The sequence below is a fragment of the Pipistrellus hanaki genome (genome assembly GCF_964339955.1).
Source record: "Pipistrellus hanaki genome assembly, chromosome: 17".
NCBI lineage: Eukaryota > Metazoa > Chordata > Mammalia > Chiroptera > Vespertilionidae > Pipistrellus > Pipistrellus hanaki.
Window position 1 is genome coordinate 42,422,082 of NC_140519.1, and position 71,724 is coordinate 42,493,805.

Below are 71,724 nucleotides of genomic sequence, written 5' to 3' on the forward strand. Positions count from 1 at the left end.
GCCCTTCTGCAGGGCCCGAGAGACCCATATCCCAAGGCATTTGAGAAAGACCAGAGGGGCTGGAGTGGTGGGGTAAGTATGACAGACTCCATTTTTGTAACTTACTTTGCTTAAAGGGTCATCAGAATCTCTCTAAAGTTAAAAGAACGTTACAGTTAAGGTACATAGTAGTCAAATATTTTACATCCTGGGGAAGGAGAGAACCCTAATCTCTTCCCCCAAGAGCTGTAATTAAGAGTGATAATAAGGAATACTTTCAACAATAAAGACCAATATTTTAAAAAGAGTGATAATACTTAACATTTGTTAAGCAATTACTATGGCTATCATTGCTCCAAGTCATATGCTAGCTCATTTCATCTTGAAATGACCCTCTATGGTAGATATACTATCCTTCCCGTTTCACAGATGAGAAAAATAAGGAACGGAGAGTTTAAGCACCTTTCCCACCATCACACAGCTCAACGACGAAGGGAAAACTCAGTGAGATCAGAATGGTCCAGGCTCTTTTTTTTTTCTAGAATATTCAGGATGCGTTTGCCTCTTCTAAAAACACTCTCAAAGTTCTCTGTCTTTTTTTTAAATCCACATCCCCTTGAAAACACTGTCCCCATCACCAAAGCCTCTTTTCAGAGGACTCATTTCAAATACTGAAAACTAGAGCATCCTTTTGTCCATCACACTGGATAGTGTTCACTCTGCCCAAAGAATCACACCCACGAGACTAAAAGGAGACAGAATTTTTTAAATTGTGTGTGTGTGTGTGTGTGTGTGTGTGTGTACACAGTCCCTACTCTTTTAAGTGCTTATAATATCATCAAAGAAATCCTTTAAAATTAAGATTTTTTTTTTTTACTATGGGGGGGTTGGAAATTACTTCTTCTCTGTTCATAAGGATTTGGTAGAGTGTGAATTAATATGTATTATCAGCCACAATTAGATATCAATCCTACACTTGCCAATGGTCAAGATGCATAATTCAACATCCAGGTTAAAAAAAAAATCTTGATTTGCTTGTTGAAAATTATAGTAAACTTATAGGATATATAATTTATATATATATATATATATATATATATATATATATATGCATAAAATATCTCCAGAAAGCCATGGGGAAGGGAAATTGGTGCCTGGTAGAAAAGGGCGAAAGACTTCTTATCTTTAATCTCTTTGTACCTTTTTATTTGAATAACCTAAACATATCCCCAACTGAAATGTAAATAATGCTGTTTGAAATTTTCCAAGTCCCAATTTCAAAATCTGCCTTGGAGTTTAGTTTCAGCATCTGTGACTCTTAAAACCTGTGATTTGTGTTCTCTTTATGTTCCATGGGTTCCTCAATTTCCCTTTCTTGACTAAAAGAACTACGTGTCCCTTCATTTAATTTTATAATAAACTTGCTGCTGGCTTTAAGTTCAATTGCCCGAGTTTACAGTGTCCAATAGAGCCAGACACAGAAGATAGCTGCTTTCTAAGGTTTTAAAACACTCAGCTTTCACGTCTCTGGCTCCCTCACAGCCTCCGATCTCGGTGCTGCCAGATCCTTCTTTCCGTGGCCTAGCCAAATGCACCGTGGTCCCAGAGTGGCTGTGTGTGAACTATCCTCCCAGGCACAATCATTCGGACCCCGTGCTTCATGTCCAAGCACTAGGTCAGAATGTATCCCCTATCCTTCAAGCTAAAACTTTCTTCTTTAGCTAAACTATCCAGAGAGCAACTGAGATCTTAAATGTATACATAATCAGCCTTTCAGCATGTATTATTGTAGGTGAGAGTGTACTACTGTCGCTAGAATGGGTGTATTATGTTCCATACTTCACGTTCCAATAACTTTCTGCGGGAATGGAGGTGGGATAGTGTGGGGAATCTCACCCTGCAGTGCCCCCTACTGGTCATTTTAAGAAGAGGTTGAGAATGGAAGGAATGGCAGTAACTTTCTAAATGGTGCTGAGAGAATAATCATGTGGCAGGGTTGAGGGGGTTTTTCCCACCTACCCTTCAGATTGGGTATCTTTTTGGTTCATATGCCATCTGGTTGCAAGCTTACAGAGTATACTGAGTCACATTTGGTGATAACCCAGTGTTAACAGAAGGGAGAGGCCCTTCAAAATACAGGGAGAGATAGAAGAGAACCCCTTCAAAAAAAGAACAGAATGCCTCAAACCTTCTGAAGAGCCCCTCCCTCCTTGTTCCAAGTCCAGACACGGTGGCCACCATGGGACATAAGGTCGGCTGTATCTGCGGAAAACGCTATACTGAAATTTTTCTTGGATTTTTTCCCCCCTCATGAATTTTCCTTGTCTTTCAAGGAAATAATAACTCTGGGAGGTTTTTTCATTTGAGTTCATGTGATTTCCTTGAACAGACTGACTCTGTCTAACAACAACTTGGTTTGGGGTTTGGTTGAACTGAGAGCTTTAAGACTGGTATTATACAAAGAGCCCACAGGCCTGGGGTCCAGCACACCCTGAGTAGCCAGGGGCCGCAGCAGGACCCTGAAAACTTCTGTTCACAAGCTCAGGTCCCAGAAGTTCCACTGTAGTTGGGTCATGATACTGGAAGAGAGTCCTTGTGAGACCCCACAAAGGATAGCTTATTTAATCTCCCATGCTAGGAAACAGGAATTGGGAAGAATAACCACCAGTGTTTGAATAGCACTTTACAAACCACATTCACATATGTTATTTCCTCACTGAATTCCTATAACCATCCCTACTTTAAAGATGAGAAAACCGAGATTCAGAGAGGTAACTTGTGCCTGGGGTTAGGCATACTAGTAAGTGAATTTGAACCTCGCCTATCTGACTCCATGGTACCGAGTCAAGATACCATTCAGAAAACTCAGCTACCAGCTTTGCTGGGGAAACTCTGGAAATTTCAATGGACATAAATGTGGGGGAGGAATAAACTTTCCTCTACCCTCAAGGTTCTTCTGTCTAGTCTAATAATCAAATAGACGTTAGACAAATTAGCATGGGGAAATAACCAAATTTAATGCATACATATGTATGGGAGCCCCACAAGCATGAGAGGTTCAGAGATAGAAAGGGGGATTAGGTATATAAGACATGCTGAGCTAGGGATGAGGGAATGCAGATGGGGCTTCAAAGGGTCATTGTGGGAGCATAAAAAGAACAGACATTTCGTGAATAGAAGTTTGCCCTGCATACAGATAGTACTTAAAGGGAATGGCTGAGTTTTCTCTTGAGCTTGAAGCTAAAATTGCCTTTAGCTCAAAGTAATTTGCATACTCCTGAGGCACATCTTAGGGTGGCTCATTCTGAACCCCCACACAAAGAATCTGGCACTTTATTTCCTAGCTACTAATCCATAAATACAATATACTAGCTAACTATTATAAGCTGAGCCCTTTGAGACTTCCCTAAATATACTGATTTCTTTTTTGTCTTCTTAAATTCCCTTAGAATTCTCTTGAGAACTGATCATCTTCAACTACTTAACACACAATTAGAAGGTTCCTTTCACCTGGTCAAGCTCTGGACCTTTCATTCTTTGCACCTTTTCTTGAGCTTGCCCATCCGTCTCTGGACCGTTTCATTGCACAGGCACATATGATGTTCAGGGTTCCATCATGTTTATCCACAACCCACAGGAAGCTGTCCGTTGTTCCTTAAAGCTGAGTTGGGCTTTTTCCGCACTGACAAATCCCAGCACACGTTGCCTTCATAACAAATTCATTGTACTAATTTCACATTATATGTGAATTTTAATCATTTAGGCCTGGGATATAGCTTTCACGTTTTCTCAAACAACATGGCAGATTTCATTAAATCAAATTATTTGCCAGCTTACCCTTAGGGGGGAAAGAGGGAGGGGTGACAATTGTAATACTTTCAACAATAAAGATAAATTTTTTAAATATATTTTTTTACTGATTTCAGAGAGGGAGAGAGAGATAGAAAAATCAATTATGAGAAAATCATTGATCTGCTGCCTCCTGCATGCCCCCCAACTGGGGATTACACCCAAAACCAGGCATGTGCCCTGACCAAAAATCATTCATAGGTCAACGCTCAACCACTGAGCCACACCAGCTTGGCAAAGATAATTTTTTTTTAAATAAAGAAGGTTCCAAGTTCGATTCCGGTAAAGAGCATGTACCTTGGTTACGGGCACATTCCCAGTAGGAGGTGTGTAGGAGGTGGCTGATTGATATTTCTCTCTCATCAATGTTTCTGACTCTCTGTCCCTCCCTCTTCCTCTCTGTAAAAATTAATAAAATATATTTTTAAAAATCGAAATAAAAAAAGAAGGAAGACAAGTCCTAAATCCATAAGACAGGCTCTGAGGATGAGTAGGCTGCATAGCTGACAGTGCTGTGCCCAGGCAAAATTTCCTCTCTTCAAGGGGTTCAGGCTCACTGAATCAGAATCAAAACCCTGCGATAAGTAATGTAATAGAAAAGAGTACAAAGCAAAAGTCCATTTTGCTAATTTTGGCTCATTCTTATAACCTATAAAAAAAAGTTTTGCTTTTGAGTGAATAACCAACCCAGTTTCACCTTAACCATAAATTTAATAAGCATGTTTTGTATTTTTGTCCAAATTGTTACTAATATTTTGATACTTCAAAATCAATGCTCTTTGGGTCTGACTATTTAATTATTGTACCAGGTTGGATGATGGCTCCCAAAAAGACATGTTCACATCCTAACCCTGGGAACCTGGGAATGTGATCTTATTTTGAAAAAGGGTATTTGCAGGTGTAATTAATTTAAGGATCTCAAGATCAGATCACTGTGGATTCCCTGGATGGGTAATGACAAGGATCCCTATAAGAGACACCCAGGAGAGACAGAGAGAGAACACTGTGGTGAGCCTGCACGGCCATGGCATATTCAGCCCCAGGGCGCCTTATGTGCCACACCAGCTCTGCCAGGTTCAGTGACTCTGAGTGGGGATGGTGAAGGATGGAGAAAAGACAGACAAGAGAATAAAAGCTGGGTCTAGGTGGGACGCTGCTTCTCTCATGGAAAGACAGCACCACAGACTACAAGCCGTGTCTTTATTTTATAGCAGATGCCTCAAGGCAAAGTAAGGGTGTGGCCAAGATGTTTACAACCTTCTCGTGGGTTTCGATCCTACTCAATTTCATGCACCTGATTAAGCTTTCCTTGTAGCCTATATCACTGAGGCGCGTGGGGCCACCTGTTCAGACCACAGGTTCAAGCTGACAACTACAGCTGTTGGCTATCCTTGTGTGAGGAGGGCTCTGCCCTCCAGGCTGGGACTTGCATGTGGCCATGGGAGAACTGTGCCCTCTCATTAGTCCAAGGCTTGAACCTGTCCAAACTCTGTAGCCGCTGTTCACAGTACCAATGTCAATTTCCTGTTCTGATATTGTACTCTAGCTTGGTAAGATGTTACCTCAGGGGGGATTGGGTAAAGGACTCATCTGTTCTATTTTTACAACTTCCTATAAATCTGTAATTGTTTTAAAGTAAAACTTTTTTTAAAACAGAATCTGAGAGTAAGGAGTGTTATTATGACTCTGATCCATCCAGGAGAGAGAGGGTCTGTCTGCTTGTGGGACCGCTGTCAGAATTCGGAGCACATCCCTGGGAGAAGGAAGGCTGGCCCACGCAGCTTCCTCCGAGTCCTAGAAACCAAGTCTCCTTGGCAGCTCCTCTCCTCCTCCCGGGATGCCCACTCTAGAGACACGCATAAAAAGCCGTGGCAAACGCTGGGTTCTGGCTCAGGAAACCCTTCCCGGATGCCTCCCCATCGCCTGTTTGGAGCCTTCTCACACATCACACATGGTTCTCGGTTCTCTTGGCTCCTCACTTTGGCTCCCTCTCTGCTTGTTTCTGAGGGTGGAGCTGGTAATGGTGCCCCGGACTCTTGGCACTGACTTAAGGCTTTGTGGGGAAAGACTCAGGCACCACCTCTCAGCTCCAAAAACTAATGTGTCTCTGAAAAACAAAGCCGGGAGTTCAGAGGGATCGATGATGCTTCCTGGTTCCTTACCCACCCAATCTGATGAATTATTTTTAATGTCTTTGTTCTGGTTTATGCTCATCGAGCAACAACTGATCCTGACTTGGTCTTTCAAGTGATGTGCTCACTGGGAGAGAGTGACCAGAGAAAATAACCAACGTGTATTATCATAGCTATTACATTTATCTTGGTAAATAAATCAATCTCCATTGAACGAATTGATTGATTTGCTGGTTCCAAATAGCCTCAGCAATCTTAAGAAAGAAGAACAAAGTTGGAGGGATCACAATACCATATGTCAAACAAGGCCACTGTAATAAAAACAGCGTGGTCCTGGCACTAGAACAGGCATATAGACCAATGGAATAGAGTCTCCAGAAATCAACCCATGGCAATAAGGCCAATTAATAGTTGACAAAGGAGGCAAGAACATACAATGGAGTAAAAACAGTCTCTTCAACACTGGGAACACTGGATAAGTACATGCAAAAAAAAAAGGTAACTAGACCATCAACTTACACCATACACTAGGATAAACCCAAAGTGGATAAAATGCTTACATATAAGTCACAAAGGCATACAAATCCTAGAGGAAAACACAGGCAGTAAAATCTCAGACATCTCATATAGCAGTATTTTCACTGATACATCCCCTAGAGCAAGAGGAACAAAGAAAAAAAATAAGCTAATGGGACTATGTCAAACTACAAAGCTTCTGCACAGCAAAAGAAACCACCAACAAAATGAAAAGGCAGGCCACTATGTGGAAGAATATATTCACTAATGATACATCTGATAAGGGGTTAATTTCCAAATTATACAAAGAACTTATGCAACTCAACACCAGGAAGAGAAACAATCCAATTACAAGACAGGCAAAGGACGTTAACTGACACTTCTCCAAAGAGGACATACAGATGGCCAAGAGACATTTTAAAATGCTCAATATCACTAATCATTGGAGAGGTGCAAATTTAAAACTACAATGAGTTATCACCTCAGACCTGCCCGAACAGCTACTGCCGATAAATCAACAAACAAGTGCTGGCGAGGATGCGGAGAAAAGGGAGCCCTCATTCACTGCTGGTGGAAGTGCAGACAGGTGCAGCCACTGTGGAAAACACTATGAAGGTTCCTCAAAAAATTGAAAATGGAACTGCTATTCCACCCAGCAATCCCACTTCTGAGGACATACCCTAAGAATTCCGAAGCACCAACCAGAGAGAATGTACGCACCCCTATGTTCACAGCAGCACAATTTATAATAGCGAAGATCTGGAAACAGCCCAGGGCCCATCAGTTAATGAGTGAATGAAAAAGCTGTGGTACATTTACACCACGGAATACTAGGCAGCTGTAGAAAAGAAGGGTCTCTTACCCTTTGTGACAGCATGTGTGGACCTGGAGATTATTATGCCGAGCGAATAAGCCAGTCGGAGATAGACAGATATCACATGACCTCACTTATATGTGGAATCTAATGAACAAAATATACTGAAGCAAAAAATCGGCCCGGAGGTAGTATAGATGAGTGGAACAGAAGGACAGACCTCAGAGGGAATGGAGGTGGAGGGAACGGGAGTGGTTAACCAAAGAACATATATGCATAACCCATGGACACAGACAATAGTGTGGGGGAGGCCTGAGATAGGGCAGGGGTGGTCTGGAGGGGGGCAGAGAAAGGGGGGAAGGGGGACATCTGCAGGGCTGCCACCAGTAAATAAATTTTTTAAAAATATTCAACATGCATCACTGCCCCTTTCATGAACCTTGCTACAGCCTCTACCAAGTGACTGCATCCACAGGGTTTAGTGCCCAGGAGGCATGGCACACACTCCAAAGTAGCTTCCCAGAGGCATATCAGAAAAATCAGACTTAATGACATGCAGCTCCCCACGCAGCCCCTCCACATGAGCACCTGGGGGGCCCCGCCCAGGGTGGAGCGGACGAGCCCCCCCTCTCCTGGGTCAGAGAGATGATGTGTGTGGAAGAGGTCAAGGGTGACAAAACCTGTTTGGCCGCACAGAAAAGATCTCATCGTGAGAAAAACTAAAAGATCTCATCACGAGATAAACTGAAAGATCTCATCGCGAGAAAAAAACTATATGCACCTGAAAAGTAGAATTATCGTTAGTGAGAAATGGAATAATTGGTCTGTGTTTGCAGTGGAAACCCGGAGGTGTCATCTTTCTGCTCTGAGCTCCTCCTGGACGCCCCTAAGGGAGAGCTGGGCCTTTCCCGCCCTTTATCCCAGGAAGTGTAGTATCTACCCAAGTTACAGGGGGTTTCCGGGGGAGAAGGAGTAAGACACTGAGTGAGAAAAACTCCCACAAAACCTCGTAAAGGACGGGCCGCGTGGAGCACCCCGAAGAGAAGGCCTCGGTGCTGTGGGGCTGGAGAGTATTCTCTCCTTCTCCTTGTAACGATTCCAACACGGAGGGATGCCATGCAAACATGAGAAAGCCGGGCTGGGGGAGGGAGGAGGGTTCTGGGGGAGCGCGCGGATGAAACATATGGAATAAGTTATTGGAAAAGTGGCTCTCGCGGAGTTTATAAAAGCTGAGGAGGGGCAGTTATGCTTCTCTTGGAGACAGGGAAGATTGAGGGTGTGGTGAAAAAATAGCAAAACCTAATTAAGATAAACCAAAAACAGAGGAGAAAGTTGGGCCAGGTGACCTTTCACCTTCCCGGGGATGATTTATGTACTTAGGAACAGCTAGACGGGGCTGGATTTCTGGGGATGGATGGTGCGTGAACCTGCATGAATCGAGCATGTCTGCAGGAATCCTGGGCAGAGCGATAGTTCTACCGGCAGTGCTAGTGTCAAGCATTCGTGGCGATGAGGCTTCCGACTTAAGTAGGACAAACCGTTACTCTATCTCAGACTTGTGCACCTTCCTCTGACAAGAGGAAAAGGTGAGGGATAGGGAAAAGGCAGGAGGTAGGAAAAGGAGGACAAAAATAAGTCAATCAGACTGTACAAAATGTAAAGAAAAAAGGACTCACCGTTTTTAATGCCCTCATCTAGTCTTTTATCTCTATGGTAGAATAGTTTCTCTGTTTGTGACTTATGAGTATTAGAGGTGAAGAGAGACCCAACTGTGCCTACAGACCCAATCAGAGCTAACCAGTGGATTGCACAACAGCTGGAGCCGAAGAGGGGGGGGCTGAATGAAGATGTCAGCCGAATGTCAGCGTGTCTGACGGATGAACGGTCACAAGGGAAAGCAGAAGCCGGACCCCAAGGAGATGAAATGTCTGATGGAGAGGTTTTCCTGGGTGTCAGGTGCGGGTGGGGAGGTTGGGAGGATGCAGAGTCTGAGGCCCAAAATGTCCGTGGAAGCCTGACCCTGAAAGCTCTCCTAAAGGCTGAGAGCCATGGAAGGGTTCGGAAATCAACAGAGTCCATTCTGCTCCAGAATTTTTAAAAATAAGACGGGGCAGTGCCCTCGGCGCTCAGGGATCTGTCTCTTTTTCAACAATGTTTGGACCACACAGCCCCAGGGGCACCTCAGCCTCCAGCCCTCCTGCTCTCCTCCATCTCCACCTTCACCTCCCCCTGCAGCCCAGCCCGCACACCGGGTTCCCCTTCACCCCTCATTGCTGAACCCCCAGGAGCTCCCCGTCCACCAGAGGGACCCCCGAGGGGGAGGCGCCCCCCCGCCTGGCAGCGGCCTCTGCGCCCGCACCCACCTCTCTCGGAGCCTCCTCTCCTGATGAGGAGGAGCAGCTGCGGGCGTGGAGCCTCTGGGAGATGCTGCCCCAGCGCGGTTGCCTGTCCTGGGGCCTCCCCAGGGGAGGGGCCCCCTCAGGCCATGGAGCCGGGGGCCTGGGAGAGCAGCCTGACCAGGCCGTGGGGAGCTGCAGGCCCTGGGCCTCCCCACAGGCCCTCAGCTCTGGGACTTCCGGCAGAACCACTTCCGGGGCAGGAGGTGCAGCTCATCAAGAAGGGGGAACACCTGGCTCCCCTCCACAGGCTGAAGCCCCAGGCTGGGCTGGGTGAGTGTCTCTGGGAAAGGCTCAGGCATTCCTAGTCAAGAGCACGGCTACTGCCCAGCTGGCGTGGCTCAGTGGTTGAGTATCGACCTATGAACCAGGAGGTCACAGTTTGATTCCCAGTCAAGGGCACATGCCTGGGTTGCAGGCTCCATCCCCAGTGAGGGGTGTGCAGAAGGCAGCCAATCAGTGATTCTCTCTCATCATTGATGTTTCTATCTCTCTCTCCCTCTCCCTTCCTCTCTCTGAAATACATTATATATTTATTTTAATCTTCGTTTGAGGTAGACATGAATAATGAAATGAGTTGCTACTGACAGAATTCTTGCTACCATGAGGGAAAGTGGCCTGGGCTGGAGCTGAGGCCCTAATAACAGAATAGAAAGAGAAAACTAGCTGAGTCCTCACACGCTTGATGGATTAACAATCCTAAAACCACTGCCCTTCAGGGTTTAGAATTAAGACAATTATAGCCTAGGTGCCCATCAGCAGATGACTGGATCAGAAAACGATGGTACATCTACACAATGGAATACTATGCTGCCATAAAAAAGAAGGAATTCTTACCATTTGCAGCAACCTGGATGGAATTGGAGAACATCATGCTGAGTGAAATAAGCCAGTCAATGAAAAAAAAACACCACATGACCTCACTCATTTGTGGATAATAAAGAACATTATAATCTGATGAACAAAAAGATAGCTACAGAGGCAGTAAGGCATCAAACAGTCAAATTACAGAGGGAAGGTTAGGGAGAGGTGGGGGAGATAAGAGATCAACCAAAGGACTTGAATGCATACATTTAAGAATAATCAACAGATGCAAAATATTGGGGGTGAGGGTATGTATGGGAGTTGGGAGGGGGGACCAAAGGTAAGATATGTACACATATAATGCCTTAATGAAAAATATATATAACTTTCCTTATTGTTGGATGACATTCGAGTCAGGTTTTCTGTTGCTTGCTGCTGACTATATCACAGTACAGCAAAGCTTACATGAAGATTAAGTTAGGTCATCTATGTAAAAAACATATTGTAGATGGCAGAAGTTTTATAAAAATGACAGTTTTTGCAAAATCCTAAAATTTCAACTAAGATAAAAGGGATTTTTGGGGGGGAAGAGGGAGAGGGGATTCCTAGCTATTTTAAGCCTCAGCTTCTTTCTTTTGGGACATATTTGTTCTCTCCCTTGACCTCTGAATAAGGATTGTAGACTCTGCAACACCTAGTATATTATCAACACTTAATAAAATGTTGTGTTAACAACAAATTGTCACCAGATGTTCTTAAGGCTTTAGAACCTCAGGTGAAACTGACTGTACAAAATAGCAGTTTAATTGTTACATCATCTATCTCAATAATGGCGAGCATCTGACTGTCTTAGGGCTGAAACCTCCAGGTAGGCTGCTGTTGCAGTGTTTAAAATGTAAATGTTCAATATGTGGTCCCTAAAGGCAGATTTGGGGAAGAGTCTACAGTGAGCTTCTCACTGCATCACCATCTTGAATTATTTTGTTCGAAGCTCAACATCCGAAACAAGACGTCAAACAAGAGGAGGTCAAAAAAGAACTCTCTGGGCTAAAATAAAGTTTGGGAAGACAAGTACTCCCAGCAGTTGCAGACAGACAACCAGAAACATTATCCATAAGAAGTTAATTAGAAGACAGGATGACAAGACTGTTTGGAAGAGCTAGAAGGAATTGTCTGCTCCTCTGAAGGGTATCGGGAAAGGAACCGGAATTCTGCATCTGCAGACAAGGTTCCTCCCGTGCGGTAGGTCCAACCCTGTTTATAGGTTGTAATCACCTGGGGAGGTTTTATTTGTTTTGTTTGTTTGTTTGTTTGTTTGTTTTGTTCATTTTTAGTACCTTTTCCCAATGAAATTGCAATTCCTGGGGAACAGGTGGGACTGGATGTATAGACCAACTTCATTAACATCACCTAGAAACTTGTGAGAAATGCAGAATCTCAGGCCCCACTCAAGGTACCCTCTCAACGCCTACTGAATCAGGATGTGCAGTTTAACAGGATCTCCAGGTGATTCTTGTGCCCATTAAAGATCAGAGCTGAAACCGGTTTGGCTCAGCGGATAGAGCGTCAGCCTGTGGACTGAAAGGTCCCAGGTTCAGTTCTGGTCAATGGCATGTACCTTGGTTGCAGGCACATCCCCAGTAGGGAGGTTGCAGCTGATCAATGATTCTCTCTCATCGATGTTTCTATCTCTCGATCTTCCGCTCTATAAAAAAATCAATAAAATATATTTTTAAAAAAGAACAGAGGCTTGTTTTTCCTCACGTAATAGTTTCTGGGGGGAAATCCAGGGTAGCAGGGAAGCTCGACTCCATGCAGTCATTTGTAGATGCCTGCCTTTATGTTGCTGTGTCATTTCTAGGACATTGCTATCATGTGCCCGGCCAAAGCTGGATTACTATGGCTTCAACCAGCAGAAGGAAATAGAGTGTTGGAGGAGAACCTTCTATGGTAATAAGCTAAGAAACGATACCCAAAAAAAGGATATCCCTGTCAAATCGCTGAATGTTACATTATTTGGGAAAGGGCTTTTGCAGGTGTGATTAATGGAATAGTTTACCCTGGACAATCGGGGTGGACCCTGAAAGCAATCACATGTATCTTTATTTAAATAAACAATAGCGAGAGCGAGAGACTGAGAGACTGAGAGACTGGCAAAGGAGAAGGCAACATGAAGACTGAGGCAGAGATTGGAGTGATGAGGCTATAAGCCAAGGAATGCTAATAGCCACCAGAAACTAGAGAAGGCAAGGAATAGATTGTCCCTTGGAACTTCCAAAGGGACTGTGGTCCCGAGAACATCTTCATTTCAGGTTTCTGGCCTCCAGAACTAAAAGAATAAATGTCTGTTGTTTGAAGCCACAAAGTTTGGCAATTTGTTATTAGCAGCCCTTAGAAACTACAAGAGCCCTGGACAAGGGTTTGGGGTTTGGACACAGTTTCAGCCCAAAAACACAAGTGGGGTTCAATCTAAAGGCAGAGTACAAGTTCATTGCAGGGGATCATGGGGAAGACAGCAGTGGCACTTTGCTCACTGGATACCAGATGGAGGCTCTCCAGACCAATCCTGAGTTAACAATGATGGAGAAGAACAAGAAGAAAGAAAAGAAGAACAACGAGATAGAGAGAGAACAAGAAAATCTTAGGTTGGCTCAGAGGCTGGCAGATCTCATCCTGCAAGTAGGATATTTCAATACCCACAACCGAGCAGGGCAAACAGGCGCTGACACAGAAACCAATGGCATTCTGCCAATAAATGGTAATTTCTGGTACAACCTGGCCACATGCAGTCGGAGGTGATGTTGGTTTCAGAAGAAAACACAGAAGGCCAGGAAATATGCTTTTTCACGGGCCAGGCACATGCCCTCACTGAGGGTGCAGCAGGGAGCCCACACCTTGTCCTCCCAGAGCTCATGGTCCTCTTTGACTCTCCTCAGTAGCCAGCACAGCCTCCCCTAGCTCTGAGACCCCCCTGCATGCTCAAAGGAGACTAACCATCCTTTAGCCAACTTTGCCTTAAATCAGTGTTTCCCAAACTTCTCTCATGATGAGAATCACCTGGTGTAGTGGTTAAAATACAGGTTCCTGAATCCCAACTAAGAAGTGCTAAACTAGAATTTTGGGGAACATATAGGTAAAATTGTATCCTTAACTTAGTGCTCTGTCCTAGAGCACTGTCTTAGAACACTAGTTGTACTAATGCTATTTGGCTCTGTTGACTAATGAGTTTGCCAACCACTGGCCTAGCTGAAATTCCTACACCCCCTTTCTAGTCCCCCAACTAATTTTTTTTAAGCAGGTTTAACTTTCTGAAGGTTGAAAATCATAAAGAAAATAATAATAATAATAATATGGAACAAAAAGGAGGAAAGAGGGAGCCGTACTCTTATAACTGTAGAACTGAAAGGAACATTTTCATGTTAAAGTCTCAAGAAAAGGCTGGGCTACTAACCCCCCAGAGAGCTGACTGGCTTGAGCGGCAGACACGAGCACTTGCCTGCTCCAGCTGATCTGTCCGCTGGCTGCGAGGTGGGTGGTGATCAAATATCCTTTCGGGTGGGGTCGAACATCGTATTACACTCTCGCAGCACATCTGTGAACGCTGGCCTTTTGAACAAATGTCTGCGGTTCCCTAGGCCTTCGCCGTCAGAGCCTGCCTCCCAAATACCAACTTTGAACCTGGCCCGACCATATGCACACCTGGGGTCAATGAAGAATGATGTCCAAGGGGCCCCACAGCACGAGGAGGTCTGGCGAAAAGCGACGGGTTTTACGCAGGCTGCTGAAGAGAAATGTACTGAGGACAGAAAGACTCGGGAGTTGCATGCCTTTGGAACGTGTCTGTGGATCAAAACACACCCTCACAGATTCTCTGGAGAGCCCCTGGTGGCCGCGTTAACCTCGGCATTGTTATCGTGGAGGCCATGCTCGTTTCTGGCACCTAGCATCGGACACGTTGACAGCGATGGGGTTGATGGAAGAGGAAAGAATCTGTTTTTGCAGTTTTAAAAGGAACAAAAAAAAAATAAAATAAAAAAATAAAATAAAAACCAGTTCTCAGATTTCTCAGGCCACTTGAACTCACGCCAGAGAAATACTCGATTTCAGCATTCTTAAGCTCCGCGAGGATGCTGCGAGTGGTGTCCCCCACGTGCGATGATGTATTTCAGGGCCAGAGTTTTCTCAAGACGTTCCAGGCCTGCAGGCTCCTGATCCTCTTTCAAATGATGAAGACGATAGAATCCCAGGGAGGGTTGTGATTAGTCTAAACTCTCCACAGCTGTGAAAGATGGATGTACAAATTCCAATAAAGATGCTGCGTGCTCTGGACTGCGTTTACCTACCTGACACCGAGGCCTGATTCAGGGACCACTTAAGAGAACCAGAGCTGCCTGGGCGCTACTCGCTCCACAGCATCTGCTGGGCCCCCCCCTCCCCCTGAGGGGTGGGGGGGGGAGGGGAGAGGGAAGAGGGGAGGAGGCCTCCTCTCACACAACCATCACTGCCCAGGAGTGGGTGTTTCTTTAGTAAGTCTGCGGCTCGTGGGGGAAAAAGCAGGGCTGGGAACGTTAAACCCACAAGGATGGGAATTCAAAGAGGCCTTGCCATTTATTATGTGAAGAGACAGGAGGAGGACACAACACCTTCTAACTCAGTGGCTCTCCACCTTTCTCATGCTGCGACCCTTGAATACAGCTCCTCATGTGGTGGTGACTCCCCACCGTAAAATTATTTTCGTTGCTACTTCATCACTGTCATTTCACTACTGTTATGAATCGTAATGTAGATATCTGTGTTTTCCGATGGTCTTAGCCAACCCTGCTAGCGGTTCTCAACCTGTGGATCTCGACATTACAGTAGCAAAATGACAGTGATGAAGTAGCAACGAAAATAATTTTACGGTTGCGGGTCACCACCGCATGAGGAGCTGTATTAAAGGGTCGCAGCATTAGAAAGGTGGAGAACCACTGCTAGTGTATTCTTCATTTCAGTTGCTGTACCCTTTATTTTTTTTTTAATATATTTTATTGATTTTTTTTTACAGAGAGGAAGGGAGATAGAGAGCTAGAAACATCGATGAGAGAGAAACATCAACCAGCTGCCTCTTGCACACCCCCTACCGGGGATGTGCCCACAACCAATGTACATGCCCTTGACCAGAATCGAACCTGGGATCTTTCAGTTCGCAGACCGACACTCTACCACTGAGCCAAACCGGCTTCGGCTGTACTCTTCATTTTTGACTGGACCCTTTTCTGTTTTCTATCTTGATTTCTGTTTCCTATGTGTTTGCTGAAGTTCTCGCTGAGTTGACCTATTCTTCCTCTAGGTCCCTTGATCATCCTTGTGACCAGCGTTTTAAATTCTGCATCTGATAGGTTGCTTGTCTCCATTTTGTTTAGTTCTTTCCTGGAGTTTTGTCTTATTCTTTCATTTGGGACATGTTTCTTTGCCTCCTAACTTAGTTTGTTTCTATGTATTAGTGAGTGGCTACATTCTCCCAGTCTTGGTAGCATGGCCTTATGTAGTAGATGTCTTGTAGGCCCAGTGGTAAAGCCTCCCAGGTTACCCAAGCAGGTGCTCCAGGTAGTTGAGCGTTGATTGCCATTGGCACATCAATGACAGAAACTGACCCCCACGCCAATTGGCTGTAAGGAGCAGCCATGACGTTAGGGGAGGAGCTGCTCTGCAGAAGCTGAACCTATGAAACAGAACTCACTTCAGCAGGGCTGTGGTGCCCACAAAGCCTTTCCTTTTTTGTTTGCTTCTTTGCTAAACCTCACCTGAGGACATTTCCCCCCTTGATCTTTAGAGCCAGTAGGAGGGAAAAGAAGGGAGAGAAGAAAGAAAAAGATTGATGTGAGACAGACACCTTGAGTGGTTTCCTTCTACACGCACAACCCGGGGTCAGGGATCAAACCAATAACCCAAGTACCTGCCCTTGACTGGGAACCGAAACTATGACCCTTCAGTTCACAGGCTGATGCTCCTTACCACTGCGCGCCATTGGCAGGGCCCAAGTCTGTCCTTCGAGTGTCTCACTCATGGAGGTGGTTGGGTGGTGCTCCAATATGGTTTAATGCTGGCTCCATGGCATCCAGGAGGTACAGGCCAAGGTCAGCCATTGCCTATGTCCTGCCTGGGGCATAAACAAAGTGATACAAAGTGATCTGTAGATGGGTTACCACTTCGGCTGGCCTTGGATGCGCCTGGTAGAGGCCAAGCTGCAAACCAAGGTTGGCTGCCTGCTAAGGACTGTCCTGAGGCCACACAGCAAGAGGTACAGGGCACACTGAGGCGAGATGTTGCTTGTCTGGGGTTTGTGAACCTTTGGAATATTTTAAGAACGTTCACAGCATAAACCAAGACAGGCTATTTGTATGAAATAACCACTGGGAGTAGCTTGGATGGGCCCAAACATTGGGTGGGGTGGGGTGTGGTGGGGTGGGGTCTCAGGGAATCATCAGGATGGGGCAAACAGTGTTAGCCAGGTTGATGGAGACTCTGATATGGCCCTCACCTGTGCCTATAGAGGGAGGGCTCAGTAAAGGAGCAATGGCTTCTGCCAGCACTTGTGTCTGGGGAAAAGCTGCCCCTCCAACCCTTGCCCTAGAGCCAGACAATTCAGTTCCTCCCCGTATGTCCCTGGTGCTTTTTGAGCTGCTGCCCCAGTACTGGAGCTCAGGGCAAGTGAGTTTGTCAGCAAGTGAGTCTGTGCATGGGCCCTTTAAGAAGAACACTTGGGGCTCCAGCAATCCTCCTTTTCACTCAACTGCAATCTACTCTGGTTTTCACCATCAGAAGTTACGGGGACCTCTCTTCCTGGCACTGAAAACCTGGGATGGGGGTCAGGGGCAACCTCCACGGCTGAGTGGAACCTGCTCACTCCACATCTCAGCCCTTCCTACCCAGTGTCAATGTGACTTCTTAATTAGAGAACCTCTCAACGGTGGTGACTCTGCAGTTCAGTTGGAATTCTGAAGTTGTCGCGGGAGGGTGCAAGTACAACATTTACCTTCTCCACCATCTTGACCAAAAGCTGCCAAAAAAGTATAGAGGATTTTCCACTGCAAAGAGAGGTCTGCACCCCTAATCCCTGTGTTGTCCAACAGTCAACTGTTCTGACATAGACCATCCCAGATTTCATCTTTTCTAGAGAAAAACCAAATCATTAACTTAAGCCCATTAAACTGGATGGCAACTTATTCATTACTCCTCCTGGAACCAGGTGGTAAGGGCAACTTTAGTATCAAGTGGCTTACTCCTGTCTTTCTGCTGGGGGACAATTCCAAATACAATCACATGGCAAGGCAACTTGGGGCGGTGGGGGGGAGAGGGAAAAAACTTTGAAAAATTGAGTGAGCGATCATACAATATCCCAGGACTCTAGTCACTCACACAAAGCTGCAGGGAGAATAAGCAGAGCACCCTGCATGTAAGGAGAGTTTTGCCTCCTGGGAATATTCAGGGTGGTCGATGGTAACATACGTGGCAAGCCGGTAAATGTTTCACAATCAGCTTTTAGGAAGAAAAAGCCATATTTTGTTGTATTTTCGAGTTCCTTAGTGCAGTGGTCGGCAAACTGTGGCTCTCGAGCCACGGTTTGCCGCTCTGTTGACTAATGAGTTTGCCGACCACTGCACCCATGAAGGCTGATTTCAAGTTACCCAAGTACATCACTGAATGGAAACTTAAGAAGAGATTCACAACAGCAAACCAATGCACAGTATTTCAGATACAATAGATGTAAATGACCTCAGCATAAGTTATAGTAAATGTAATCAAGTAACTAGACCAAAGTGATTTTTGGGGTAATATTTTTGTTTTCATAGTTAATTTTATTATGCTTATACAATTTAATGCTAATAATGTTTGCATCAACAACTGGCACCCAAATTTGGGGGAAATGTAACAGTGGGCTCTAACAAGCAGGTACCTTTCGCTCTAGCACACTGCTTCCAGTTGCTGTTCAGGGTCATTAAAGTTGTTTTCAACAAACAACAAACCCAATAAATGACGCTTCTAAATCATCTGGATCAAACTATCTCGGTTTCCAAGGGTGCCAGTCTCTCTGCTACCGCATTTTAGGAATATTTAAAGTTCAGGTCACACTTGTGCCGTATTTACTATAGGAATACCATTAAGTGGCAATACCTTACATTTGCTATCACCCATTACTCTTTTCAAAGCAGGGCTTTCACGGAACTACTTTCGTGGGACATAACGAATTTATATCGGTGGGGAAATAGCATTTTAATAACCTAGTGGATGAAAACAGAATTGTGGGAGCTGTTTGTTTAAGAGCGAGGTTGGGGGGTGAAGCTAGGAGCCACACAAGGGAAGCTCCAGGGTCGGTTCCGGGTTTCCTCCTGGAAATGGCTCCATCGCTGTGCAAGCAAAGTGGACAGCAGTGCTGGGATCTCCTCCCTCTCTCCTGTTTGCTAACTCTAACTTTACAGGTGGACTCCGTTTCTCTGCTGGAAGGAAGGGAGACGTTTGGAGGGGAGATGCTCCAAGCGTCCTTTCAAAACGCTAACATGATCAGAGCCAGGACACTCACACATTCTCTTAACAATGTTCTTCCGTGATCCAAAAGTCTCTGCGGCAGACACGTGCATAGGTTCCATATAGATTTCGCTGCTAAAATTAACCGAGGTAGTCGTGGCCGAGTGGTTAAGGCGATGGACTAGAAATCCATTGGGGTCTCCCCGCGCAGGTTCGAATCCTGCCGACTACGGGAACCAAACTTTTGCTACCAATATTGCTTGTTTTCCTCTCGGAGAGTTTCCCATTTTTCCCGCAGATAAGTCAAGGGCTGGAAGAACGGCTGGAGCACCACAAGGACCCCAGGGGGAAGCCCGGAAGCGAGCGGAGGAAGGAGCTCGGGAGCCCTTGTGTGTGTGTAGTGACACTCTGGACCCAGGAGGGGGAGACGGGCCCGAAACGCGCCAGACACAACCTGGAACGAGCGACAGCGACGCGCCGCGAGGTCGCGCAGGAAGGCAGCGCTCGGACCTCCGTCCACGGGAACCGGCGCGCGGACACGGAGCTCAGATCCGCGCCAGCGCGTCCGCGCCCGCCGGCGGCGCCAGGGGACCGCGCGCGCATGCGCGGGGTGGGGGGGGAGCAGGAGCGGGGGGCGCGTGCGCGTGCGCAGAGATGGGGGAGCGGGGGGGGGGGGGGCGCGTTCTCGCGTTCTCGCGTTCTCGCGTTGCCCCTGGAAACCGTCGGGCTGATGCCCCGAGGTGAGCGGAGGGAGACACAGCCTCGTTTCAAGATGGCGAAGGACCTGGACGAGCTCCTGGACGAGGTGGAGTCCAAGTTCTGCCGACCAGACCCGCTGAGACCGGGCCTGGCGGAGCGGCCCGGAGGCGGCGGCGGCGGCGGCGGCCTCGGCCACGACCGCAGCCGAGCGGAGGCGGAAGAGAAGCTCAGGTTACCGGGGGGAGGAGAGGGGTGGGCGCTTCTGGGGAAGCCTGCTCCGAGCCCCGAAGCCTCCCTGGGACCCCGCTCGTCCCCCGGTCCGGGCCCCGGTCCTCAGCGCCCACCCCTGGGGCCGCGCACTCCCCCGCTCCGTGTGCGGGAGGTTCCGGGCCCCGCGCGCCCGGCCTGACTCCGCCCAGGCCCGGCCCGGCCCGGCCCACCCGGACCCGAGGCCGCGGGTCCTAACGGCGGCGGGGAGAGGGGCCGCTCGGGGCCCGCGATGACCCCCGGTGGCCCGCGATGACCCCCGGTGACCCCCGGTGAGGCGCCCGCCAAGAGAACGTCAGCCTGTTGCCTCTGACCCCATTCCCCAGGCAGAGTCATCCTTGCAACCATTGTTGCCAAAAAAAAAAAAAAAATCATTCCGTTCTGTAGTTTCGAGCTGATTTTTTTTGTGTGTTTATTTGGCTCGGAGAATTTGGGGGAAAGATCTCTTTGGCTTTTGATCCGAAACACTATACCGTTCGAATTGGCCGGTCTGGTCCTTCTGGGTGGTCCTAAAAGGAGGACTTCCTTCTTCGTCTCCTGTCCCGACCTCAACCAAAAAAAAAAAACAAGCACACACAAAGGTTGTGTCTGAAGGAGATTGCCCTTCCGGGGGGGCCGCCGCGGTAACCCCTCGAAGGCGCCCCCGTCCACTGGTTGCTTTGCTGTGCATGTGCCTGCCTCCCGCGAGTAGGTCCCCCCTTCGCGGTCAGCGAATTTGCCGGCCTGGCCTCTAATGTAAGGTGACCGGGCGCCCCGCTTTTGGCGGGACAGCCCCGATTTCTAGCAACAATGTGTCGCGCGTCCCGCGGCGTCTTAAAAAAGTCCCGATTTTCTTAAGTCGCCGCGGGGACACAACATCGGGGCGCCTGGTCACCTTACTCTAATGACGTACATCTGTTTACAAAAATCCACCCTCAGAAGACACATGCATTTGAAAAGGTTCCAAAGTTCCGAAACGTGAAGTTCTAAAAAGCAGTTGAGTACTAAGCAGCATTCTAAAAAAAATAATAAGTGTAGTGCCAGCAAAATGGACCACGTTGAATGGGCTGACGGTTCATCTGATTGGATGCTTCTGCAGGTATCGCCCATTCATTGGAACATCGATCATACACACGCAGGAGATCCTTTTGTACGCATTCCCGGCACCTCTGCCTTCCCTGTCCCATGGCAGGATCACCTTGCGATTTCTTTCTTTTTATTCGTTCCTTCAGGGAATGGAGAGAAGGTATCAAAGAGCCCTCCAGTGCCTGTTTGTCTTAGGAGAACTAGGTGCAGAGTGGGTAGGCTGTCTTGGCATCAGGCTGCTTAAAAATGGAAAGGGCTGCTAAGGTGGGTGTTCTCTAAACACAGGTCCTTTTTTTATTTTTTTTAATAAGCATTCTTTTTTTTAATATATATTTTATTGATTTTTTTACAGAGAGGAAGGGAGAGGGATAGATTCTAGGGCCAGAAACATCGATCAGCTGCCTCCTGCACAACCCCCATCAGAGATGTGCCTGCAACCAAGGTGCATGCCCTTGACCAGAATCGAACCTGGGACCTTTCAGTCTGCAGGCCGAGGCTCTATCCACTGAGCCAGACCGGTTTTGGCCACAGGTCCTTTTAGACTCCTACACTCCATCCATATTGCTTCTAGCAGCACCCCATCTCACCTTACTATATCAGATCTTTCAGTAATACATTTGTAAAAGCTGTAGCAAACCACAACAGTTTTCATGTCTTAAAACTTCTTTTCACTTACCAATGTAGTTGTAAAGGTAAATTATGCAACAGCAGCCAAGGCATAAACATAATACCAAATGCAATCCCTACCGGATCTATAATGTCAAACATTCAAAAAATCTTCCCAAGCCAAAATTGATATCGAAAAGTTAGGAACTGATTTATATTATGAATTTATTAACAGGAGATTCCCTGTCCATTGTATAGTGAAGCAGCCTGTATCTTTTCCTTATGAGTTAAAATACTGAAATCGTCTCTTTAAATGATAGCTCTGCAAATAATAAATGGCCAATGTACATCTGGATACCAGAAACAACTGCTCTTTAAATAAGCAGTTGATGTTTAAAAACTTTTTCTTGAATATAATGTATAGCTTTAAATGTCGTAAGTATGTAAATTTGTAACTGACAGCTTACATTTTTGTCAACAAACTTAGGTTGTGTCCATCGAGAAAAAAAATTAATGTCGCATTTATCCCTGTTATCAACTCTAATAATAGACTTTATTTAAATAAAACTCTTCTGTTACTGGCTGAATTTATATGTTCTTAAGCTTCAGCTGTTTTGTTTTATTTTTCAGATCAACAGAAAGATTTAAAAAAGAAGATGATCTTGACAGTCTTATTAATGAAATATTTGAAGATCCCAACTTTGATAAAAAATCCTTTGTAAGTCAAGTGTTATAAATATGCAATATTTCCATTTTTAAGATATTTAAAATAGTCTGAAAACTTACGGAATGCACAAGTATCTATAGTTCTTTGCATTCTGAGAAATACTATCATCTAAATAAAAAAATAGAGTTGTAGAAGAAATAAAATATTAGAAACTATCAGTGTGTTTTTTTTTCCTATTCATTTCTATTCTTTTTTTTTCTATTCGTTTCTCAGCAAGAATGTGAAATTAGAAAAGCTGCTAGAATAAAAGGCAACTCATAGTTGCAGTTGGTTACCTGTATATAGATTCTATAAGAACGCTTTTCTGAAAGGCTGAAAACAAAACAGCTTTCACATAGGAATGTGCTTAGCATCTCAGATGCAATGCCATTTCTGTTATCCCATAACCCATGAGTAAATTGTTAATATTTTAAATATTTACCCCTAATTGCTTGTGTATCTACATTAGCTTTATGAAAAGCTTATAAAATAACATAACCATCAATGAACATAAAATATGTTCACACTGAACATATATTAATGTTTTGCCATATTTGCTTTGCTTTAATTTTTTAAATAAAAATTATAGTTTAAAAAACTCCAAATCCTACTTACTGCCTTCCTACCCAGAGGTAACCAACCTTTCTGCCCATACTTGTATACTTTTATTACAAAAGGTATTAACCAAAAGTCATTTTCATTGCTGAATAATACCTTGTTAAGTAATTCTACCACAGTTTACCCACTGTCCTGGTAATGGACATTTAAATTATGCCCAGTTGTCGCTCTTACAAAAAATGCCTCTTCAGATATCTTGGCATTCTTCTTTTACTCACGTACAGGAGTTTAGGATATATAAACCTTGAAGAACAATTGCTAGATTATGAGGTGTGCACATTTTCAATTTTTTTACCCATTGTCAAAGTGTTTTCCAAAGTGCTGTGTCAGTTATATTCTTCTTACCAGTAGTGTATGAGCATTTATATACTTTTAATTTTTATAATGTTGGTCATTATAAAATATATTTGTTAGGGTTTTTTTTAATATATTTTTATTGATTTCAGAGAGGAATGGAGAGAGAGATAGAAACATCAATGATGAGAGAGAGTCATTGATCAGCTGCCTCCTGCACACCCCCCAATGGGGATCAAGCCAGCAACCCAGGCACATGCCCTGACCGGAATCAAACTTGTGACCATTCAGTCCACAGGCCAACGCTCTACCCACTGAGCCAAGCCGGCTAGGGCATATTTGTTAGATTTTAAATAAAGAGACCAAATGAAAATCTTAAGCTACAAGGACCACAAAGAAAAAAAAATCTAAAAAGATAAATATAATACCGAAGTTTTTTAAGGGTAGAGAAGATTAAAGCAAGACAGTGGGCTGAAAATCACTAGGCTGTGCTGGTGTTGAGGCTATGGACATGGGCCAACTATGTATTTGTTAACCAGACAAGGAGTAAAATGGCTAGTATAGATCTTATCTTTATTTCTCTAAATTTAACATTTTCAATTAATCCATGGTTATTAATAAGCTGATGGCCTCATTAATAAGCTAATGGCCTACATGTCAACCTAGTAGCAATGGTGTTGCATAGTCTGTGAACAAGAATGCATCGTAAGTGCCAAATAGCTATGCTGATTTAATTAGTAGTAGAAAAAATAAACTACATAATGTTCTTGTTGGGATTCATTGATCACCTGAGCAATTAATAATTAAACGCTTACAGATGCATATCTGTATGTGAGGCACTATTTCTTCCGTTCAGGGAATTTCAAAAGCAGAAGGAACTATGTCTCCGGCTTGGCTTTAAGATATACAAATCTGGCCGGGACTGGTTTGGCTCAGTGGATGGAGCGTCGGCCTGCGGACTGAAAGGTCCCGGGTTCGATTCCGGTCAGGGGCATGTACCTTGGTTGCGGACACATCCCCAGTGGGGGGCGTGCAAGAGGCAACTGATCGATGATTCTCTCTCATCGATGTTTCTAACTCTCTATCCCTCTCTCTTCCTCTCTGTGAAAAATCAATAAAATATATTTAAAAAAAAAAAAAAAAAAAAAAAGATATACAAATCTGAGCCCTGGCCAGTGGGTTCAGTGGTAAGAGTGTCACCTCAAGCACCAAAATCTTGTAGGTTCAATCCCCGTCCCAGTTGGAGCAAATCTGGGAGGCAGCCGGTCAGTGTGTCTCTATCATCAACGGTTCATCCTCTCTCTCCCTCCCCCCCTCCCTTCCACTCTAAAACTCAATGGAAAAATTATCCTTGGGTGAGGATTAACAAAAAAAGGTATACAAATTTGCAATAAAAGTAACTCTTACAATCATGAGGAAATAAATTTTTCCGTTCTTCTGCATGCTGCTTTTTTAAGCGGTTATATCCAGTTTTCTAGCCTGCAAGGGATCAGGTCCATGTAAAACACCGCCTGGATAAGGAAAGGAAGTGTCCACACAGTCCCAGAGGCCAGGTCATGCTCCGGAGAGCACCGCTCCCTCCCCCACCGCTGGCCCCTTCCGCTGGTTCTGAACTGCTCTCAGGCCCACACACAAGAGCCCAGAAACCATAGTACACATCACAGTTCGCCAGCTCCCGGTCACAAGCATGAACCTGGACGGTACATGACACATTTGGAGACTCCTGCACATGATTATTTTTGAGACATGTGCCCCAAATTTTCCCAGTTCTGTTTAACATCAAATAGAAGAGTTAAAGAAATAGTGAAATGAAATATTTTTTGCCTCCATTAAATTTCCTCACCTACTAGGTCAAATGAAGCCATGTTGCTGCATGGTTTAAATTGCCTTTTCTCCATCTCACTTCCTCTCCTTGGCGGTGGTCTTAGTATGTGGGTTTATGTTGTTTGGTACGATACACCAGTTAACACTTAATAAATGCCCGCTGATGATGACGATGTTAGGTAACCATATAGGAACCACTGTGTGGTTGTGGCTAGGTAGGTCTACAGTCGCCTCAAATGCCTATTGGTTGATACCTTTCCACTTGATCAAAATTAATATTCCTGAAGTTACCCAGGAGTTTAGTTTATTTTTAGTTCAGGTGAGTACTATTCACAGCCTTTAAAAATGAGTCTTAGGTGTGTGGGTTTTTTTCTTTCCTCAATTGAATTTTTCCAGGATGAGGTTTTAAATAGAAGGTCCTTCATATTAAATCATTGAACTCTAGTATTAATTGAAGAATTATAAAGTGACTCTAAATCTTAGCACGCTAATAATGGCAGTATATCAATTTCCTAGACTAAAAGCAGAATAATTTGCAAATTCCTCAGGGAGGTCGACTTCCCTTTTGCCTTTAAGAAAAAAGGTTTTGATCATTATTTTTATTGCAGGAACTTTAAAGTGATGCAAATTTTTTATTTTAAGTCATTTGAAAAATATTCTTGTTACAAAATAAAGAATATTAGTTTTCACGTTACAATTATCTAAGTTACTCTTGGCCTTTCATTGTTTTGTTTTTTTAACAGAAATTAAAATCTAAATCTTCAGGTCACACGTCTGTCAGAGCTTCCATTCAAGGCCTCGGTAAAAGGTAAGCTGAGATTGCTTCGGTGAGTTACACACACTGGTGAGCAGACACTATGAACATAGTCTATAGACTTTATTGTCTTAAACAACAGTGACATTGAACAACAAAGGCCCGGCTGGCTTTCAGGAGAAAGACCAATAGCAATATCTTGAGTGTTCCCGTGCTCTATGACCTCTTCGTGAATGAGAGATTATTGCTATTGTAAATAATTTTCTGCCAGGTGTGGGGGGAAAAAAAGTGTGAACAGTTTCTCGAAATTAATGTTGTGTTACAGTCTTCAGTATTTACTTTGTCCCTCACGTTATTTGGCAAACACGTTTTTCTGTGACTCATTCTAACTCTTGGAGGGTTCCTGCACATACAGGTTATATCCAATAAAGCAGCGATCCCGGGATAAATACCTCTTCTTTAAAATGGTCGGCTTGCTCCGGAAAATAGACGATTTGATTATCAGACTGTGGAGTTCACAAAGCCGCACTAACGTCTCCTATTTCCTCCTGGCGATCTTCTCTCTCTCCCGTTGGCTGACCGGATCTATTGATAGTTGCAGCCCCGTGTACCTCGGTGGAAGCACTGCTCTGTGCGGAATTGGAACAGCTACTTCACAGAGGTGGGATGTCAGAAATATGCTTTCTTACGAGGTTGTCCCATCGGATACCCTGTTTTTAAAACAGTCATCTTGGCATCGATCGTTTCATAATCAGAAGTATATTCTCTTAGCCAATCCAAGAGCACGTTACTGAAATCTTTTTATTTTGAGGTGATCTCAGTTGAAAGCTGTGATGGTGGTTCTGCTGCTCGTTATGGGGACGCCTCTCTCTGCGCCCCACGTGAAGGGCCTGGGTCACGCCAGTCCCCGCGTGGCTCCCACGGGACACCGGGAGAGGGAGCATCTGCCTTGCGTTTTCCTTCTGGGCAGAGGAAGCCAGGTGGTGAGACACGCGAGAAGCCGCACGCAATGAGCTTTGTCTATTATAGATGAGGAGAGGGACTTACACAAATGACTCCAGAAATAGCTGTTTAATCTTCACATGCTCTGCAATGTGAAGGGAAAGTACCGAATACTGTAAGCATAGATCATTGGCACCCCAGTTAGTATGAAGGGTTGGAAAATTCTTCCCTAAGCAAGTAACATCGAATCAGCCTAGAATATGAAAAAGGAGTAGAAGTTAAGCGGAGAGAGGGGACCGTTGGGGCCAGAGGGGGTGCCCTGTTAGATGACCCCTGAGCTGGGAAGAGTGTTGGAGGAGCAAAGAGCAGCTGGGGAGCCGCAGCGCAGGGAGTGGGGGGAAGAAGGAGAGGTCGTCGAGGGAGATTCGGTTTGTTGGCGGTCCTGTAGTCCCCTGAAGATTTGAGAAGAAGTTGGTCAGAGATGCAGCGAGAGCAAGTGGTGGTTGGTTGTTTGGTTGGTTTTTAGCAGATTGAGTCACCTAATCATATTTGTGTTTCTAAAGAAAGTTATTTTAGCTGCTGAATAGAAAATGGATTGGAAGGTGAGAGACAAGACAGGGAGGCCAGTCAGCAGGCAGTATTGTACAAGGTCCAGGAAAGAGATGATGACGGTAGCTGTGAGCTGAGTGGTGGCAGTGGCTGTGGGGGAAAGGTGTCACATTTGAGCTGTTTAGAATCTAGAATGGACAAAATTCGGTGAATTTAATGGTTAAGAGGACACTGTTAGGAATGACTCCCAAGTAATGTGCCCTGCCCAAGGTCACATAGAGTATCACAAAGCAAGGACTCAAATGTGTAACTGAGTCCTGCTCCATTATGCTTTCTAGTAACCCGGTTTGTGGAAGGCCGGGTAATATATGTAAGAGGGGAGAACCGTGGCTGATTTTTGCTTCTGCAGCTGCTGTTCTTTTCCATCTGTCCAAATATCAAGAGTCCCTAGACTACTGTGTAGATCTGACAGGATTTTACTGAAAACCACAGGGTCTGGGCAGAAGATTATATTGGGCCGTATTTGGAAAATTTCCATCATAAACGTCTTTAAAATAATGAACATCCTATTGATTGGCTGGACAAAGGGACAAAACTGTTGATGACACCTTCATATTCAATTGCCTCCATATTTTAGAAAAAGAAAAGTGAAGATTTATCTTTCATTGGAATCATTACATTATTTTTAAATATATTTTTATTGATTTCAGAGAGGAAGGGAAAGGGGGGAAGATAGAAACATCAGTGATGGAAGAGAAACATTGATTGGCTGCCTACACACACACACACACACACACACACACACACACAGGGAATCGAGCCTGCAACTCAGGCATGTGCCCTGACTGGGAATTGAAGTGTGACCTCCTGGTTCATAGGTTGACACTCCACCACTGAGCTACACCGGTCAGGCCATTCCTTTATTTTAGGTATGCTGTAGTTATACGTAGTTATGGACGATAAATATTTTTAAGCCCTGAATGTATGCACTGATTTACATGTTCAGGGCATAAGTGAAATTGAGTCTATTCTGCCTGTTCTCCATGTGTTTTATTTGTTTGATTTCTGGGTAGGGTTCTGGTTTAGAAGTAATACTTAATGATTTCAGAGTGTAAAGATTTGGTTTTTACCCCGTTGGTGGGTAAGGGAGAAAGAGTAGTAGCAGGAAGTGTGGTGGCATTAATAAGGCATAGATAAGACTAAGGCGTTATTTTCAAGCCAAATCGAATTTTACTCCTAATTATTTTTTAAACTACTTGCAAGGCCGAATTATTGCATAGACTGGTACTAATTATGATCTAACAAAGTGAATCGTAGCAGCAGAATGATTTCTGAGCTGCAAGTGAGTTTTATTTTTCTCAAAGGACAGTGTTTGTAGGAAACTGTGGTAGTGTGAATAGATTTGAATAAACTACTAAATTTTAAATTAAATTAAAAAGCTGTATGTAACATTATGGTTGAGATTTTACACAGACAAAACGTCAGGAAATTCAAAATTATAGTTCCCACAACAGCAATAATTCAGCCAAATTGCACATATGTATTAAGGCATTAAAGTTAACACTCTGTGCAATCATGTAATAAACTACATATGCATAAGAAAGCACGTTATGGCAGCTTTGGGAACCATTTTGCATTTCCTTTGTACATTCAAAATTCAAGTTCAAATGTGTACGAATATAATTGTGTTGAATTTCCATATATACAAGTACAACTTCATAAATTGCTCACAGTTTAAAAGAAAATATGGACTTATGAAACTTGTATAGATTTTGAGTGTTTAGTTACTGTTATGATTAAACATAATTTTAGACATAGAAAGCATTTATTCTCAAAGGAATCTGTAAGCAAAAAAAAAAAAAAAAAAATTGCAATCTTGAAGTTACCATATTTGAATTTCAAGGAAAATAAGTGAAAAATATTTGGCTTTTACTTTATTATTTTTTAATTACAGAAGGATTGTATCCTTATTATAAAAACAAACTTGAAAAATGTATAAAGGGAAGGATAATCTCCTTCCTTCCTCCATCCCCTCCATTCCTGAGACAGCCAGTGTGAGCTTGATAGTATATTACTGTCTACATTCTTTTCCATGTTCTTACCTTATAAACACCTTTATAGGGATTTTTTGTTGTTGTTTTACAAAAATAGGGTCATGCTATATATGTTACTGTGCACCTTGTTTTCGGCATCTTTCTAGGTCAGTGGAAAAATTAATTCTCCTTATCAGCTGCCTAATATTCCATAGTATAACTATACTGTATGTTATTCATTGTTTTTCCCTTTTGGGTAGGTATCCAAGTGGTATCTTGTTTTTTGCTACTTCTACAATACTATAGTGGAAATTCTTGAGATATATGCTTATGTTGATGCTTTTATTTATATGCAATAGCTTCCCCAAAATGGTATTGCTAGTGCAACAGAAAAGGATAATTTTAACTTTAAAATAATCCCAAAGTTCACCTACCCACCAGAAATATCTGAGGAACTTGGTTGAAAATGTATTTTGTTGTTTCTTTAAATTTTAATTATTTGTTAGATTTTACCTTTTAAACAAACAGCCACTGTTATAAGCACTTTAACAATATTAACTCATTAGGTCCTCATTGTAATTCTAAAAGATGTATAAAAATTATTAGTATCCCCATTTTACATACAAGGAAACAGTTACAGAGAGAAGTTAAGTTACTTGGCTGTAGTTGCACAGCTGGATAGTAGTAGAATCAGTAGTTGAACCTGGGCAATTTGTGTTCAGAGTCTATGCTCTTACCTACCATTCTACAATACCTGTATTAGTGAGATTGAATATATTTTTAAGCTTTGTCTTTGTCATTTGTAAACACTCTGAATAGTATCTGAATAGTATAATTAAGTATTGGACCTTGTTCTGGAAATGTTTTCTCCCACTATTTTTACTTTGTTTTGTTTTGGGATTTTTTGTTTTTTGTGTGTTTGTTTGTTTGTTTGTTTTTTGAAAATTTCTCTTAAGAGTTTATTTGAACCTAACTGATGACATCCCTGGGAAGCCAGATGTCAAATGCTCCTGTTCTTGGCATCTTAAAAACTCTTTATTTCCTTTTAATTTTTAGGTGATCAAATGTATATATATAGATTCTAGTTTTTAAATATTTCAAGCAATATTCTTTAAAGTAAGTCACAATTATTATACAAATCAAATTGTTTGCAGCAATTCCTGAGTTTTGTCATTAATTATCATTTTATTCCTAAAGTTACATGTAGTATGTGAGTTTTAAGAATTGTGTGGCATTTGAATTCCTCAGATATCCACTAAGCGTAGTTCTAGCAGTTCTGCCCTCTTCCCTGCATCATCGCTTTGCTCTTCACTGCTTCTTTGCTTTTTTCCCTCCTTTCTCTTAACCCCACTTCCATTTAAATGGCTCAGATACACCTTTGCAGCCCACTCTTTTTAAAATTGCAACCCACTCCCTCCAGTCCTCTCAATTTGTTTCTTCCTGCTCTATTTCATTTGAAGCATTTTTTATCTTCTAACATTGTGATGAGTGCTGTTTATTTCTTTTCTCATTAGAATCTATGCTCCAAGAGGATAAAATCTTACTAGCACATAGTAGGCTTTCAGTAAATACAGAATGGAGCAAATTAGGTTTATGATTGTTTATGTGAAAAATAATAAATACAATACTTAGTAAATAATAATATAAAAGTAAACAGTTTTGTGTTCTCATTATAAACCTACTTTTGCCTGTTTTGTGTGTTTTTTAATGAGTGGATGAATGCATTAATGCCAACCACTGGGAAAACAGAAACAAGTAGAATATTGTCCTAGCACTTATGTAGCTTAAGAGGAGACATTCATTTTGATATAATGTGGCAAGTTCTGTGATAAAGGCATTCTTGAAAATTTTATTAGGAAAGGAAGCAACTTAAAGAAGTTAAGGGAAGACTTCCCTCTGGCACAACTTGAAAACCATTGAACTAAAAGATCTACACATCTGATTCCCTTCTTTTCTATCTGTACAATATGCATATGTGCATAAATGTATCGGTGTATAAGATCTTAGTAAAATAGGTACGTGTAGAAATTGAACCTGAAATTTTAGGTATATAATTATTCCTTTAGTATAAAAATTTAAATCAGTTTAATCTTTACTTTTTTGTTGTTAACTCAGTACTTTGTAATATATGGTATGTCCTATGAATAAATCACCACATTTTTATATTTAAACATACCAATAATCTTTAATGTATAGTTATTTTTCTCTAAACAGATCATGTGACCACCTGCGTTGTACAGCGTGTGATTTCTGGGTAGTAAGCTACGATGACTATATGTGGGACAAATCATGCGATTATCTGTTTTTCAGGTATGCTTCTAAAGAATCTCACTGTGAAAATGTACCAAGTGTAACGTTATATTTCTATTTTGCTGTAATGTCTCTTGTGGACTTGGCCAGATGGTGTGGCCTCTACCTCTTCAATATTCTTCTCACCCGTCTCCTTTTTTCCATCTCTCTGCTGTCAGCATAGGTAAAACATGTTGCTTCTGGACAAGAATCTAGATATTGCCTTCTTGGCCAGCCGGTGTGGCTCAATGCTTGAGCATCAACCTAAGAACCAGGAGGTCACGGTTTAATTCCTGGTCGGGAGGGCGGGGGGGAGACTTGATATGCCCAGGTTGCAGGCTTGATCCCCAAGAGATAGCCGATCAATGATTCTCATCATTGATATTTCTACCACTCTGAAATATATATATTAAAGAATATAGATATAGCCTTCTCACTGACTTTTCTGCTGTTAGTATCTTCTTTCAGACCACATTTTCCTTGTTGAAAATTAAAGCATAACTAAGAATGTGCCATTCTCCTACCCAGAACACTACTTCTTACAGAATCATTTCTGAATTCCTTAGTATGGCACCCAAGACCCTCCAGGATCTAGCCCCTACCCATCACCCAGCTTTGTCTTTCCACAATATTCCTTCCTCCTCCACAAGATTTTGGCTTCATCAAATTCCTCAGTACTCCCCTTCCCCATTAATTTGTGCAAGCTCTCCACCTCCTAGGACACCTTACCATTTGATCTAAATCTCAGGTTGATACATGTCTGCCTCTCTTCTTGCAGTTTAAAAAGGCTTACTCATACTTTGCAATTTATATATCTGACAACCTAATGTTTTTAAGATAAGTTATAAAAATAAACTATGCATTCGCTTTTTTAAATAAAAATTAAGAGTTAAAAATTAATAGCTCCATATCATTCATTTTTGGCTTCCCTAACCTGTGCCTAGACAAAGACTGTCTCTTCGGATACAAGTAATCATAATACTTGTAGCACTCTCCGTAGCAGAAGAAAAGGGAGTTTTCCAGACACTTCCCACATCCATTCTCATGTAAATCCCTAGGAGCCTCCTCTAATGGAATCATTTTTAGATTTTGTCACATCAAGAACTGTTTTTTAAAATCTTATAAAAATTTTGCATCTTCTCCACACACAAAAGTGGAAATGTACAAATATACAGAAAAAATGTAATTTAGGAGGTTTCACATTCCTCAATCCCAATAAAGCCTAGTGACCTCCCAAATCCCAGGTCAGGTTGGCCTACCTTTAATCCCTTATTAGAAAAGTTAACTTTTCACTTCAGGTCTGCTTAGCCTTTTCTGACTTTTCTAACTCCTCTGTAGGTACTCCTTCTGGTTCATCTACAGAGTGATTAATAATTCCCCCATGGCACCAAGACGCACCAGCCATTTGTACAGAACAATAGAATGCATGTAATACCAAAACGGGTGAGCAGAGGCATTAAGTGAGCTTTTTGGTCATTTAGTTGGTCCTTGAACTTGCAGCGTCTCAGTTAAGAACTCCAGATCTGTGGTAGCCTGGCTTTGCTTGCTGGTTTGTTTGTTTTGTTAATGAGAAAGAGAAGCTTTATTTTTACACAGGGTCAGGCACAGGCACTGCCCATCACTGTCAGAGGCAGGGGGTGAGGGAATGTGAGGTTTGGGGCATTAAAGCAGAAGACCTTCTGGAGAGAGCTCAGAACCCTCAGACTCCTCAGGAACATCCCAGCTCACACCAGGAAAGCGAGAACGGGCGTCTGGGAAAGGCTACCGGCAGCAGGGCTTTTTGTTGGCTCTTTTGGATTCTGTTTCCTCTTACATCATTTGTCCCCACATCAGATTCCAGGTGAGCAGCAGCCCCCAGATCTGTGGCCACAGCCAGAGCCCCCGGCTGCAAACCACTACCTTTGTCCCCGGAGTCAGAGCTCTGGCATCCTAAAGCCCCTAATTAAGGATTCAGTCCCTTTCTGGCCTGAGGGGCGCAGTATTGGAGCATCATCCTGTGCACCGAAAGGTCTCGGGTTCGATTCTTGGTCAGGGAACATATTCAGGTTGCAGGTTTGATCCGCAATCAGGTTGGTACAGTAGGCAACCAATTGATGTCTCTCTCTCACATATTTCTCTCTGTCTCTCTCCCTCACTTCCTCCCTCTTTTCCTCTCTCTCTAAAAATCAATTTTAAAAACCCTTTTTTTTTTTAATTCAATCAGGTATCAGATGTTAAATTTGTCAAACTATATTGCATATTGAATAAAAAACTTTTTTTTCTTCATTTAACTTTTTAGTTTTCATTAAACGCATAGAGTTTTGTGGACTTTTTTTTTCTTTCTGACAAAACTTAGACGATTCATTTCTTCCTCTGGCTCACTATAACCTTAACTAAGACTTAGCTGGTCAAAGTCTCAGTTTCTTGAATCAGGCAGTTGACCTGGAAAATCTCTCAGGTTTTGTGAGGTTCTAACCTTCAAAATTGTTTCTGGATTTTGTACAAAACAGGGCTGAGTGTGGTGTCCACTGGCCACCAGAGGGCACTTTGTAGCCTGCCTTCTCAAGCAGTGACATAAGATAGGACTATATCTCTTTTTGGTAATATTTATACTGTGTTTCATCATTTTACTTCTCATTTATAATTTTATTTTGAATGTTCCTATTTTTCTTCTGCCATAGAATAGTTAGATAGATTCAGTACATGGATTATCTTGAAAATCATAATTTACTTTCAATTAATTAAACATAAATTAACTTCTCTAGTCTTTTTGTTATAATTACATCAACCAGATGGTTATCATTTTCATGATGGTCCCACCAATTGATTTAATTATTTTAACACTGACACTTAATATAGGTTAGGTATTATTTTATTGCTGACACTATAAGTAAATAGCATATCATTAAAAAACGAAAGATATGTCAGTTCAACACATAGAAATAACAGGCACTTTTTCTCTGGTAATGAAAAATTTCTGTACTTAACTCATCAAAAGAATATTACTTTTATGCCTCTTATACCCCCTCCCTCCATTTGCCATGTTGTTGGCTTTTAGCATTTGGTGTAGCAAGTATCTGCGGTAGGAGATGCACCACCACCCTTTTCACTCTGTTCTCACTTACTCTGAGCCATGAGTCAGAGAAGCAATTCACCGTATTCTCATATCATGTCATCTCTGATAAAACAAATCATAATTTTTCAGCTTCTTTTAGGTCATTATGTTCTAAACAGCCTTAATAAACAGGCCTGGAGAAATGCCATTGAAAAGTGCTAGGAAATACCATCAGGAAGAACATGGAAGCATATCTGCTGTTGTTTGTGTGAAGGGAACCAAAGTTTGTTGAATGTTCCGTTGTTAATAAAGATGGGGAAATAAAGCAACTAGCATTTTTTTAAGTCATTAAGCACTGGGAAGGCCACTGTTCTAAAACATTCATGTTTCACTAATAGGAACAACATGCCAGAATTCCACAAACTAAAAGCAAAGCTGGTGAAGAAGAAAGGAGCGCGGGCGTATGCCTGCCAGTGCAGCTGGAGAACTGTGGTGGAGCTGACTGACCTGCAGGCGGACCATGAGCTGCGTTGGGTTTGTGGTAAACACTAAGAATGCAGACTCTTGCCCTGGCCGGGTGGCTCAGTTGATTGGAGCATCATCCCATAACCCAAAAGGTTGCAGATTTGATTCCCAGTCAGGGCACCTAGGTTGTGGGCTGGGTTCGATCCCAGGTTGGGCTGTGAACAGGAAGCATCCAATCAGTGTTTCTCCTCTCCTCGATGTCTTCTTTCTCTCTCCCCCCACCCACCTTCCTCTCTCTCTAAAAACCAATTAAAAAAATATATCCTCGGCCGAAAACCGGTTTGGCTCAGCGGTAGAGCATCGGTCTGTGGACTGAAAGGTCCCAGGTTCGATTCCGGTCAAGGGCATGTACGTTGGTTGCGAGCACATCCCCAGTAGGGGGTGTGCAAGAGGCAGCTGGTCGATGTTTCTCTCTCATCAATGTTTCTAGCTCTCTATCTCACTCTCTCCCTTCCTCTCTATAAAAAAAAAAATCAATAAAATATATATATTAATATATATATATATATATATATATATATATATATATATATATATATATCCATCCTCAGGTGAGGATTGGATTAAATAAATAATACAGGCTTTTCACATTCAGACAAATCTATCCATGAGAGCAGTTTCCATTAATCCTCATAATATTTAAGTAAAGGTACATAGCAGTATTATGCCCTTTGGGAAAAGACAATAAATTTCATTTAATGGCTATACAAATTTTCAAAGACAAATGGACTTAAGAAGATAATGTGCTTTAATGTTTTGGAATTATCCCGTTTTGATATAATGGGCATTTCATTTTGTAAGCAAAGAAGCAAGTTCTTCAATTCTTCCTTGCCAGCCTCTCTTCTATTTAACAAAAGTTTAATTAAGCAGTCTTATACCATTCTATAGCCATTTATCAGTAACTGCAGCATTACTACTGCTAATACACTTGGTGTAAACATTCCTCATTCACAGCATTTAAATAGAATAAAGCCGGCCAGTGGAGAGAGGGCATTGAGGAATATACACATCCCCTCGTCCAGTCAGAGCTGTTGTTGCAAAGGATCATAATTCAGATGTGGCAGAAGCCATGTAAGCAGTGACTAACTGAAGGGTTTTCAGGAGTATAGGTATACTGTAAATGATCTGATCTTACCAACTTAAAGTGATATTATGTACAATAATGGTAAGTATGTATTTCAGGTTTTAGCTCCTTTTTCCTCCTTTTGTTTGTATATATATCAAAAGTTACTGGTTTTTTATTTTAGCAAATAACCATTTATATATAATATATTTTTTAAGATATTGGTGCACCTAAAATTCCAAGAAAAGATCCAAATGTGGACAGGTCATTGTTGGTTTTTTCATTACTTTCTAGCTTTTAATTCCTGAAACACTATAATCAAGTAAATGCACAGCAAGAAAGATATTTCCTCAGGCAGCCTGTGGGTTTTTCTGGTGGGATCAGAGTGACAGACTATTTATTAGATGAGTATGAACAGAGAGACTGAGCATAGCCTGTTGGGCTCCTTCTTGACATCACTGAGACTTGAGAACCTACAATAGCAGCACATTTAGGAAATCAGAGACCTCAAAATTACCAGCTCCCAGCCGCCATCAAGAGATTCTGAGAGCTTCTAACCTGCCAAAGCCTCTTTACTGCCTGTGTCTAATAGATAGTTCAATTGTTGACACAAGACATGCTGAAAAAGAGTAATTGAAGCAAAGTTATAATCTTCTTAGTCTTGTGCTTAATCCAGCCACCCTACTAAAGCAAAGAAGAAAGCCTTCTGGTCATTAAAAGCCTTTTCCTAGCCATGACACATTAGCACATGAGTAAAACTCAGTAAGTTTGCAACCAATCAAATCTCCTGATGGCAGAAACTCACACTTTTGTATTATGAATATGCTTATAGATCTTATCTTTCAATCAAAATGTTTTACTCTCTAAAATTTTATATCTTTGTAGTGTCCAGAAACAGAGAGATTTGGGTTGAAGTCACCTATTTCAAAAAAAAAAATAGCACAGCAACAAGATTCACACATTCAGAACTCCATGGAATTGGGCACATTAGTCATATGGTGATGTTTGCTTTGTATGCAAGAGAACAAATTTACTAGATTGTTAATTTTAAAATATACTTTTATTTCATCATAACTGTCCTATAACTTGGATATGTTACCCATGTTTGGCATTTTATTTATTTATTCCTCATTCGAGGACATGCTTAGAGAAGGTGAAACATCGATGTGAGAGAGAGAAACATTGATCTGTTGCCTTCCATCTGTGCCCAACCGAGGATCAAACCCGCAATGCAGGTTTGTGCCCTGACCAGGAATTGAACCAGCAACCTTTTGGTGCACAGGACAGTCAACTGAGCCACTCTGGCCAGGCTGTCTGCCATTTTATAACATAGTAATTGTAATAACTCCCAATGTCAGAAACATAGATATGACTTCACGTTTTGTTTGCAATTTACTTTATAAGCTTTTTAATATTGTGCAATTTTAATCTAAAATATAGAATGTTATTTTTTATACAAAGTTATAATTTAAGCCAAAATGCAGTTAAGTATCAATGTAAACAAAAAGCATAGTTTCTGATGAACTTAGTTTTAAAATGCAAAATCTATGAAATTTAAAAGATGTTTTGCCCGTTTGTTTTCAATGTTCATAATTTTCTATTTTTAGCAAGTATTTATTTTTTGTCAAGCCAGGTAGCTACTTTATTTGAACTGTATTATACTCTCTGGCCCCTATCCTACCAAGAAATGAATAAATAATAAATAGATTTATTCTGTATTTAGTAACATTTTTATTATGTAGTAAAACTTCCATATTGGGATTAATTTGAAATAATTTTGACAATTTCTTTTAAAATGTCAACAAAAAAGTTTCCAACCATCGAATTGAACAGATAATTTACTTATTTACATTGGGGGAGAGAAGCATACCATGAGACGGGGAGGGTAGAGGAATGTGTGTATATGTGTTGGTGGGTGTGCCAGCGTGTATCACAAAATGTGGGTATTTAAAGGAGCCAGGTCCAAGTGCTGGAAGAACAGGCCATGCTGAGAAGGTGGTGTAGCATCCTTCTTTTCTTGAGTGAAAGAAGATGTCATCAGACTATGATTTCAAATTGCTTTTCCTCCTCCATTTACTGATCTGTTATTTAAAAATAAGAACTAGCCCTGGCTGGTTTGGTTCAGTGGATAGAGCGTTGGCCTGTGGACCATAAGGTCCTGGGTTCGATTCCAGTCAAGGGCCAATGCCCAGGTTATGGGCTTGATCCCCAGTTGGGGGGTGTGCAGGAGGCAGCCGATCAATGATTCTCTCTCATCATTGATGTTTCTATCTCTCTCTCCCTCTCCCTTCCTCTCTGAAATCAATAAAAATACTTTAAAAAAATAATAAAAATTTAAAAAATAAAAAGAACTAAAAGGTCTTTGTATCCAATCAGTACTCTAATGAAGCTTAGCAGTCACTTTCAAACGTTGGTTTTCCTCAGATGTTATGTCTTAACAAAATCTCTATCAGCTAACATACTACTCCTATTAATCAGCTTAACCTATTATTATTTAAATTCGTTCTTGAGCTCTGATCAGTGTGGCTAAGTGGTTAGAGCAGGTTCAATTCCCAGTCAAGCACATGTACCTGATTTGCAAGTTTCATCCCCTAGCTGTGTCCCACTCACATTGATGTTTCTCTCTCCCTCCCTCCATCCATTCCTCCTTTTCACTCTCTCTAAAAATCAATGGGAAAAAATATCCTCAAATGAGAATTACAAAAAAAATAGTTCTTGAAGGGAAGAAGATATTCAAACTATGCAGTCTCTTTAGAGTTAACATTCATTTGTGTATATGACCCCATTGTGTGCCCTCTTTTCAAAGACTGCAGGGGATATGTAGAGATAGATATACATGTGGTTGATAAATTTATTTTCAGACTGCCCCCAAATGCCTTGAGATAATGGGTGGCAATATGAAGGGTTACAAAATCAGAGCTGAAAGTCACATCCCTTGGGAAGTTAACTTTTTGGCTTCATTTACCCAAATGAAATGGGGACCACCTTTGTGTAGCTTAAGTATTATGACAACATGTGTATTTTTTCATTCCCTAAATATTCCTTATAAGAAAAGCAGCTATGCTATTGTTTTTATTTTATAACTAGTAAATGTAAATGTGGCCAGCTTTATCTTTATATAAGTTGAAGCTACAACTTTCAAAAACAAACCCAAAATCCACTCACCCTGGTCTCCCTGTCTGGTTTAGAACTAATTGTTCATCATAAAGGCATGCCTGGCCTTTCACAGTATCTTTTCAGCCTTATCTGTCTCTGCTTTTTTTCTCTCTTTGAACCAAACCTATATCCTGCCCACGGTCCCTTAGATACACCTCACGTTTTACTGTGTTGATATGTCTTCTCTTCCTTATCTTATCCTATCTAAGTTTGACTCATTTTTCAAAGCCTATATCTTGTCCACCAGTGTTTCTCAGAGTGTTATCCACTCTCAGGGGAATCCCCAGGAGTTTTGTGTGGGGCGGGGAGGGGGGCGGGGAGAGAGAGAGGCAGGTGGTGGGGGGCGGCGGAGAGGCCATATGGTCAAACCTGTTTTAGTAACATTAAGATATTAAAGCTTACATAACATGATCCAAAGCAGTGGCACCATGCACTTTCAGTGGAAAAAGCCAATTTCACTTAAAAATATCCTTGATAAAGGCAGTAAAAACTATTTTCTTAATCTCAGCCTTCAAGAACATATCTTTTTAATATTCTGTTATGACTGTATGGGGAGCACACAGAAAGAACTTGCGAGCTGAACAACTCTTCATGGAATCCATTTTTGCTTGAGAGAAAACTGACAGATAAACTGTGGTCCTTCAGAATATTGAATATTTGCCACACATTTTCTCAAAAATGAACTGAGTGAGTCACCGCCAGGAAAATGACTGACATTATTTGTTGGCAATGATAAAATTTGAGTCCTCAAGCAAAAATTAGAATTTTAGAAAAGTTGTATTCACCAGTGACATCTTCCTCATACTCAAAGACTTTTCTAAGACTAGTTGGTGATATGAACAAGTGAAATCTTTGATACTCTATCATGAAACATGACAATATTTGGGAGATCTGTATAATTCAGCAAACCAATATCACCAAATGACCAATGCATGATATCACAAAACTGTTCCTTTAAAGGGCACGATAGACCAATGGATTTTAATGTAGCGGAATACTAGAAGGTCATTGATGTGATTTCTGTTTCCACCTTGCACTTAACTTTTAAGAAATTGGCACTTGGAAAGTTTTGAGGTGGTCATGCAGAATAGTCACAAGAGGCCCAATTTTCTCCTTAGGCTTCAACCAAAACAGCGTCTTAAGAGAGTGAATGCAGCAGCAGATGTGCAAATCCAGCTGTCTTCTATCAAGCCAGAGGTTAAAGAGGTTGGCAGAAATGTGGAACAAAAGTCACCCTTCCCGCTATATTTGCTTTGGGAAATACAGATATTTTTACAAAAATTCAACAACACATCATGGGTTTGTTTTTTTAATAGTAGTTAATGTTCTTAGTTTTAATTTCCAATAAATAAATATCCTATATAATAAAAGGCTAACTATGCAAATTGTCCCCTCGACCAGAAGTTGGACCAGGGGGTGTGGGTGATCAGCCAACTGCCCGCAGCCCCCCTCCCCCGGCACCGCCCCCAATCGGCCCATCCTCACTCTGAACGGGGAGGGCCAGCCGGCCCCAGCCATGCATGAATTTATGCACCAGGCCTCTAGTCAATAGATAAAACTACCAAAAAAAAAACCACAAGCTAGTTGGGATTCATAATAATTTTTAAGAGTGAAAAAGGGGCCTGAGAGCAAAAAAGTTGAGAACTGTTGTACCCCTATCTAGACTCCCCTCCCTTCCCACAGCCTACCCCAGCCAAACAGTGTAATTTCTCCTCCTTCCGTTTGCTTTTGAATGTTCTGTTTCTTACATTGTACCTTGCATTATTTTACTTGTGTGCTTATTTTATTCTGCTTGGACATTAGATGTCAGACTCTTTACTGTCTGGGACGGTTGTGCTGCTGACTTCCAGGGTCATTGTGAGTAAGCCTCTGGGTCTGCAGGCTGATCTACAAAATGAGAGTTGGATTTAATGACAAGTTTTTTCCTGTCTTGCAGTGGTATGAATACCGTTCCTTTTTAAATACTTTATGGACCCAGGGTTACACTAGCCATACATTTGGGACAAGGAGAGATACATGTAGGGAAGAACTCGGATTCTGGGGTCAAAGAGATGTGAGTTTCAAAAGGATAGGATCCAGGGCGGTGTGGCTCAGTGGTTGAGGATCAACCTATGAACCAGGAGATCATGGATCGATTCCCAAACATGGCACATGTCAGGGTTGCAGGCTCCATCCCTAGTGTGGGGAGGGGGCATGCAGGAGGCAGCTGATTGATGATGTTCCTCTCTCGTCAATGTTTCTCTCTATCCCTCACCCTCTCTCTCTCTAAAAAAAAAAAATAATAATAATTTTAAAAATTAAAATGCATACCTTAAGGACAACTTTCTGCCATGATTCTAGATAGCTCTTCCCTCTCAGCTTTCTTCCTATGTTGATGTAAATATATTTAGAACCTCCAAGCTTCATCTTACCCATTTAAAGGGAGCTTCCAAGCACAAGTGCATTTCGCTCACAGTGCCCACCTGCGCTGTGCTGGGTTGGTGGCCACAGGGCCCAAAGGCACCCGTCCTCAGACAGGAGAACTCAGGGTTTCCTAGGGAGTGGCAGTTATCTGTCTTTTATGTTAGGTGGCTTTGATTCTGGTCAATATCAAACATCAAAATACAGACCTCTACAGGCCGAGCCAGTACACTTAGGCTATTTCACAACCTAGTGAAATTCAGCACTGGACATTCCCCATTGGCTCATCATTGATTGTCACATCACCAGAATGGAAACCGCTGGCCTGTGTGTCAATACTTGTGCTAGAAACATACATTGCTTCCAGAGGGGAGAAAGGAAAGCTTACTCTTTCCCTTTTATAGTCGAAAGTCCTTACTGCAATTTCGGGTCAGCTGTTGAGTCAAGTTACACGTTCTGAGCCCAACCTCGGCCATCACTGAGGCCTGGGGAGGGGGGCCAGCCAGGGAGCCTTTTATCCCCAGGAGCCTTCACAGGGCTAAGCTAGTGACCGCGAAGGAAACAAATGAGACCAATTTGGCTCCAGGGACTTGGAGACTTGAAGAGACCCAACATTCTGAGCCTACAGATTTGATGAGACTCATAAATTGGGAATCTAACCCATAGGGGGCAGGCGTGGACTGAGGACCCGGTCTCGTTTCTCTTCATGGACTTTGGTCTTGGGTAAGCACCCGGAACACTTCTCTAAACCATCACCCGGTCTGTTTTTATCAGAACCTGCCTGCTGTTTGTATCGGAACAAAAATAGAAATTGCCCCTCATCGAAACCACCCTGTCTGAAAAGATAGGCCCCCGGCACTAGATCGGTGTGACCCAGGAAATGTACTCAAAAGCACTTGTCCTCTGGAGCTTGTGGAAGGAAATGGAAACTGATTCGCTTCAAAAACCAAACCCATAAGCCCTTCTGGGATTCAGAGTTAGAGGTAGCAATGAGACAACCCTCACCTACAACAAAAGGGGGGACATCAAGGTGACAGGCTCGGCAGAGGCGGCTGAGGAGGTTCCTGACACCCACTGTCTGGATGTCAGGAGTCTTGGAAATTATCAAGTCCAGCCAGGGGCAGGTGGGTCCCAAGAAAGAGTATTTTCTATGCTTTGCCTGCCCTTTGGCCTGATCCTTCTTCCTCTCAACTTGTCCAGTGTGTGACCTGCTCAGGCCAGATCTCTCCGGATTCTCCCCCAAGGTTCTTCATCCCTCTTTTCACCTCCCCTTTCTTCAACCAAGACAGCCCATCCTGTTAAGTCTATCAGGGTGTCCCGCACTGAAAACAACTCCTCCACCGAAAAAGGAACTGATAAGTGCCCGCTGCCAGCTGTTAAGAGCTGATAATAGCTCCTAGTGGTTCTGCGCTTTCATGGATCTTCCTTTTTAACTTAATTTTTAAAAAGACAATACATTCACAGGGCTCAAAATTCAAACAATATAGAAATTCTCATTCCTATGCCTGTATGCCTTCCATGGAGCCAACTCTGTGGAAGTGGCCATTCTAGTTAGTTTTTGTGTATCCTTTCAGAGTTACTTTATACTCATACAAGCAAATGCAGATTATGTAATTACAGAGAAGTCTCAAGAGTTCTCAGGACTCTGTTGGTCCTGCTACCAGGAGGCCTTCAGGCACTGACACCCTCACTGAGCAGCAGGCCTTTCCCAGGGCGCCTTCCAGTGACTTGTGAGTAGCTGCCCTCTCGTAGCTGGAAGTTCCCTGCTCCATAAAAAATTGGTTCCATCATAAAAAATGGGATTCCGTCACAAGATCACCAGGGAGAGCCACAGCCCGCTGCCTCGGTTCCAGGAATCAAACGACGAAGTCTCGGAGTTGGAGAAGCTCTGAGGCCTCTTGTTTCATTGGTCGATTCACTCATTGAACATTCCTATGGGGCCAGTCACTGAGCCAGACCCTGAGGACACAGATAAATTCCCCGCGTTCGTGGCGAAAGGAAGACAACGTAGGCCAAGGCTGTCATGCAGTGTTTCCCAAAGTGTGGTACACCTACCCCCAGGGGCACGGGAAGAGTTTGGTGGGGGTACGTGTTGCACCGGAGTTTGGTGGGGATATGCACTGCACCGTGCTTAGCTGCGCCTAATTCTACGTTCTCATGAGGACAAGGGGTACTAAGCGTTACGAAAATTACAGAAGTGGTACTTGTTACGCCCAGACTTCGTGATCCCCAAGGACCACCAGGGAGCCGAGTCCGATGCAATAAACAAAAGAGCCTTTACCATGCTAGTTGGGAGCTCATCCTCACCCCGCCCTGCCCTCTCATACTCATATGTCAAAAGTTTGGGAAACACTGATTTAGAGGAATTCCGTTGCCACTGACAGCAGATCCAACCCAAACAGGTCTGCGTGTCAGAAGGGACTTGATTGGTTCTCTTCAGGGAAATGTGCAAGGACAGAGTTGGCTTCAGCTACAGCTTGATTCAGCGCTTAAATGCTGTCACGAGGAGCCATCTCTGGGTTCTGCTCACTCTGGGTTGGGTAAGTTCTTCAGGCTACTGTTAAATCAGAACAGACTCAGCCATGCCCATTTGAAGATCTAATTGGCCTTATGAAGTGACTCATGTGGTGGGCAGTATCCCATCTAACAACCGGAAGTGCTCGGAGGGATCATACAAAATGGAAGAAAGGTAGAACAAGAGAGCTATTAGCAGAGTATATTATTTTTAGGCCAAGACAGCTTTATTGGGGGGTGGACATTGAGGTAGGGGGCAGGGTTTTATCACGCAGACTGCCTCTCTCCCAATGGGAGGGGTGGAGAGGGCCCACACTGAACACCTCATTGGTGTTGACCAGAATATTCCCGACTGGTTGTTTAAGATCCCATCTCTGGCGTATTCCAAAACTGCAATCAGGCCCTGAGCCTCTAGCACAAGTGACGCCATACTGGGTCTGTGGTTCTCTCTTTTAATGCTATGAATGGTGGCCCACGCAACCTCAGGCTCATACCATCACCACCTTCGGTCAGTGGAAGTGAGTAATTCAGTGATCTCAGACTCACACACACGTTCACCCCACCCACCCATTACAAGTGAGGTGACCATCTGAAAGGGGAGCTGCAATGTGCACAGAAGGGAACTGACCTGGGAGGGGGTGTCAGGGACATGCGCCCTGAGGAAGAAGCAGACCTCAGTCAGGTGGAGCCTGTCGTTTGTATTCATGGAAGGAGACATGGGCATGAGAAGGCCCAGAGACAAGAGAGAACAAAGCCCTTTTGAGGAACTTAGAGCTCTCCAATCTGATGGGAGCGCCAGAGAACAGGTGTGGGGGGAGAAGGTGACCAGGGGGAGTGACAAGGGTGAGGCAGGCAGCTCAGATGGGACAGGAGCCTACAGGATGGACCCGTCACCTTGAACCCAAGCCAGACTCCACTGCTGAACTCGACACCTAAGGCTTCTCTGGTGGGCTGAGTGTTCAGACAGGTCACCCACATGGCTGCTGGGTCCTGGTGCTGCATGAACAGGAGGATCAAATCTGACCAGTAGGTCACTTCCCTGCCTGAAACACGAACAGAGTCTCCTATTCCACATGGCCGTCGAGGCCCTGCCTGCTCGCCGGGCTCCTGTCTCTCCCCACCTTCGGCTTCTCCCCGGCTGCTGGTCCCACACCCCCACTTCGGAGGGGAGTCAGGACAGGCGTGGCACCAGCTGCAAGCCTGTCCCTAGGACCCGCGCTCAGGCTGTGCTCACCGGGGCCGCCCCTCCCAGACACCCACCTGGACACCTGCCCTGTGGACGGCGACAGCAGGGGCAGTGGCAGTGACCGTCTGGGGCCACAGGACCAAGGACCATGGACCTACGCACTACCTCTGGGCTCCGACAGCTGCTGGACGCTGACCCAGCTTCCACCTGGAACCCCTGCCGGCATTTTCTGTGACTTCTCGGGAGGGAGCTCCAGCAAATGTGCCGTCTTCGGGGCCACGTGTAGAGGAAGGTGGGCAAAGCGATAAGAGAGAGGGCCGGGGCTGTATCTATCTAATGCCTGCTCCTTCCTGCCCTGGGTTCTCCGGTAGAATTTTCTCCCCACTTCCTCTTTCCGACATCTGTAAGATGCCCCGTTTACATATGTGTTTTTAATTATAAGTTGCCTCCGTTACTCTCTGCAAGTAGACTAATAAATGAGAGAAGACTGTCGTGAGAATGGGGTTGGTTTGTGTCATTGCACCGAGGGGCCATGGGTGCAACTAGTTTGCTGTAGACCAGTGGTCGGCAAACTCATTAGTCCACAGAGCCAAATATCAACAGGACAACGACTGAAATTTCTTTGGAGAGCCATTTTTTTTTTTCTTTCAACTTAAACTTGTTCTAACGACATTCCTTCAAAATAGACTCGCCCAGGCCGTGGTATGTTGTGGAAGAGCCACACTCAAGGGGCCAAAAAGCTGCATGTGGCTCGAGGCCGCAGTTTGCCGACCACGGCTGTAGACCAACGAGGTCCTCCCAGGTTGTAGGGCACTTCCTTGTCCCGTTTAGTTTGTTGCTCGTTAATGCACAATGTACAATTTCCTCCCGCCAGCCAGAGCGTAGCTGCAGCTGCGAGTGCACATGTGTGTTGGGCTCACAGAGCAGCCAGCTCATGCCAATCATCTCTTTTATGCAAAAGCACAGGGAACGAGCATAGAGCCCCACAGGGGCTCCAGTGTTCTCCAGTGTGGCTTGTCTGCAGGAACTGCCATCTGCATTTTCTCGTTTGTCAGCTAGAAAATCACCCTCCTTCGGGCCTACTCTCAGAACTGACTTGAGCAATCAACCCCGGAACCCCCGGAGGCAGAATCCCAGGCTGTCGGAGCACACCGCTCTTCTCAGCTTTGCACACTTGGTGAATCTTGGTTTTCTCTTTCTCGACGTGAGAGCTATGGGAAGCCCGCGCAGAGCTGCTCGCTGGCCGGAGCCAGGGCTCCCAGACCTGGGAGAGGCCCAGCTGAGAAGGCCCGTGCAGAAGGTCTGGCAGTGCCTGGAGCCACCCGACTAGGACACCAACCCTGTTCCTCGGCACCCAACGGCCCATTTTCCTCTCTTTTCCAGAGCATCTCCGGGCACTTTACAGAGATGGCTCAGAGCTCCTAACGCAGGACCCAGTCCGTGTGAGTGTCTGTGACCATGGCCCCTCTGTGGCCGACCTGCTGCCTAGAGCCTGAGCTGCATCTCGGGGTCCTGAGGACCGGGGTCCCATCCCGGGGGTGGCAGACGGTGAACGGGGAGAAGCCTGGATCCCTGAGGACTTCAGGAACCCAACTCCCCTGCCCTCGGCTGTCTGACGCTGAGACATCTTTAACTCGAAGAATAAGATCCGGTGTGTTTGAGGCTGCTATTTCAGGTTTTCTGTCCGCAGAGGAACTAATCCTGAACACTGCAGATGGTGTGGGAGGCGGAGCAGGCACTGCCTCTCAACCGCAGTGAGAGGCTGCAAGAGTGTCAGCTGTGGGCTCCAGGCCCCAGGGGAGTCCGGAGGGTGAGAGCAAACCACCTCCAGGCACAGGGCGCCAGGCCGCCGTGGTCCTTAGCACAGGCGAGAAGGGAGAGAGGTTCTGCCAGGAGCCGGTGGCCATGGAAAGGGTGTGGTCCACGGAGGAGAGTGCCTACAAGGCAAACTGAAAGGCTGATAAGGCGCTCAGTGAGGAGAGGAGTCGGGAGCCGTCCGATCGGAGCATTCCACGGGCAGCCACCCGCGAGGCCCGGACTTAGACAGAGGCCAGCCATGAGCGCCCGGGATCTAGCCAGGCCCCCATTTCTCAGTGGAGCCGAGCCAACTTCCTGCCGGGCTCGTCGGGTTTCGGGAGACTCTGCTCGTTTCCTGCAGCCGCCTCCTGGCGGCAGAGGCGAGAGGAGGCCAGCCCAGGGTGGGGAGGGCAGGCAGGGAGCTGACCCTCTGCAGCCACGGCCACCCACCCCGGCATTCCAGAGAAGGGGGGCCGCCCCCCACTGAGAGCCCCCGAGGGTGGACACCGTAGTCTCAGGCTCAGGTTTCCCACTTTCTTTTAACTGCGTGTTTCTACCCTCCTTTCCTTGTTGCCTTCAGAGGCCTCTACAACTCCATTTTGAAGAGCAGACCTTTACACAGAGTTGAAAATGTACATTGTGCAGAAACCAGTTTGGCTCAGTGGATAGAGCGTCGGCCTGCGGACTGAAAGGTCCCAGGTTCGATTCCGGTCAAGGGCATGTACCAAGGGCATGTACCAAGGCAGCTGATCGATGATTCTCTCTCATTGATGTTTCTAACTCTCTGTCCCTCTCTCTTTCTCTCTGTAAAAAATCAATAATATATATATATATATTTTTTTTTTTTTTTTTTTTTTTTTAAAGAAAGAAAATGTAGATTGTGGGTCTTTGAGAGAACCGTTTCCTAGGAAGAAGCCTGCCAGGTTTCCGAGGGAAACCAGCCCAACACCAGGCTGAGGGACAGGCACGCAGGACTGTCATTCCAACGGGGCAGCGACAGGGATCGGAGGCCGGAAAGAGCCGTGTCCCGGGATCACCCTTGAGAAAGGAGGGGCATTTCCGACATTTTGGGCAGAACCAACCGTAACGAGGTCCCAGAGCAAAGTCCGAAGGCTGGAGATAGGAGCGGAACACAGGGTTGGGTCCATTAACCACCAGGGATTCTGCTGATGACGCACTCGAGCGGCCTTGAATCTTCCCCGCGCCCCCTCCCCCGCCCCCGCCTCCTTCCCCACCTCCATCCACCCAGGATGACACCCGGACAGTGGGCTCCAGCGGAGTGGGGCTGGATTTGGGGGTGAGATCGTGGTTTCCAACTGTGTGGGGAGAGGACAAGCAGAGGCTAAACATCAGACAGACCCTGACAAATAGCGCAGGAGCCTGCAACCACAGCCACAGCCCCTAAACTCACATTCCTCTTCTCTCCACTGACCTCAAACAGAGGAGCCTCAGCATCCTGCAAGGGCCGGCCGACCAAGTCATGAGCATGGTGCCTGCAGAGCATCAGCTGCCTCCTGCAGGAAGACCTTGGACTCTAGAGGGTATTTTATTTTTTTATTTTTTTAAATATATTTTATTGATTTTACACAGAGAGGAATTGAGAGGGACAGAGACTTAGAAACGTTGATGAGAGAGAAACACGGACCAGCCGCCTCTTGCACACCCCCCACAGGGGATGTGCCCGCAACCAAGATACATGCCCTTGACCGGAATCGAACCCTGGACCTTTCAGTCCGCAGGCCGACGCTCTATCCACTGAGCCAGACCGGTCCCCGCTCTAGAGGGTATTTTATATTAGAACTAGAGGCCCGATGCACGAAACTCATGCAAGAGCAGGCCTTCCCTCCTCTGGCTGTCGGCACTGGCTTCCCTCTGGCACCTGGGACCCAGGCTTCTCTCTCAGCTCTGGCTTTTGTCCAGAAGGCCGTCTGGAAGTTACGTCTGGTCTAATTAGCATATGGTGCTTTTATTATTATAGATCACTTGATCACTTATAAACAAAAACAAAACGAAGCTGGTGTTCAGGCCACACCCCAAACCCATAAAATCAGCATCTCCAGGGGCAGGAATCAGCCAGGAGAGCTCTGCAGGTGTTTCCAAAGTGCAACCAGGGTTTAACCTGGGGCTGAACTCCGGCGTGGCCTCCTACCAGCTGTGTGATTTGGGGCACTGCCTTCAAACTGGGCTTTCGTTTCCTCCCTGGTGAAATGCAGATGCGACTATCACTATGTAATGGCGTTCTTACAGGTTGAACATGCTTAGGCAGTGCCTGGTATGTAACTCTTCCTGTGCCGAATGCTAGCGACTAATACCAGTGGTCGTCAGGATTCAGTCTGAAACCCAAACCTAAAAAACGGCCTGCCTCTTTAGTGTAGAGGGCCGCCTGAGAAGGCACATGGACATTCTTTAAATTGTTAGCTGAGCCCAAGGCACTGGCAGAGTACTTTTGTCCACGTGTCAGAAGGGGCGGGGCTAGATATGTAAATCCAGTAATGCTAGAGCCTAGTTAAGAATGCAAATGAGCTCCTTTGACCCTATAAATAAACCTGCGTGGCTTGCAGGGTCGCCTTTGCTGCCTCTCCATCAGAGAGGTGGCTCCCACCTAGCTCCCAGCTTGACGAATCTATTTCTGCCTCCATGTCTCTTTCTTCTTTCTCTAATTTCTTAATCGCCAGCTCCCCCACTCAGGAACGGACACAGGAAACAGAGAAAATGCCCACCGCACTTTGGCTTTTGGGGGATTTGTCAAATCTCACCCTTCTCATCATCGGAGCATGATTTGTGGGAATGGGGATGGGTCAGGTTCTGTGGTTAATGCCAGGGGTTTTTTTTATTATAAAATATATTTTATTGGTTTTGTACAGAGAAGAAGGGAGAGAGAGAGAGAGAGTTAGAAACATCGATGAAAGAGAGTCATCAATCAGCTGCCTCTTGCAAACCCCCTACTGGGGATATGCCCGCAACCAAGGTACATGCCTTTGACCGGAATCGAACCTGGGACCTTTCAGTCCCCAAGCCGACGCTCTATCCATTGAGCCAAACCGGTTTCGGCAATGCCAGGGGTTTTGATCCAGCATCTAGAAAGGTTCAAGAATCTGGAGAAGCACTGTGTGTAAATTAAATGAGTCCAGAGACGAAACATAATTTTGGAAGAAGGCATTTGGGGAGGGTCAGAGGAGCTTGGCTGAAGAAACCAAGTTCTCTCTTGTCTCAGGATCCCTTGCTTTTTATTAACACAATTTGTCCTAAGGCAAAGTAGATAGGACACTTCAAAGGCCAGGTTTTAGGACACAGAATCCATTATCAGATTGGAAGAATTACCTCTGGCTGTTCAGGTATTTGGCCATGAGGAGGCAATAACATGTAGATTAGGAGCCCTGAGCTGTCTGGCAGCAAGCCATCAACTTAGGCATCCTTTTCAGGTTTGGGGAAATGCCCTCAGCCATTTCCAGATGACTCAGCCCTGCTGACGTGCTGGAATTGGCTTCTGCCATGTGGTGTCGACAGTGATCACATGTGCTTCTAAACAGGAAAGGGCGGGAGAGAAAACCAAGCCCCACACAGGCTGGTCACTCTGTCTTTTTCGTTGTTGTTGTTACTCCTCACCCGAGGATATTTTTCCATTGATTTTTAGGGAGAGTGGAAGAGAGAGGGAAAGACAGAGAGGAACATCAATGTGAGAGAAATACTTCAACTGGTTGCCTCCTGCATGCACCCCAACCAGGGCCCGGGCCGGTGAACAGCCTGCAATCAAAGTAAGTGCCCTTGACGGAAATCGAACCCAGGACCCTTTGGTCCACAGGCTGATGCTCTTTCCACTAAGCCAAACCAGCTAGGGTTGGTCATTATATCTTTTCTTTTTTTAAATATATATTTTATTGATTTTTTTACAAAGAGGAAGGGAGAGGGATAGTTAGAAACATCAATGAGAGAGAAGCATCAATCAGCTGCCTCCTGCACACCTCCCACTGGGGATGTGCCCACAACCTAGGTACATGCCCTTGACCAGAACTGAACCCAGAACCCTTCAGTCCACAGACCGAAGCTCTATCCACTGAGCCAAACCGGTGAGGGCGGTCATTATATCTTAAAAGTTAGAAACTACCTTTCCAGGGAATCTTCTATATCTCAGCATTAATTCTTCTCTTTTGGGGGTGGGTAGGTGGGCATACCAGGTTTTGTTTTGTTTTGTTGTTGAGATCTGATTCACATGGTATACGATTCATTCATTTAAAGGGTACGACTCAGTGGTTTTTGTTCCATTTGCAGAGTAACCGATTCTCGTTGTTTCCCTAAATTCCCTTGCAGGCCCCGGTGGAATTCCTACCTTATCTGATGCTCTCGGTCCAGCTGGGAAGAGCGCTGTTAATCCGGCACTGATCCCGTCCATACTGCCATGTGCTCCTGCGCCTGGCTCCTCCCAACGAGACGGTCTGAGCGTGATCCCGCTCCACATGTGATCTTCAGGTCCCTGTTGCAGAGGTCCTGTCAGAAAAGCTCAAATCCCAGCAGCAGGGGACTCAGCGGGCAGAGCTGCCCGTTGGCAGCGGCCCCAGACGGAGATGGAGTGGGAGAACAGTCCTCAGAGAGAGATGGGGCCGGGGAGGAGCGAGTCTCAGCCTCTCCCTGGCTCAGGCTCCCGGGGCCAGCTAGGCAGCCCTTCCTTGTCTCAGGTACAGGCACAAGGAAAGGGTTCGTCCTCCGCTTCCCGCTGAGGGGCCAGGCTGGGGGCAGTTCTCACGGTTCCTGGGGAAGGCACGTTGGGGACACGTGCCATGGAGGCGCTGAGCGACAGTGTCAGGGTTTATTAGAAGGACACGCAGGGCACCAATGCCCTTACCAGGCTGCCGCTCCTCCCCAGTGGGCCCAGCAGCAGTCTAGCTGAGGCCCCACAGCTGCCAGGGAGAGACCAGGCCTTTGTTAAGAGGAGTGAGCATCTGAAACCGGTTTGGCTCAGTGGATAGAGTGTCAGCCTGCGGACTGAAGGGTCCCAGGTTCGATTCTGATCAAGGGCATGTACCTTGGTTGCGGGCACATCCCCAGTAGGGGGTGTGCAAGAGGCAGCTGATCAATGATTCTCTCTCATTGATGTTTCTGACCCTCTGTCCGTCTCTCTTCCTCTCTGTAAAAAATCAATAAAATATATATATATTTTTTTTTTAAAGAGGAGTGAGCGGGCGTTCTTTCCAACTGTCTGCCTCCTTCCTGGCTTTTCCGGGGCTTGCATCCTTATCCTGTCCGAAGTTCCCCCCAGATTTTCCCACGTCCGTCTCCTCCCCTTTATGATGACCGGTTTGACTTCCACTGCTCAGGCACTCAGTAAAAGGACTTCCCCTTAAGTGTGCCTAAGTTAAGTATACAATTTTACCTATATGTTCAGTATACTAACCTAAGTCAGGTATACTTAACATACACTTTACCCAAGTATATGTATACTTTACCTAAGTTAAGTATACAATTTTACCCAACTAAGAAGTGCTAAACTATTTGGGAACATATAGGTAAGCTTAGAGCACTAGTTAAGTATACATTTTACCTCTATGTTCCCAAAAATTCTAGTTTAGCACTTCTTAGTTGGGATTCAGGAATCTGTAGTTTAACACCTCCACCAGGCGATTCTCATCAGGGGAGAAGTTTGGGGAACACTGAAGGCCAGTCTTTCCCAGCTGACGGAGCACAGAACCACCTGGAGAGGTTGTTAAAGACACAGAGGCCCAGGCCTGTCCTCAGAGGTTCTCAAGGTCTAGGGTGCAGCCGGGAATCTGCGTTTTTATAGCCAGAGCCCGGGATTTTGATGGAAGTAATGGAAGGGCTAAGCTGAGTGAAGAGAAAGGGGGAATAGGCCGGGGGGGGGGGGGGGGGGGGGAGAGAGAGAAGAAAAGAAGAGGGGGAAATGCCCTGAGTGAGGAATCAGCCCTGGACAGAAGGATAAGAAGTCCTCCTTCCTCCTCCCTCCCCCCTCCCCCCATGGAGGACAGGGGAGGCTGCGTCTGTGGGGATTTCTGTCCCTTTCTCCCGCCCGGGCATCCCGCTCCCCCTGCAGCCCCGGCCCCAGGGCGCCTCCTCGGCGCTGCTGTTTCCCTGTGGCTCCAGGCGGAGCTGAGGCGGCTCCTCGGGGATCTCCCAGGCCTTACCTCCAGGCTCCGGTCCATGTCTCCATCCTCGGCCCAGGGGCGGCTGCACTGCTCCACGCTCTGCCCTGCGGGTGGTTTGTGCGCCTGCAGGTGCGGCCAGCACCCGGGCCTCTGCAGAGCTGCCCTGGGCGGGGCGGGCGGGACCCAGAGGAGGCCCCGCTGCCCAGCAGAGTCCGGGGCCTGAGCAGGTGTCCACAGGCTGTCACTGCCACTGGGCAAGGCGGCCACCCCGCCAGGGCGCCCGGCCCTGAGCACAGGCCTGCCAGCGCCTCGCCCAGCGTTAGGCACGAGGTGGGCTCCCAGCCAGGGATGCTGAGGTTTCCGAGCGTTCACCTCCATCCCGGGCGGCAGCAGGATGAGACAGGAGGTTCCCGGGGAGAGAAGGCCAAGGCCCAGTGGTTCCGGAGGCCGGCCTGGTCTCAGGAGGCACCTGCCCGCCCCGTCTCTGCCAGGCAGTTTGCATGCGTCTCCTGGGGCTACCACGCGTGGTGGCTGACAGCAGCATGGGAGACACGTGTGTTCTCCCGGACCTGGAGGCCAGAGTGTGGAAGGGACGTCACCGGGCGGAAAGCAAGGCTTGTGCTCCCCCCGAAGGCTGCCTCCTCCTGCGCCGGCCTCTGCCACGCCCGCCTCCCCCCCTCCCGTGCAGAACCACACCTGTGTGCTCTGCACGAGGGGCACCTGGCCAGCCCGCAACCCCCCGCCCACACCCCCCGCCCACACCTGCTCCAGCGCACCGACATCCCCGCTGTGCAGGTGAAGGTGCCCTTCAACTGTGTTGACTCAGAGGAAACAAAGAAAAAACACTGGGTGTAGGGACCCGGCTTTTAGGGATCGGGGGCCCACCCTGAATCCAAGAGGCTCTCAGCGGGAGTTTGTTAGACACCTGCAAAGCCCTGTGTTCCAAATAAGGTCACAGTCACCGGTGCCAGGGGCTAGGACTGGGGCCTCCTTTGTGGAGTGGGGTGGGGGTGGGGGTGGGGTGAGGGTGGGGGTGAGGGTGGGAGTGGGGGGTGGGGGGGAACACAATTCAACCAATTACACCAGTCTCGCACTAAACGTGTCATTGCTTAAGTACCCCGCACCCACTCTGTTCCCCACCTCCACCCCCTGTGCAAACCGTTCAACCCCGGAGGCTGGTGAACCCCAGGCCTGCCCTCCATTCCGGCCGCGGGGGCCGGGGCGGGGACAGCAGGGCCGGCGGAGGACGGAGAGTCAGGAGGCCTTCTGCCCTCACCGGGTGCCCGGCCGCCTCCGAACAGGACCCGGGGGCACTGTGCTGAGCCTGCCCCGGGGGCACTAGACGCAGAACCCAGGGCGTGAATGCCATTTTATATGATGAACAAAACCGTGAGCAGCATCCTTAAAGTTTTATTGGAACACACCAGAGTGTTCACGCGGCCATTTCTTCCAGAGGTTTAACAGTGAAGCCCTTTGCTAGGATACCGGGCTAGTGTAGCTCTTTGATAGAACCCTCTGGCAACGAACAGAAATGCAAGCATCGCCGTTGAAACCGGCACATCCTTAGAGAGCCAAGATGTTGACAGAATCTAGATGGCTATCATTTTAAGGTTACGTTTCCTGAGTGGGGCCAACAGCACACACATCCTGTGTGGCTGATGAAGATGATTCGAGTTTTTGGATGGCAGCTACCAGGGTCACCCTCTGTGGAAAGGCTGAGGAGCCCGTTGATGAGGCCTCCCCCATCTCCCCCGAGAGCAGTGGTCGGCAAACTGCGGCTCACGAGCCACGGTTTGCTGCTCTGTTGACTAATGAGTTTGCCGGCCACTGGCCTAGAGCAAACAGGCCAAACTCTCGAATATTTTCGCGATCCAGCCAATATAACGGTAGGTAAGAAACGTTCTAATAAAGAGGAAATGCCATAAGGACGTGAGGTCTGGGGCCAGGCTGCTGGGTTTGAATCCCAGCTGTGCCGCTTTAACAGCTCTGCAACCTTAGACAAGTAACGTAACCTTTCTGTGCCTCCATTTCCTCTCCTATAAAATAGAGGTGATAGCATGCCGAGGCTGGTTTGGCTCAGAGGATAGAGCGTCGGCCTGTGGACTGAAGGGTCCCAGGTTCGATTCCGGTCAAGGGCATGTACCTTGGTTGGGGGCAAATCCCCAATGGGGGATGTGCAGGAGGCAACTGATGGATGCTCTCTCATCGATGTTTCTGGCTATCTCTCTTTCTGTAAAAAATCAATAAAATGTATATTTTAAAAAATAGAGGTGATAGCAGTACCTACTCATGAGGCTGTTGCAGGATTGAGTGAGTGGACACACTAAGGCACCTAGAACAGTGTCAGGCTTGTTCCTCCATCGCCCTCGTATTGACTCCTGGAGATGGGCCTAAGCCAAATGCCCATCCTTGGGGCCAGCACCCTCCTCCTCTTTGCCTTTAAGTGGGGGAGATTTCAGATCGTAGTCCCTTCCTGACAAGGTGCCTGACCCCTTAGCACAGCCAGCAGGATGGGCCTGGGAATGCCTGTATCCAACAGCTGCAGCCCACACCCCATCCCAAGTATTATTCTATCCGTATTCTGTGGCGAGCTGGCCCGGCCATGGCACACTCAGCCCCAGGGTGCCATAAGTGCCGCACCAGCTCAGCCATGTTTGGTGACCCTGAGTGGGGGCGGTGAAGGATGGAGAAAAGACAGACAAGAGAAGAAAGCTGGGCCTGGGTGGGACGCCGCCCTCTCTGATGGAGAGCCTCTTTGATGGAGAGCTAGCCACAGCACCACGGACTACAATCCGTGTCTTCATTTTACAGCCAGATTCCACGAGGCAAAGTGAGGGCGTGGTCAACATGTTTACAACACTCTCGTGGGTTTTGATCCTACTCAATGACATGCACCTGAACTCTATCAAGCCCACGTGACTCAGGCGGGTGGGACCACGTGTGCGGACCATAGGCTCAAGCTGACAACTACAGCTGTTGGTTCTGCCCTCCAGGCTGGGACTTGCACTTGGCCATGAGAGGACTGTGCCCTCTCATTAGCCCGAGGCTTGAACCTGTCCAAACTCGGTGGTCGCTCTCCACAGTATTCCTAGCAGGTCTACCACACAGCAACAAAATTAATTCCCAAGGTGACTGGATAGAAGCCAGCCACGATTTATGCCATAAACATTTTCTGATCCAGTGTTACTATTTTGATGGACTAGGGAATTTTATCATTAAAAATCTTAGACTAGATAAGTGCTACCTAAAAGATACGTTAAGTGATACTTGGAATCTAGTTTTTAGATTCTCAAAAGTCATATATCCTTGCAATTTGGTTCTTGAAAATAGAATTTAAGCATGTTTACAAAGATTTAGTTTTGTAATAAGGGGACTAATTTATCTATAGCTGCTATAGCAAGCTATTGTAAAACTTGAATTTTTATTAATGGTGGACTTTAAAATGTTTTTTAGCTAGTTCATTTGCCTTGCCATACATAAAACTTTTAACCGGTAAGGCTAAGAACATGGTGTTTAAAACTGCGGGCAACTAGTGGGCCCATGTGACCAGTTCTGTCCAATGGACTGCAAGCAAATGTGACAAGTGTTGCCCTAGCCCAGTGGTCAGCAAACTGCGGCTCTTGAGCCGCGGTTTGCCACTCTGTTGACTAATGAGTTTGCCAACCACTGACCTAGACTCACAGGCTGTTGTTGTTTTTGTGATTAAGCCCCTATCCCAGATTTTTTACAGAGAGGAAGGGAGAGGGAAGAGAGTTAGAAACATCGATCAGTTGCCTCCTGCACACTCCCTACTGGGGATGTGCCCGCAACCAAGGTACATGCCCTTGACCGGAATCGAACCTGGGACTCTTCAGTCCGCAGGCCGACGCTCTATCCACTGAGCCAAACTGGTTAGGGCAGCTCTTTTCGTTTTTAAAAAATATTTAAATATTTTTGTTCAGTAAGTAATTTTTATTTTTTAATCACAGTTGGCATCCAATATTAGATTAGTCTCGGGCGTACAGCCCATTGTATAACTAAGTGATCACCGGGTAAATCTCGCACCCACCTGACACGATGCATGGCCATTCCAACATTACTGACCATTCCCTGTGCTGCCCTTTACCTCCGTGTGACCGCTCTGTGCCTCCCGGTCTGCAGCACTCTGAGTGGGTTTTGTAGACCGCCTTGCAGTATACAGCGAGGCCTTTCCAGGTAATGTTTCACCGACTTTACCTGAAGCCTGAGAGATGTGAGGGACGGGGTACTTACATTTGGTAGGCAAGGAAACAGGCTCTGGAAGACAGCTGTCAAGCCTCCATCACACTGCAAGGAGAACGGCAGGAAAAACCCCAAACCCAGAGCCGAGTGCGGAGTCCTGCCTCTTCCCACTGCACCAAGCAACCCTGCTGTGCGGCGCCTCATGGGCAGCCCACTGAGGCCTCGGAGTCCACACAGCCGCCCAGCCTGCGGCTCTGACCCGGGCATGCCCACCCCTCTCCTCCCCCACCCACCCTTACCCCCACCTCCACTCCCACCTTCCTGGCAATTACTGCTGGAGCAAGTAGATTAACTGGGCCATTAGACTCTCACCAACATTTGGTCAGCATTCACCTGCCCCTGGCGGGCGGGGAGCAGCTAAAATGAGAGGATTAGCCATTCCTGTCTACACTGGCATTAGAATGTGTCACTCCCTGCACTTTCCTCCGGCTTTTTGTAGAGAAAGCATTTCACAAACAGGTCAGGCTCGGGGTGAGTCAGACAGAAGCCATTCGGGTCTGCTGAGGTCAAGAAGACGCAGGTGGAGAGCCGCTCCCCACAGCCAGTGCGATTGTTTTTACGTGGAGTTTTTACGTGATTTTACGTGAGCCTGGCTCTGTCTGGGAGTGTCCAGGCACATGGCTCTACACTAAGGTGACCAGATTTTAACATTGGTAAAGCAGGACACCATTGACCGGGGGGAGGGGAGGGACGCGCGGGGGGACAATCCAGTAACATTACGGCCTGGTAAGGTGTGAGTGTCCCTCTTCCTTGAAATGATGGGTTCGATTAAACAGGGGAGAGCGGTGATTGGAGAAGGAGATCCTAACCTTTCGTTGACTGGACTGGACTCAGGTTGTAGCTGGGCATCACAGTGACTTTGCTACTACCCTGCCATATATATAATTTTAGAGAGGAAGGGAAAGCGATAGAGAGAGAGAAACATTGACAAGAGAGAAGCATTGCTGGCTGCCTCCCGTACGCCCCCCACTGGGGATGGAGCCCGTGACCAGGGCATGTGCCCCTGGCTGGAACGGAACCTGGGACCCTTTAGTCCACAGGACGACGCTCTATCCTAGGGGTGTCGAACTCAATCAGAGAAGGGGCCAAAATCTAAAATCCAGCCTAAATCGCGGGCTGAATGGTTTACTGAACAGTCATAAACTGACAATGTCATAAACTGACAGCGGAGTGCAGTGATGACAGCGCGGTGCGGGCCACATTGCAAGGCCTGGCGGGCTGGATTTGGCCCGCGGGCCTTGTGTTTGACACATGTGCTCTATCCACTCGGCCAAACCAGCTGGGGCCCTCCCCTGACTTTTAAAACCTTTGCTCTCGGTTCTTTCTTCCCCACCTGGGATAATACATTGGGAAGATCCCAAAATATTTCGGTCACATTAAGATATTAACCAATGATGCTTCTTTTCAGACATTAAAAGTGAGAGGCCGCCCTAGCCGGCTTACCTCCTGCTTCCAGCTCTCCAGGGGCCCGGCGGAGAAAGGAGAAGCAAAGAAGAGATGTGTCCTCCGAACCATTAAGGGGTTTTCATTTCCTAGGCCCTAGGGTATCTGGGCAGCATTGGGTGTTTGTGGAAGGGTCCCGGGACCTGCCCCCGAGGGGACACTTGCCCAGTGCTCCCTGCATGAGGAGACCACGGAGTTTCAATCGCACTGTACCTGTGCACCCGCACGTGGTATTTTGTGGAAGAGCCACACTCACGGGGCCAAAGAGCCACATATGGCTCTCGAGCTGTGGTTTGCCGACCACTGGTTAGGGCCATCCTCGACTTTCTGAGCCGTCTTTACCCCTCTCTCAGCTGTAGGCTGGAAGTAAGTGATGTGCCAAAACCATGAGTAGCAGGACCGGTTTGGGTACTTTTTAGCAAGCTCTTCGTGGATGGCCTAGCACCTCGCTCTAAAGCACATGGTGGAGCTGAGAGCGGGGGAGGGAAAGCTAGGGATCACCTACTATCCCAAGCTTCGAGTTTCAGCTGATATCCCCGAGCAGCTTAGGAAAGTCCAGCCTATCCTTCCCGCCAAAAGAAAAAGAGATCCAGACGATAAATTCGCAGGAGTGATGCCGCCCACATTTAAAGCACCTTTTCAGCCAAACCTTTCCGATTGGTGGCTAAAGGAGGGACCGTAACGTAAGCCCAAAGCGGCAGGTTTCCCCGCAGCCCGCACACCAGCTGTCCCCTTTGTCCGAGGCGTCTTCCTCTGCCAGCTGATCAGGGGCCCACGGCTGTCCCGGCGGACGCCTCCAGAAACCACTCCATCTACTGCCCCAGAGAACTAACTGCTGGTCGTTCTCGAAGGAGGGGACAGCGAAGGAGGGGACAGCGAAGGAGGGGACAGCGAAGGAGGGGACAGCGCGTTGCTTGACAAACATTCCACTTAGGAACACACGCTGCGATGGGAAACCTGGAGACGTGCAGGGTCCGCCTCAGCCCATTTGTACAGTTTCTCTCCCCCTGAGTAAATCAACAGACAGAGGCCCTGGACTGGGTTCTCAAGTCACTGTCCCATCCCAGGTCCAAATTCCACTCCTGTTAATATTCTTTTTGTTTGTCTTTTGTTAATCCTCACCCAAGGCCATTTTTTCCTTGATTGATTTATAGAGAGCGTGGAAGGGGGAGGGAGGGGGAGAGAGGAAGAGGGAAACATGGATGTGAGGGAGACACATCCGTGGCTCGCCTCCCTGCACATGCCGCCACGGCGATGGGCCTGGGAGGGAACCTGCAGCCCAGGTCCGCGCCCTTGACCCGAAGTTGAACCTGAGACCCTTCTGGGCAGAGGCGGCCGCTCTGACCGCTGACCACACTGGCCCGGGCGCACATCTATCCGTTTTTCAGACGTCTGGTTGTTTGGGGGAAAGAAGTTCTATTGTCAGCTCTGGCGAGCTTACAAAGGAGACATCTGCACCCCGTTGGCACCGAGTCCCCTGGTTAATTGGGGCAGAGCTTCCTTTGAAAGTTAATGCTTCGCAGAGTCTCCCCGCTGGGCTCCCCAGGCCTGTCCCTGCGGGCGGCCCAGGGGTGCTGGGCCAGGCGGGTGGAGGAGCCGCTCCCTGGAGGTTGGGGCGCTGCCCACCCCACCAGGGTTCCTCCAGCTCGTGCAGGAGGAGCAGGAGGGTGGGGGACCTGCTCCTCACTCACCCTCCCACCCGGATGGCCGGAGTGGCCTCTGGTGGTGGTCTTTGTTGGCATGTGCGGCCCACGGCCCTTCAGCGTCACCCTGGCATCCCTGACGCTGGCTCTGGCTCCCACCGCATCGTTCTGGTCGGTCGGTCAGGCTGTGTTTCTGCGTTTCGAGGCCTCCAGGACTCCATGAAGCGGGAGGGGCAGGAGCAGGGCCGTCAGGCAGGACGCACGGGCTGTCCCAAGCTGCCCGGTCCCGCAGTTCCAGGAGTGCCCGCATCTGGAGCAGACGATAAAGGCTGGGACCCCCCCTACCCTGTCCTGACAAGCAGGGCACGGGCATCCCTTAGGACGGCTCCCGGAACACAGGGATGGCCGCTCGAAGGAACAATTGATACTTGGGGAGTAAGAGGGTGGGCGGTGGCGTGGGGTCGCAAAAAAAACACCCAAAATAACAAAAACAAAAAAACAATTGATACTTGCTGGTGTTACATAAAAAGAAAAAGAAAAAGCATGGGTTCACTGATAACACATGGACCCCTGCAGGGCCGGCTGGGGGTGGTAGTGGTGGTGGAAGTTCATTAAAGCCAAACCTCTTTAAAAAATATTTTTATTGACTTCAGAGAGGAAGGGAAAGGAAGAGATAGAACATCAATGATGAAGGAGAATCATTAACTGGCTGCCTCCTGCATGCCTCACACTGGGATCGAGCCCGCAACCTCGGGATGTGACCTTGGCCAGAATCGAACCTGGGGCCCTTCCATCTGCAGGCCGATGCTGTGCCCACTGAGCCAAACTGGCTAGGGCTAGATCTTAGTTCTCTGATCTCAAAAGAATGTCTTCTCAATGTCATTTAAGCCACCCTCCCCTTGGCCACCCCCTGGCCCTTGTCGGCACCCAGAATTGCTCTCCCCGTGAAAAATTAAATCCCATCTTGTTAGATCCCAAGCTATCATTTTTCATTCCAATTACAGTCACCACATCTGTACTTAATCTCCACAAGGCCTTCAGTGCTGCAAGTCCTGTTTCCTTCCAGCAACCCCCTTCTGTTCTGACTTCTTTCCTAGCAAATCCATTGCATCCTTCACTGCCTTACCAATAACCTCACCAGGACCGCCGGGACAGTCCAGCCAGCCGGTTTCCTGCCAGTCTCCATGACAGCCTACTCATTTTCTTCATTCCTCAAAACTCCTGCCCGACCACTTCTCCCCACCCCCCACCCCTTCCAAATAGCACGCCCTCAACTTCACAAGAAAAGAGAAGTCATCGGAGGGAGCTGGCAAGCCCATCGACATCCTCACCACGGCCCGTCTCCTCCCTCCAAGTGCGATGGAAGTGTGCTCTGCCTTTGTGGATGGAAGACCCATCCGTTATTCTTTATCTCAACCCCTCCCTCTCACTGGCTCCTTCCTGGCAGCATTTAACCGGGCTCCGTGGACTCCCACGTGGTAACAAAAACAGAACTCTCACCTCCAAGCTGCTCTCTAGCAAGTACCCTTCCTTCTGTGGGCCAAAAAGGGGCCACATTCTAATCCTGACGAGCTCAGGAGGCCTGCGAGGCGGCTTTGCAAACCAGGAGACCTGAAGTGACCGCCACAGGACGGTCTGAAATCACCACTTCCTTCTCAAAGTGAGTCATGGGGGTAGACATGTCCTAGGCAGTGTCTTCCCTGACAAAGGTCAACCTTCACCTGAACTGGGTTTCTCTGGTCTCTGCAGCTATGATAACATGCCTTTGAAATGTCTAGACCCCTCAGGGCACAGTCTCCCCCCCCAGAACCTGAGGCCACAGAATCCCTCATTGTCATCTCCTCATACTATACGAGTTCACTGTCTAGAACAGTGGTCGGGGAAACTCATCAGTCAACAGAGCCAAATATCAACAGCACGACGACTGAAATTTCTTTTGAGAGCCACATTTTTTAAACTTAAACTATAAAGGTAGGTACATCGTTATTAGCTTAATCAGGCTACTCCTAAGCTGGCCTTTGCTAAAAAAAAAAAACGTCCTCAATTTGATTGAGGCACACTCAAGGGGCCAAAGAGCCATGGTTTGCCAACCACTGGTCTAGATTAAGGTGCAACCCTGCCATTCTCTGGAGCATTTTCCCAATCTGTTGAGATTTTGCTTCCTGGCAAATGTCGTCAGTTTGGCTCAAAGTCATAACCGTTCTCTACAGGTTTGGACACTGACACTTTCTAGCCAAACCCGATGCAAGGATTAGTCACACGTTTGTCCTCCATGCCCGCTCCCATCCTGGACACCACCACCGAACGCTGGACCCAAGAGCTCCATAAAGGAGCTCCGAGCCAGGTGACCCAGCACCCCCTTCCTCACTCCAACAGACACATCTGATGCCTTTTCTAAGGGAAACCCCTGCCGTGCGCCTGGCCTTCTGGCACTTGGCACAAGGAAGGGCGAGCCACCCTCCTGCTAAGTGGGAACAGGCGGCCTGGCGCTCCCTGGCACGCTGCCCCGATGAATCAAATCAGCAAGCAGCAAGGCGCCTTTTAGGCGTTCAGCGCTCAAGGAAAATAGTGCGAGTATGCAGACTCACAAGACATGTATCTTCCTCCAAAGAGATGATCCTCCAATACTTTTATCCTGTTCCATGCCCACGCCCGGCACTGTGGGAGGCGCTAAGGATACAAGGTTAAACAAGGCAGCCCCCTGCCCCTTCCAGGTCCCAACGAGCCTAAGAAACAGGCTCGGCTGAAGCAGCTCTAAGACAGCAGCAGCAGAGGAGACTGGTGGGCCAGAGAAGGCAGGGGTGAGGAGGATGCAGGCAGAGTGGCTTCTGCCGTCCCCTTGGAGCTGTTTTCTCCCCCTTCCAGAGTCAGGAAGCAAATCCCACTCTTTCCCGAGTCCGTTGTTCTAAGGAGAACTCACAAAGACTTGAAGAGAGCTGCACTCTTTAAACGCACAGCATCCTAATTAGCGGCTGTCCCTCAAAGCCCAACAGGGCCACTGAGCAGCCGACTTCAAAGCCCCTCATCTGGTGACAGCCCAGGACACGGGATGACTTTCAATGAGAACCAGCCCTGGCCGAGCTACATTTCGCTAGCTTCCCAATTAGCGCCGTTGCTGGCATGCCTAATTTATTCCCTCATCACCGTCTTTTTTCTCCTTGTCATCCCAAAGCGAGATTAATCTCTCTTCCTTCCGAAGCCCTCTCTCATTGGGATATATTAACAAATTCGTTCATTAAGAGATGCACGCAAACTTGACCCTGAAAATTGTTGTTCCGTTTGAATTCAGTGAGCGGGACAGTTCTTGAATCCAATTCAAATATTTCTCAGCAGGGCCTCCCTTCACCTCGGACCAGAGGCTAAGTTGAAGCACAGTCACTTAAACGATCACCCTTCAGAATGGAATGATAACCTAACAGCTGATTCCAGTGTAAGACAACAGACTAAATCTCTATCTTGAGCTTAGTTTTCATTCATCCCAGCAATTATGAAGCACCCACTATGTACACAGTAGGGATGGAACCTGAGCTGCCTTCACCATTTTCAATCTCTCCCCCCCCCACCACCTCATTTTCATCTCGGCACTTTCACACTGCCTGCCCTTGTGTTGCCCACACTTAAAGCATGAGCCTCTTGAGGGCGGGAACTCCAGATGCTGCCATAACGGCCATCATCCAGAGGCCTAAAACACTGCCTGGTGGAAAGGACTTCATAACACACTGCCTGTTCACTCAGGTGAGAGAAGGAGCCGGGCATCAGACCGTGTAGTTGAAACAGTTACAGAAGACAGTGGCAGCACACGGAAGGAGGTGAGGCACGGAAGGCTAGGGACAGAAGGGATGCGTCTTACAGTTTTAATAGTCCAGGTAAATCTTGCCCTTAAAACACACAGAACAGCTTTTAATGTAAATGAAAATCTAACCGAATTGTTCACACATACACACCACGAGCTATTAGTCAGGCATCACATAAAAGGGAGGCTCCCGTTAAAAATAAAGAATTACATTCATTTATAACATTCAGCCTAGACTCTATAACTTGCTTTGGTTGGGGCTAAGATAATTTGGCATCTTAGCAACCAAGCAGAAGCTGCTTTTAACATTTTGTCATTGATTCTTTCTGCTTTTAAGACCTTAAGAGCTAGTACTAAATATTCTAAATCACAGAAGCTATTTTTTCAACTTCTAGATATAAAAATGTCAAAATACCACTGGAGGTTTAATGACATCGGCACTGAAGATTGATTCCCTATTACGAACTATAAAATTCAGGAAGTCATTTGCTTGTGATTATACATCAACCATACTTTTTATCCGCTTATTCATGCAAAGCAACGAGAACCACTTTTACCTTTATGAGCACAGGTTTCAGCCACTATGCTCCAAGATTTAGATAAAAACATCCCCCTAAAATGCTTTTCAGAGAAAGAAGTCTAGCCCGGCTGGTGTGGCTCAGTGGTTGAGTGTCGATCTATGAAGCAGGAGGTCATGGTGTGATTCCGTCAGGGCACAGGCCCTGGGTTTACGGGTTCGATCCCCAGTGTGGGATGTGCAGGAGGCAGCTGATCGATGACTCTCTCTCATCATTGATGTATTCTACCCCTCTCCCTTCCTCTCTGAAATCAATTAAAAAATAAGAAAAAAAGAGCTAGAAGTCTATGAAATTAGGAGTCATTATGCCCTAAAATATCATTTATTATATCAATTTAAAAGTAAACTGGATTTCGCCAAAACCAGTTTGGCTCAGTGGATAGAGCGTAGGCCTGTGGACTGAAAGGTCCTGGGTTCCATTCTGGTCAAGGGCACATCTCCAGGAGGGGGTGTGAGGAGGCAGCTGATCGATGTTTCTAGCTTTCTATCCTTCTCCCTTCCTCTCTGTAAAAAAGAAAAAATCAATAAAATATATTTAAAATAAAAGTAAACTGGATTTCAAAAAACCCAGGTATTCAAAACAATACCAGTATAAATCTTTTAAACTCACTGTTCTTGTTCTACCAGTTTGCTCTGCTTTTTCTATTTCTCAATGACATGTTTTTCTATGTAATTATTTTCATTTAGTTAACAATATGTCCTTTGTACATGTGAATATCAAAGTTCCTATTTTCATATTTTTATTTTTCTGAAATATACCATGATTTACTATATTGGCTCAAACACAAATGTAGAGTTGTAAATTATAGTGGTCACTTAATTTTTATATCACAAAAATAAATTTCATTCATGAATTCTTCATCCAAATTAAGGTCCTATATTTCCTTGGCATTTGCAGAATCTTGCTTCCTTTTACCAGTGGTTAACAATTTGGATCAAGTACTGGGTGTCCTTTGCACAGGCCAAGTAAATTTCATTCAGGAGAAACAGTGTGAAAAATTGGCATCAAAATCCCTTCAAGTTTATATAGAACTTAATATTTACAAAAGCTTTAAAAATTACAGGGGAAAAAAAATCTGGAAGAAAACACATGGATTCTATTTGCATGTAAACTACATGAAAAGGAGGGAATTTTTGTTCATTGCTCTACTCCGAGGGCCTAGAATAATGCCTGGCACAATGAAGGCACTCAGCTGTTGAACGAGGCAAAAAAATGCGTATTTCCATTACATTAGTGAGACGGGGAGAAAAATCTCCAAGTCACAATATGCACAGAACAGAAGGTAAGTTGCAAGGTATTTTTTATTATAAAGGAAAGTCAAGAGACTGACAATGCAAATGTAATCACAGAACACTTCCCCTGGGCTCCTGACTCTGCTAGGCTCCTAGGTTCCAGTAAGTCTCCATTAGCACTTCTCGGGTTTCATGGTCCATTTTAGATATGTTGATTATATGATATATTGCTTAGACACAAAAGTCCATCTGATATTAAAACAAACAAAATTACTGTGCCTTTCTTTCACATTTCCTACAGGGAAATCTACGTATCTCAATGCTTTCACAATTTAACAGCAAAATGAGTGCCTTAACCAAACCAAACCAATCTTCCACAGAGGTTACTGAGTCAAAACTCTCATAACATATGCTATGTATCCAGATTTAAAGGTTTAAAAACAAAAGGATTTAAAACTATCTTTAGATTGATTTTTCATATTTGAAAGACTAGTTATTTGCAGCATACAAAAGGAGAAGTGCAAAATGCATCAAGTTTTATATGATAAATATACTTTCAACCTAATGGCTGCCTCAAAGCAGAGTGAAAAATTACCACTTCTCAAAAGCAATCTAGACTGACTCGGTAAAGTTCACAATTTAGAAAATCAATTGCTATTCTAGCTCCATACATGGCAAAATGATTTCAGAAACAGATTAAACATACAATTGTCTTACAAAAATAGAAATATTGTTTGGGACTTTACAAAACTTTATAAAATATAACACTATGTATATTCAAGATAGTTTCACACTGAAATAGACAATACTTCCATAGAAGTCTACTCAAACCTGGTCTGTCTTGACCATTCTTACATATTATTTCTTCCAAATCTTAGCTTAAGTAGATCTGTGCTCTATCACAGGATTTTAATTCATCACAAGAATTTATAAGGTTTTTCATTCTAGAAATGATGTTAAAGCAAATGAATTTATAACTACAAATGTCTTACTAAAAACAGAAAGTAATGCAATATGACAATTCTATATTGGATAAATTTCAAACCAAATTCCTAGAAAAGACCTCCTATTAACTTAAATGGACTATTATAATTTGGTACCTATAAAACAAAAACCTAATCATAACTATTTTATGGAAAAATACTTATTCATATAGAATGAAGAACCTCTAAATTCTCTAAATTTAGTTATTTGTAACTATCAGATGACAAGTATTTTCTAATTATACCCATTCATAAGCACTCATTTTATCAATTCAAAGAGCACCAGTGTATTTTTAAAACAAACTAAAAAGTGAGGAAAGTAGGGGTTTATTCACGTAATAGTGCTACTATGATAAGGCACCACTTGGTATATAAAAAAGCCAAAGTATTTCTAAATCATGTACTTTCGTGACTGGTGTCTTAACCATTAGATAGAATGGTTAGAAAAAAAGCTTATATTACTAACCAACCACATTATACTCCTTTTTCCATCATTCTTTGCTTTTAGTTTTTCCACACAACAGAACATAGAATAAACAACACTGTAGTACATGATCTGTTATATAAACACCTTTTCCCAATCTTCCAAGAAAATAATCTAAAAATTAACAATAAGAAGCCAAAACTTTACCTGCTGTGTTTGCAATAGGCTATCCCTGCAGGAGAGTGGGTGGCTGGGCTGTGGGGGAGTGTGGCAGTGGTGGGATTGGGGTAATGACAACAGGACCTATTTCCTATATAATACATTGAGGCACATGGGTTAAAAGTTTCTCAGGCAAATGCATGGCTGGAGCAAAATTGAGAGAGCGCGCTCAGAATTTTACATTCTCCCCAAAGCTGATTTCTCAGTCACACCCAATTAAATATTTCAAATTATGTCTTTAGTCACTGCTGTCGTCGTCATCGTCATCATCAGATACGTCATTTAGAGGGGACTTTAATGACTGGCTGTAAGAGTCTGATCTAGTAGGCTGGCATGCGGCCATGTCCCCAGTAGAAAGCAGGTCGTAGCAGAAGTCACATATCCGCACAGGCTTAGAGGACTGGCTCGGAAGAAGAAACCTCTTTTCAGAGCAGGGTCCGCAGACAACAAAACCGCACTTCCGGCAGTGGTGCCGGCGGTTGACAGGGGTGAATTTTGCTTTCTGACAGCGCATACATACAGTTGCCTCAGAGTCAGGAACCCAGACAGCAGCATGTTCGTTACTGGGTGTCTTCCCACTTTTGGAGAGTAAATCAGTAACACACTTATTTATATGATTCATCCATTCCGATTTCTCAGTGGCAGTGGCAGCATAAACTGCAAATGATTTAGTTGGTGTCTTGATAAGCCATCCATTCCTCAAGTCTCCCTCATCTTTGATGGAATCAATAGTGACATTTTCCAGAGGAATAATATGTTGCTTGTTGTATTTTTTCTTCTGGATGACAATATTGCCATATACAAGAATATCATTAAATAAGAAAAACTGCCTGGCTTTGGGCTTTTTTCTGCACAACTTAGTCAATACTCCTTCTCCAATAAGAACCCGTCCGGGTATAGTTAAGGGTTGACCAGCTGCTCCAAAACAGTTTTCTACTATATTTATGCGCCTAGTATTTGCTTCACTGTTTGCCAAACGATCCACCATCTTTTGCTAATAGCCTTTAAAAAAAAAAAGAAAAAGAAATTAGCATACAAGTTATAAATTCATGTAAGAAATTATATAACCTAAAGTTAGTCTAACAAATCATTACTTTCACCTGAAAGGCAAAATGCTCCAAAATTATTTCCCTCTAAGACAACCACTAAACATACAAAAAGGGCTAATATCTCAATTTTTAGAATCATCAAAAACACTTAACTATCTCCATAAAGCACCATACCAGCTAGGCAGTATGGTGGGTGCTCTATGAACAACAATCGGAAAACAATCCAAAAGTAAAGGAACAACAATTGGACAAGGACTATAAGTAAACTTTGCAAAATACTAAAGTTTCATGAAATTTAATCTCAGAGAGATTTTGAACAAGGAAGTCAAATATTATAAAAACTAAGAAAAATGACTGATTTTTCCAGTCATTGAGCTAAAACCTTAATTATGGTTGAGCTGTGACCACTGAGCTAACTTTCACATGGATTACTAGAACTATTTCCTAGTGTCTCCATGCCTTTGGTCTTGCCCCTAAATCAATTTTCAGGCAAGTATCTCTCAAATGCAAATTTGGCCAAGCTATTACTCAAAATTACTCCCCTTAACCTACAAAAGTAGACTCTTTAGCATGACAATTAAGGCCCTCCATTATCTGGTCTTGCTTATCTCTCCTGACTCATCAGTCATTTTCACCTCAGACTTCCTGTTCCAAAAATACCCCACCCATAAGTCCATTTTTCGCCCCCATAAGTCCATTTCATCCAAGCATGTCTTCTCTCACATAGCTTTATCTTTTACTACTTACTATCCATGCTAACTCTTAGTAATCCTTCAATAATCAGTTGATCTTATCATATCTAATCTAGAAGCCCTTCCTTAAAGTCTGTTAGACTAAGCACCTTCCTCTGTGCTCTTCATGTTCTATGTACCTTCTAGCTGTCTCTTGCACAGAATACAGCGGAACCTAAAGGCAGAAACCACCTGATATCTATCTTTGAAACTGACAGACTCTGATAGCAAAGATGCTCAAAAATGTTAACAGGAACGTTTTGGAAATATGGAAAAAAAAAAAAAAAAAAATCAAGTCCCAGAGTTGTGCTGTATTTCACAGCTACTAATCTAATACACTACACTACAATCAACTCATATTAAAGAGAAAAGGAGGCCCTGGCCGGTTTGGCTCTGAAATGAAGGGTCCTGGGTTCGATTCTGGTGAAGCGCACATACCTGGGTTTCGGGCTCGATTCCCAGCTGGGCGTGTGCAGGAAGCAGCCGATCAGTGATTCTCTCTCATCATTGATGTTTCTATCTCTCCCTCTCCCTTTCTCTCTAAAATCAATAAAAGATATATTTTTTTAAAAGAGAGAGAAAAGGAGGATTTATAGTGTAAGGACTAACAGTATAGTCTAAGTTCCAGTATTCAGCTCACACACGGATGATGCTGTAACCCTTGCTGGACTCCATTATCAAGGAAATAATTCTGATTAGTCCTGAATTCTGTCTTACCCCCAATCTTAGGTCCTTATAAAGTCTTCCTGCCTGCCCCATCAAGGATGGGTTGTGCCCTGAAAGTGATTCCTAAGAATTAATATGATAATGCATGACTCCAAACTGTGATGCCTCCCTCTTTCTAATTAAGACAAATCTGCCAGCCAATTAAAGGTCTACTATCCTATTCACAAGTGCACACAGAAGAGGAAATAAAAACAGCTAATAAGCATAAAAAGCTCAATCTCACTCATAATTAAAGAAATTATATTAAAACAGGATATTGTTGCACTTACTGGATTAACAAAAAATTTTAAATTTTCCAAAGACACAAAACTACCAAGGGGGTAGGGAAACATGTATCCTCATACACTAAAAAAATACATATGTGTACCCACTGATCTAGGAATTCAATCAAAAGAAATTTCACTCAAATATATAAAGATATAGACAGACAAGCATATTCAACACAGTACTGTTTTACCAAAAACTGGAAAAGCTCCAAATGTAAATGTCCATCAAGAGGAATTAGTTGAACGATTTATGATACACCCATATAATATGCGAGATATGTGTTTAGAATGAGATCTAAATATAGTGAGGTGGGAAATAAATGCTCAAGATATTTAGGTGGGGAAAGAACTGAAGATCATGATCTCATTTTTATTTCAAATACACATCAAACCTAAGATGTTATAGATTTTAATACACACCCTCATTTTATGTGGCACCAAGGCAGAAAAAATGCTGCCAATTTAAGCATGGCATACCCTTGATTATATGACATCCCAATTTCAGACATAAACTCTAGTAAAACAATGTTCATTGAAATATGGTGTAAATGCATAATCACAGACATCTTTAAATGTTATCATCCATATAGAAAATAAAATTAGAAAACCATCCTATCCTATATAATAAAAGCCTAATATGCAAATCGACCAAACAGTGGAAGGACTGGTTGCTATGACGTGCACTGACCACCAGGAGGCGGACACTCGGTGCAGGAGCTGCCCCTGGTGGTCAGTGTGCTCCTACAGGGGAGTGTTGCTCAGCCAGAAGCCAGGCCATGGCTGGAGAGGGCAGTGCTAAGGAGCAGCAAGCAGGCAGGCGGAAGGAGTGAGGGGTCCCAGACTGTGAGAGGGATGTCCCACTGCTGGCTTAGGTGCTCTATAAGTCAGAGAAACTTCTCTAGTAACAAACTATAGAAATGATCCCTAAAAATAGTCTTCTGAAATCCAAATTTACCACCACAACAC

At 45.3% G+C, this 71,724-nt stretch overlaps 2 protein-coding genes across 5 annotated transcripts in view; one reads left to right on the forward strand and one right to left on the reverse strand.

The window, feature by feature from the left end:
• Positions 1 to 19,625: 19,625 nt before the first annotated feature.
• On the forward strand, positions 19,626 to 42,292 carry CFAP418 (cilia and flagella associated protein 418). Of its 4 annotated transcripts, XM_084864424.1 has the most exons (7): positions 19,626 to 19,925; positions 22,263 to 22,350; positions 25,818 to 25,882; positions 26,424 to 26,489; positions 31,567 to 31,662; positions 35,074 to 35,216; positions 40,538 to 42,276. In XM_084864424.1, exons 1-7 carry the CDS (start codon positions 19,726 to 19,728, stop codon positions 40,567 to 40,569), a joined length of 690 nt encoding a protein of 229 aa, XP_084720550.1. In that variant the 5' UTR covers positions 19,626 to 19,725; the 3' UTR covers positions 40,570 to 42,276. The 4 variants fall into 4 exon arrangements, with proteins under 4 accessions (XP_084720550.1, XP_084720552.1, XP_084720553.1 ...); XM_084864426.1 differs by lacking the exon at positions 31,567 to 31,662 and having other exon boundaries at positions 19,665 to 19,925; positions 40,538 to 42,292; XM_084864425.1 differs by lacking the exon at positions 40,538 to 42,276 and having other exon boundaries at positions 19,669 to 19,925; positions 35,074 to 35,679.
• Positions 42,293 to 66,411: 24,119 nt separating this feature from the next.
• PLEKHF2 (pleckstrin homology and FYVE domain containing 2) overlaps positions 66,412 to 71,724 on the reverse strand; it is a 17,811-nt gene continuing 12,498 nt past the window's right edge. The window contains exon 2 of the mRNA XM_084864763.1: positions 66,412 to 68,988. Coding sequence (XP_084720889.1) covers positions 68,225 to 68,974 — 750 coding nt within the window. The 5' untranslated portion in view covers positions 68,975 to 68,988 and the 3' untranslated portion in view covers positions 66,412 to 68,224. The remainder of the gene's footprint in view (positions 68,989 to 71,724) is intronic.

Bases quoted from the DNA above. Each gene is read 5' to 3' on its own strand.
- CFAP418 (XM_084864424.1), top strand. From the start codon at position 19,726: ATGCCCCGAGGTGAGCGGAGGGAGACACAGCCTCGTTTCAAGATGGCG. The intron at 25,883-26,423 runs GTAAGCTGAGAT...ATCTATTGATAG, and splicing joins ATTCAAGGCCTCGGTAAAAG to TTGCAGCCCCGTGTACCTCG. The intron at 35,217-40,537 runs GTAAACACTAAG...TTTTCTCCTTAG, and splicing joins TGAGCTGCGTTGGGTTTGTG to GCTTCAACCAAAACAGCGTC.